The sequence below is a fragment of the Bombus vosnesenskii genome, unplaced genomic scaffold, assembly GCF_011952255.1.
Source record: "Bombus vosnesenskii isolate JDL3184/JDL3185 unplaced genomic scaffold, Bvos_JDL3184-5_v1.1 scf7180000013266, whole genome shotgun sequence".
Taxonomy (NCBI): Eukaryota; Metazoa; Arthropoda; class Insecta; order Hymenoptera; family Apidae; genus Bombus; species Bombus vosnesenskii.
In genome coordinates, this window is record NW_022882926.1 from 3,847,189 (window position 1) to 3,908,136 (window position 60,948).

Genomic DNA, 60,948 nt, shown 5'->3' on the forward strand with positions numbered 1-60,948 from the left:
TTGTAAACGCAACTCTACTTAACAAAACGCGATCATTCATTATCGCAACGCTAATTTTTACAGTGAATTCAATGAAAATTACTATTTACTATATGAAAAAGCTACTTTAAATATTCTGGTATTGCTACTTGCAATACTATAAATTTAATTAAAAATTAACATATTTATAATCTAATTTTAAACAATAGAAAACAAGATAAATTCTGATACGTATAGTTCTATAAGAAATTATAAAAATTCATAATAAAAATTGCAAAAGACAATCGCGATATCGCAATTCGCAACTCTAAAGCAAACGCGATTATCATTTTATCGCAACTCTAATTCAAACCGTAATCATTTTCTCGCCACACTAATTAAAAGCCGCGATGTTATTTCGCAACTCTAATACAACCCGTAATTAATTTATCGCAACACTAATAAGAAAAATCGCGATTTGCCCAATGGGACGATGGACCGATATATACATCGGCCAAAAAAACAAAAACTACTACTACTAGTACTAAAAATACTAAAAGCGAGCATAGTGACAAAGTAGTAACAATAATGGCTTCCCATGCTCTGGATGACCCAGAGGATGGGGAGCCATTAGTAGTTGCCCTCTTGAGTGGCAGTTTGCCGGGCCTCTTCGGCTTATAGCCTCTTCTTTCTTCGGGCGCAATGCCCGCTGAAACTTAAATCTAAGCTCGAGACTTCTAAATCGCAAACAAAAAAAAAACTTACCAAGGTAAAATAAAAATATAAACCGCGGAAGCTGATTGAAGTGCACATGGACTGACCAACGATCACAGCAGTGATCGTTGCTCACTCGCATGTGCGTGCTCGAGCAATAAACGTTCGTTTCGACCCATTCGCGACCGCGACCGCGAAATTCGAAAAATCGAAAGGCAAAACCAGAGACGAGTGCATGCTCTACTCGTGCCAGTTTCACCGTCGATTTTTCAAATTAGATTTCCAGAAACAGGTTGGTCACACGAAAACGCGCCTACCCGACCAGAGACTGTGCCAACCTGCCCGGCCCTACCTACTTATAATTAACAGACATACCAGAAAGTATACTACCTATCCTACCTAGCGCTATATTTAAAAATATGTGCAAAACAGGCACACCAACACACTCGCTCCACGGTTCTCACACAAACGCTCGGGCGCAAAGGTCCTACACTAGAGAGGACGTCCCGGGACGCCTCCGACACCCGAGCTTAACACACATCATGCACACTCTAAGGTACGTACCGTTTTCCTGAAATCGACTGACGAAGGTTAGTGACCATTGCGTAAGACGCGATAGAACACGTCTGAGGAAATGATACCGTTAAAATAAAAGTAAGTAAACTTGGAATTATAATTGTAATTTATGGCAATATTAAAAGCGTGGTTACACTTAATCGCGTGGATGATATTATCACAAATTGTGATTGTATCGAGACGTAAATTGAATCGATATATACATCGATATTTTTAATATTTGAAGTTTTAACGAATAAGAGGAAGCGACGCAATTCCACGGCCTAGTAACACACACACATAACGTGGAAAATACGTCGTGCACGGTACACTAACACATCGTCAGTCGCTGACAAATTATTACATTACTTAATTCTAGATCATCGTGCCCAGTGTCTTTCTCCCATTCAAGTAGCACCTGGGCACGTGAATGAGATCCTGACAATGGGCACGGAAAGGGTTAAACCTGAAAATCCTGATCTAAAACGATGATTAGTTTGTCTAATTTTTATTTAACGGACTAAGTTTCTTTGATTTTATATTTTATTATTTCGTTTCATATTGTAATAACTCTACTTTATTAATTTCATAAATAAAAACAAAATTTTAATATTGTAAAAAAGGTAGCGTTAATTGAAAAAGACTGTGACTCGATCAAATGGAATAATTGACTTCAAATATATTACTAAGAAAGAAATAATCTCAGGCGATCTCTTTATCAAAGCATATACTCGAAAGTGCAGAAGCAGTGTTCAAAATTATTGCTTTGATTCAAAAATCTGCCTGTCGCGAAGTGTCTTCTTGCACGTAAAATTTCACATATTCTTGTACGGGAAAAAATGAATTTTAACTCATATTTTAAATTCTAGCCAAAGTGAAATAAACGAGCATGACTTAATATTGTCACGATTAATTCATTGCTTAAGAACAAGTATATTTATGTCAAACAAGTATATTCGTGTATATATTTGCCATTTGCAAATATTCATACGGAATGTTAACATGCATGTTTACAAATAGCACGAATATATTCTAAAGTGTATATGTTTAAACTAATTATTAAAAGTCTAATTATTATAATCGCGATGTGCAAGAAGACCTATCCTAAACTAATAAATTTGAAAAAGTGAGTGTTACTATTCACGGGTATAAAAAATACCCGCGGTCACTATGCTTGCAAAAAATTCTACGTAATACAACCAGTCACCCGTGCCGATTCGGACCTTTCATCCTACGACATGATTGAGTGACCGGAGGAACAGAAATGCATGCGACTCACCGTTCGAAGCGGAGAAGCAGAGGACGTACCGTGGATGCTGCGCCATCCCAGCGAATATCATCAGGGAGACTAACATCAGGCAGGAACCGTGTAAAGTCCAGTGGTGGAAATGGCGGTTGTTTAAGGGCGGGGGGGGGGGGGTGTTTGAGGAAGAAGCGAAACGTCGTTTCGACAATTTTCTTCTTTTTTCTATTGAACGTTTATTTAGAAAATACTGCTATTTTTTTACGCTTAAAGATTATTATTAAGAAATTGGAACAAGTTTGAAAAATATTATTTAGTTGAAAATAGTGAGATATTTCTCGATAGCGAACAAATGCTTACGAATACCGTGAATACAATGCAATCGTTTGCAAGAATTGTACTGTTCGCTATTAAAATATATACTGTGAATTTTCGTTATTAGAATACGAAATATACATTCCACTAATACTCTATAGTCGCGTGTTTTAAATAATGGAAAATATTTGCAAGAATTCAAAAGTTCGTCACTAAATATATTTAAAGCATACTGTGCAAACGCGCGCGAAACCTTGTTTCGAGATATTTGATTTTACCTGTTAGTATTTTGCAAGTTTATGACGTTATAACTCAATTTGAAACAATAAGATAATTCGTTAAAAATTGGTTTGAAATAAGAGAATGATTTCATACATCGGGATCTTTCAGAAGAATCAATGGACTCACGAGACGCACTCCTGTGCACAAAATAACCGCAAGATTCAGTGGAAAAAAAGAATAGATTTTTATATTTCGTTCCAAGTCAGATAAGTATCATTGTACAGAATGGGCTCAGAATGGATTCGACATAGCCAAGACATATCCCACGGTGCCCCACGGTGTCCCACGGTGTCCCACGGTGTCCCACGGCGTCCAACGCTGTCCAACGGTGTCCAACGGTGTCCAACGGTGCCCAACGGTGTCCAACGATGTCCAACGGCGTCCAACGGTGTCCAACGCTGTCCAACGGTGTCCAACGCTGTCCAACGCTGTCCAACGGTGTCCAACGGTGTCCAACGATGTCCAACGATGTCCAACGGCGTCCAACGGTGTCCAACGCTGTCCAACGGTGTCCAACGCTGTCCAACGGTGTCCCACGGTGCAGTCCAGTCTAGATCATCCAAAATTCTGTTGGAGGCTTTTGGAGACCCAAGCTGGACCGACGGTATCCCACGGTGTCCCACGGTGCAGTCCAGTCTAGATCATCCAAAATTCTTTTGGCGGCATTTGGAGATCCAAACTGGACTGGTGCGTAGTTCTTAGCTTGGCATCGTTTTCCAAAGATTAATCAACTGATTAATTTTTGGAAAAGGATGCCAATTACCAGGTCTCACCACGAGGAGGTGACTACGCAAGAGACCCGCCCATGGGTTATTTAACATTACACATCGATCTCGACATTCAACCTATTGGCAGAATGTTTTCTATCTTACGATTAATTAAGGCTAAAACGCACGGATCCCACGGTGTCCCACGGTGTCCCACGGTGCCCCCGCAGGGGGTTATTAGTCCTATCTATATCACCAAAACAGTTTTGGATGATCTAGACAGATTACCGTTACATTCAGAATTGTGGTAGTGTATCATTATCTGGAAAACGATACCAATTATCGGGACCCACCACGGGGAGGTAACTACGCTCAGGTCCCATTTACGTAAAGAGTTTTTAAACATCGGGAGCAGAAAACGTAAAATTATTTTATAGCAAAGAAGTAGCATGTACTAAAATTTATTAATTACAATAGGTATAATATAATCATATTTGAGCATTAAACTCATCATCGAAGAAACCAAATCACGATATTTAGCAATTGTAGCACGCATGCATGATTGCATGATGAGATCTCATTACCTTCGATCAAATTGCAATTGCTTCCTTAATTCCAAGAATACGGTAATGATTCGGCTTTGAGCGGACACGAAGAATTATATTCCATCCCCAGACGCTCGACACATACACTTTGCGTTAGCACTGATTTTATCTCAAATTGCTAAATAGAAAATTAAATACTGTATTTAAAATTAAAAAATAAGATTGAATAGAATTAAAATACCATCTCAAAGACTTCAAGGATTTCGTTAATACGACATAAAACAAAATAAATCATTAATTCAATCGTTACGAATTGATGGCATTGATTTAAATGTATAGCAGAATTCCTTCTGATTAATGGTATAATTGTTAAAAATTAATGGAGTAATTGTTTTACAATAATAATAGATTGTTATAAATGAATAGCGTAACTATTATTAATTGTAAGTTTATTTATTATAAATTACTGGTTTAAATGTTATAATGTAATAGTTTAACTATTATAGATTAATGGCTTAAATGTTATAAATTACGAGCTCAAACGTTGTCAATTAATAGTACAAATATTGTTAATTAATAGTTTAAACGTTGTTGATTAATAGTTTAAATATTGTTAATTAAGAGCTTAAATATTGTTAAATAATAGTTTAAATGTTGTTGATTAATAGTTTAAATACTGTTCATTAATAGTTTAATTGTTGTTAATTAATAATTTGAATGTTATAAAGTAATAGTTTAAATGTCGTAGGTTATTGGTTTAAACGTTATAAATTAGTAGTTTAATTAAAATAAATTAATTGTTTAGACGTGATAATTTAATTTGTAAAAGTTTGTTCTCGATCTTTACGGTACTAGGGCCCACGCACAAATGAGCTCGCGCGCGAGTTGTGTGCCCTTTATATACCTGATGGCATGCAGTTGACAAGGTGACAAAAAGTTACGAACGGTATCGGTTTGCTGGTGTCGTTATATTTTTCATTATAACGCAACCGAATTTATTAATTTTTTAATTTTTATTATAAATTAACGCCTTCAACAATTTATTACAATAAACATTTCTATAATTGTAATAGTTTTTACAAGCTAAATCTAAATTGACACTTCTGTGATACTTGTTTTTCATTTAGAACTATGTTAATTAATTAATATTAATAATAATCTAATTAATTAAAGTCGGAGAGGTCTACTTGAACTTTTCGGTAAATGTCCAGTTTTCAACAGTTTCCTACAAAGCATCGAACATCTATCGTAATTTGTTGTATCTTTTGTGGTCATTTGCGGAGTGGACAATCGCAGTTCTCTTCGTTCGTTTAAAAAGGTTTGCTCGCGTACAGGGATATTTAGACCGATTTTTAATTGTCAATAACCAAAATCCAAAGCTGAAAATGCAATTCTTTTATTCTTGATTTTTATCTTATTTCGGAGTCAAGAATCACTTCTTAAATTACGTTGAAACAGTAGCTAAACAACCTGTATAATTCAAACTCAGACTTGGTTATCCGATATAATTTCGTAGAACAATTTCACAATTATTTCAAATAATTCTGAAATAAAATGACATGTTATTTGAAATAATATTGCAGGTTTAAGAATGAAATTAAAGAATGTGTTATCTGTAGAGAACTTCCCAGATCTTGGTCCAATAATTCCGAGTCAACTTCGGCATGAATAAGTCAATGCATATCAATTCTGCCATATTGTATAAGGTTTGATTGCTTATATACTTTTTTTATAGGAGAAGAGATGATCCTTTGTCTGTTTAGGTATGCTCTCGAAAATTTCCTCTCGAATACTCTTATACGTTCCATGAAGCTGGATGGGGCATTATAGCAAGCAAGAAAAGCGTAAGATATGATACATCTTATAAGCATCTTATAACGAAATAGTATAACCTTTTTGTTTAGGTTTCTGACGTGAAACTATCTTTTATTTACAGAGAATGCTTTTTTTCGGCTTTATCTAGCTGTGTTTTAATATCGTTAGAAAAATTTAATTTGAAATTCGCATAAAATCCGAAGTAAGCAAACATAAATTACATTCTTTCTACCGCCAGTAAAAATTATTATTTCGCGTTACCAGATGAAATTGGAGACAGTGTTTGCGTCTGTTTGAATTTCAAGCCTTCCCATGTGATATCGTACTCGTACTTTGCGAAACCGTGCGTTTCTGCGACGTACAAACACGGCAGCGTGACGGTTTATTCGAACGGCTTTGCGAGGTACGCGTGGATATGCTACGATTTACGTAAGCATGCATTTTCCAGAATTCATTCGAATAGCAATGCCATTTCATCTTCATTTGCTTCCCTGTAAATTAGTTGCAACTTGAGAAGTCGAAGATCTTTCTCAAAGATTTTCATGGACTCGAAGCTTGAACGAGCAGAGTACACAATGGAACGAGAAACACGAGTAAATATACTTCTTTTTCGTTTTGCGAGTATATGTCGTGTTTTCGAAAACTTGAGCGGCACAAATTTCCAGACGTTTGTTTAAGATCTCTTAAAATATTCTTCTTCTTCGCTTAATCGAATTCTAATACGTTACAGTCGTTTCGCGAGAACCCTTACACGAATGAAGTTATTAGAGGAAAGGTAAGGGTTACCCGAATAGAAGAACTTACTCGATTTAACGATTGTAATGTTCCCTTTAGAACGGCAAAGAGACTTGTTTCGTATCCGAATTAATATTGAATAAAGCTATGTCTTTTAATGGCGATGATGGAGGTAGGAGGTTTAGGTTGATCGTATCTATGCTTGTGTGATTCGCAGCGTAGAAAATAAATGTCGAAGAAGAAATCGTTTGATATGCAATTTGGTTGCAGGAGAAAAAGTACAATGGTGTTGGGAAACAAAATAACAGTCTAAACGACTGAACTAAAGACAGAAGCAGCAAAACTTTAAAGCAACAAATTTCAACATTTTTTCGGCAAACATATTTTTAATAAATCCTCCATTCCAAATCACGTTTACGCTGTTTTCAGATCGGTAATTTTACAGACTTTCTTTATGAAAATGCATTACGCGTGTAACTACGGTGAGAGAAACCGTTATCATTGAGTCGTACGTGATAAATTACAAACTTATACGTGTCCCTAACTCGCCTAGAGAAGGCTAATGATAGGTAGCGGATTCTACGATTACAAGGCAAGAACTGGCTTATACTCGACCGCAATTGTCTTTTATAGAAACAAGGTCGATGAAACTTGGGTCTTTGAAGCTTTTTTCGATCAAGCTTTTTCTCGTTGGAAGGAATTATTTATTTCTTTGATAATGAACTAGATACGGATGATGTACATCTCATAAACAATTTCTGTAGGGGAACTTTGACTTCGGGGAAATTAAGATTGCAACTGATATCGATTTATTTAAACGAATACTCGAACGCTTCGTTCGAAGGAGCGACGATTTCGTCTCTCGAGCTCTGTATACGGTTCGGTAACGTCTGTTTTATGTAACGATTTCATCGACATAGAGAATCCGTGGCGTCGTAGAAGTCTCCGTATTTCAAAGAGCCAGCCAAACGGTGTTACGATTCGTAACTTCGTCGTCCCTTACCAGAACGAAATATATATGTTTTAAGTGTCATCATCCTCGTATTACTTTCCGATATGTACCAGCGAAACAACGAACTTTTGTCAAAACGATCACAGACATGTACATCTTCGATATCGTATAGTTCAGTTAGCTTTTTGCTGCAGCTAATTTGCATCGACGTTAATGCACAGAGTGTTGCAGTATTGGTAGGGTAACTGCATTACCTTGCATTTTGGAAATACGATACAATTCCATGGAAATACAACGGAAATACAATACAATACTCGAGTGACTTGTACTGATTTTTGAATTATTCGCGGTCCCTTTGCAGGGACAGTCCTATAAAAGTTATCGAAATCGAGCGCAGAGATTTTCGAATATAGAATGACCGTAATAATGACCATTGTTCCGCGATGTATTAATATGGAAAATCAATTCGTTGGACAATATCGATGACGAGCATTGATGAACGAGCGAAAGGAAGATCTGTGACACGAATGGATTTATGATTCGATACTTTATCTAACTTAATCGTGACATTTATGAAGCGAATGACGTTTCTCTTTAAATGAATCGCATGCTCGACACCTCTAACACCAGTTGCCATCAGGCGGAACTGGTGACACTCTTTATTTTTGCTAATTTTCCGCGAAATGTTACGACCGAGTCATTCCCGAGCCAGATCCTTAATCCTGATAAATGGAAAAATGACCTCGCTGTGTCTCGAGCGGGCTCGTTTTTCCGACTGTTGCAGACCCGTTAATAAATTTGTGTTTACGATGTCTGACCAGTCGCAGGCTCGGGTATTTTTGTCTCTGGCTATCTCACAGTTACCCCTTGGTTACCCCTCTGAAACACATAAATATTCCGCTGCCGGGGTTACGGTCTCGGTATTAACCAATCTCTGCGTTCCACGCAATCTCGAGCCACGTGTTCCACGGATTAGGACAGCCTAATCGCATTTCCGAATAATATATTACGTACCTTTAAACAAGCAGCGTCTGTACGTGAAACGAATATTCTCCTTCATTCTTGTCCTAGTACATCATCCCCTATCGCGAAAAAGGAGAATTCTTCTTTTCTAATATTTTATCCGCCGAAAATACGGGAAATCAAACTATTTTCTACGGAGCGGATACAGAAGTAAAGATTTGTCCATCCGGGTGACACTTCTGTTCTATTTCGTAGAGGAATCATAGAAATGTGGATGACGCAGGGATATAAACGCGTATCTGATTCGCGCGGGTTCGATCACGAAACGATCACCTTCGTTTCGCTTTGATACAAAGACACGGATATGATAAAGAATGGCTTCCATCCGACGACGTGCCGTGGAAGATCGATCAAAGCTAAGCAGATGAAATTTTTCATCGATGTCTTCTGAATACGAAAACGAGGTCGAAATCATGGGTCCACCGAAGAAGCTTTGTTACGTTTATTTTATCGTTTGCTCTCCCAATCATTCTTCTTTAACGATCCTTCTTCCTTATTCTCTCTATTTTAAATTCCATCCTCTGGTGTAACACGCGCAACGCCATTCACTGATCCGGTATCCGTGCTTGTTACCAAGAGAAGCAACCTTATTCTTTATCTTTTATATACGAATTTATACATTATATACATTAGCTCGTAACATTTCCCTCAGCAAGAAGTTCCACAACATATTTCAAACACGCTAGATTCCCTTCGATGAAATACAATTGCACGATGAATCGGTTTTGCAAAATTCCTTTAAAAAGAAGGATAAATACGCGAGTACTATACGTACAAATACGATTAAGGGAGTGTGGTATGGCAATGCGAACGTTTCGGTATATGCGTATGTACGAAAGCCTGGTAGAAACGCTTCTCAACGTAATGTAGGGACAAATCGCGCAACTGTACGTCTACCACGAGGTTGCCGCGCTACCATTGTAATCTGAAGTTGTGTACGAGGGTGGAGACGACGATGGGGACTAGACGTCTCGTATTAACCCACCAACAATGCAAGGGATACGAATGGTTAGCGTAATTTGCTAGTGTCGAAATTCGCGACTGTACAGTCTCTAGGCGTTTCACCCTTCCTTTCTGTCCCGTGGAGAGCCGCTACCACTACACAGACCCAACGATACGGTTTCCCTTTCGATATTCACATGCTAGTGTCTCGTTTCGTACAACGTGATTCAACCCTACCGTGCTAACGTACGATCTTCTATCGGTGCATATAGAGGGCAAGACACTGATATGATGAATTAAATTTCGCACGTGAGTTGGAATGTTCGCGGTCGTAAAATATCTGTAGCGGCACAAGAGTTAGAATTCGATTCAAATCATGTTGTTGTTTTGCTTCGGAGTATAAAGTTCGTTAGGTTACGTATAATGTAAGAATAAACAAACTCCGAGCAAAACAACGTCGCCGCTACATGTAACCGTAAAACAAAGATAAATTTGAATCTTCCGACTTTCCCCCGACTATTATAAATAAACGGACGCGATCGCAAACGGATTATTATAAACTGCGACCAAACGACTTTATACACACCGTTTCGCGATTAGGACATTGTACTGACAATTTTAAATACATTAACGATTTCACCTACTAGTAATTTCATCATTCAACTCCCTACATATCCATCGCACGGAAAAGAAGCAAGAGGCTAATTTAAAATGCGGTTGTAATATTTAATCATGCGTCGCGCTCGGTGGTCTCTGACGATACTCACAACCATTGTAATTCGAAATCCTTCAAGCTAAACTCCGCGCTTCGCATTAACTGTCAAGCCTTAGGGCTGAGTAGTTGCAGCAATTTCGTACTGGAGGAATTTGCAGCAGCTTCTACCGCGAGATACTCGCGTAGAATATCCGTTAAGTTTTCGAGGAATTTGAATTATCCACAGGATATCCTGGCTGCGGATACCAACTTTTCGATTCCTGTAATTATATGGCATCGAAACTTCCCCTTTGTGCAGCGACTCTGCCAGCTTTTCGACCACAACTGTTTTGTTATCCCCGGTTCTATCATTCGAACACTTTTCAACTTTTCTCGATATACAGGAATATGTGGAAATTCACCAGGTATTACGTAGTTTTGTTAAACGTTACACGAGTAGGTTTAAGCGAAAGCGGTGCGACCGGTGACGTTCGTGAACTCGTTAATTTTAATCCACGATGTCTCATTTAAAGGCTTGTGTGTATAAACGCTGTCATCTGATTTAAATACGTTCCGAAAATACTTCAACGGCGTCAAAGAAACATTGCTACACATATATCACTTAAATGTCCACGTTTATATTCCGACTCGCATCATCCGCTTCTTCTTGATCCTCGTGCATTTACTACCTATTTTCCCTTTTATGGACCGTGTGCTACCTAATTTATCGAACTGTAACTGTTCTTCTACTTCTTTTTTGTTATTAACTTATTTATTACTTTTCTGTTTTACTTTCTCTTTTGCCACGTTACTCTGCGACCTTGTACGATTGGTTTTATCTATTTTTGTATTATTTTATTATGTTATTTGTATGTTAACTGAATTAAATTAGCTGGACAAAGTTGCGGTAAACGCTAATTACGCTGAAATCAAAAAGTAAGTGGACTGTAATGTCGTCCACGTAATTTTACTTAGTCACAGCTCTGAAAACTTTCGTTGAAACGATCACGCCTGCTGGAGAGTCAATTAAAAGTCAACAAGATAGTGGGAAAAAGTTTCTTTAGGTATTTCTCAAACACGAGCCGATAAGCGTCACACGACGAGCAGACACGGATCGTAATTTTGTCATGGATTTAACACGTTGCTTCCGCGTAGAAAACGTCGAAAGGAAAACAGATTGTCCGGTCTATTAAAATTAAAAATTATATTTATCGTCGAAATACGTAATCGAAATACGTTGTTAGTGTAACTACATAAACGACTGACGATAGATTAGAAAAGGAAGCATCGAAAACCAAACCTTGTTGCCATTGTTTTCGCACGTTCGCGGGGAGACACGATCTCGAAGAAGCGCGCCAACGGGAGTCGTAAATTCCCGTTACGATTTGCTAATCGACGCCGCGAATCGTTCGATCCCTTATTTCTTTTGGGATAATAAGGGTAGCTAAATTGAAGATAACGCTACTAACAGGTTATTATATGTTTTCACAATCCAACAACTTCGGTGTAACACAAAATGTACAGTAAGTATAAATCACCGTGTATTCTAACAACTTGTAAAGAAGATAGTTACGCTGGTGCGTGTATATAAGATGAGTGAATGACTGATCTTCGGGTGTAAATCCGGTCGAAGGATGTTGACTGTTCGAAGGATAGAAAATCAGTGATGTTCGGAGACGATGCTGTGGCGGAGGAAAGCTAAGGATGGGTGTGTCTAGCGCACGGGACCATCGGATTTGTTGGTGACGATTTTGGCTAAGAGAGTGAGGGAAATAGGCTTCGTTGTTAATTGGTTAAACGAAGGTTGGTGGACTAGGAAGGGTCTTAGCCGCCCTCGATAGAAAGTGGTTAGTAGGAGGAAAGTTGCATCGTACGTTAGAAAAACTAACTTTCCCTTGTCAAGCCGTAGTAGACAAAGGTCTTTAGAAATGATTCGGAAAACAGATGTTTGTTCGGTTTGAAGGACCTCGACTAGGAAATTCCTGAGATTTATGGAGGGTACTTAAGACTACTGAGGGTACGCAGTAAGTATCCGAAGACATCTGGTTGCCATCTTGCCCGCGGTGTGTAGCCTGATCTAGGTAGAGTGTTACGCGACGTAACAGCCATTTCCATTCAAACACGTGGCAATTGTCTCGAGTGACAAATAAAGTTCCGACGAACGCTTAAAGCTTTTAGGAAGAGAAAAGAAAACGCCGGTATAACGGAAAAGTTGTTCGGTAGTACCGGAACTTATCACGGCAATAACCGAAGCGAAAGGGGTACGTGTTTGATTTACACTCGCACGAATGTAGTAAAAAGTGTTTCTCGCGATCCTCCTTGCTTTTACTCCTTCGACTCTCGAGAAGAAACAACACCGGATTGTGAACTATCACTACGTCTTTGCTCGAGGTTGGCTGAACTTTGACGGGATGCGATATAACTCCAACGACGATCATGGACGCGCACTAGGTCTTTTCTTCCTTTATTTAACCGAAAATAGTCGATAGCACCTGCTCCAGAAGCTTTTGGATTTGGCAAACGAGCGCGTTTACTATCGTTAAGGTGAATGCCATGGGGTGATTTATCCTCTTTACTTTGTCACGACACCGACCAAATCTCTCGTGGGTGGGAGACCAAGAACCGACAAGAAACGGAGTAAAACGAATCGTCCGCCTTACAGGATCCTCTTATCCTTAGCAGCAGTGCGAGGACAGATTGAAAAGTTCTCGTTGGCAGAGTTTATCCCTCTCTTGCTCTGTCGTTGGCACGAAAATTCGTCGAGGCGATCGAATTGATTATCGCGTATCTTCCCTTAATCGCATTAGACGTTATTCGTTCCTGGGTTAACGAGTTAGGTGGGAGTGATCAGAGGATGAGAAGGAAGTCTCGAGGAAACGCATCGAAATCTCTAGAAAGATTTATTTCAGCAACTCGGCACGCGATTGTCATCGTTGCGATAATAACGAGACAACCCCGGATCTTGGCGAGGACAAAGCTTCGGCGACAAGAACCATTAAATACACTGGCCACCAGGTAACCGACTAAAGAGTAAAAGTACAATAGATAGGCGACAATTTTATGTAAAGAGTGGTTTAACGAATGGCATTGTTATCATTTCGAGATGAAAAATTATGGAAGCTCTCAAAGCGAATAGTGGTTCGGTGGAGGGGAGCGGGGTGAGAAACCGTGGGACAGAAATGAAAAGCGTGAGAAGAAGCGGGCACCTGCTGTGTGGGTAAATCAATAGCTTCTTCGCAAAGAATGAAGAAAAAGATGTCTGAATAAGTACTCGTGGTTTCTTTGTCCGCTCGATTATTCGTCCAGCGTCGATTCAATGGAACGCGACTTTAATAAACCGATCTTGAAGATTCTTGAATTAATACTTCTCGCCTCGTTTTAATCTTTAGATCGAGCCTTTCCCTGTCGAGTTTACTCTCTCGTTTTACATACTTAGTAAAATCAAACCTCGTAAAAACGTCCAATACGAATGAAATGTAAAAAGGTTTGCTCGTTCGTTCGATTCATTGTTTTATTTCTGGTATTTTTCTCGCGCCAGATAAGCCGAATATTAATGAATTTATATTTTTCCTATTTCAAAGGAGGAAATGTTTCAAGTTAAACACGCGTATTTTGAACACTTTAGTAAATTGCTGATGCGTAACCATGGAATATTTTTCTACGGTGCAGTAACTTTTACGAAATTATTATTATGCGTGCTGCTTTTAGTTTCGAATAAAATCGAGTACGATATTTAGAACGTACAAACTTATTCATTTCTGTTTTTAGCAACGGTTAAAGCTTACCCTAAATAACGAATAAGGTTAATAAAAATATTCTAGCGAACAACGTTTTGCAAACGCATAAACCATTTAAAAATTGTTATTTGGTACGCACACTATCTCTGCTACACGATGAGAAAGATTGTCGTATCAAATCTCGATCGTATATTATAAATATCGGTGTTTTTCCACCAAAATCTGACGCGCGGCCGATACTATTTTTTTATAATTTATAGCGTGTTCCATTAGTTTTATTCGCTTTGCTCCTTTCCTTTGAAGACTGCGAATCGAAAAAGAAGGAAAAAAAAAAAGGAATTGATGCGTGGATATTCAAATTCGATTTGTTTGTATTATATCATATTTCCCTCCGATGAATCGTTTCAGTGGCTTCGACTCGTTTAATTATAATATAGATTTCTTGATTATTGTTTATTATCGTTGATATTCTTGTAACTTAATCGAAACCAAAGGAAACGTTGCCTTTACTGATTTGTTATAATTCTTGAATTTTATCATTCTGAAAAGATAACAGAATACTCGGCCAGAGTATATAAAAATTCTTCAGAAACATTTTCTTCGATTTATTTGTTAATGTTGTTACGAAGCCCTTTTTTGCGTTTATACTGGTAGGGTGTAACTTACCATGCGATTTACTCTCTGTTATGATTCACTCGATTCGAGGAAAAACTCCATGTGCCTTTTCCAAGGAAATGTTTATGCGTGTTTTTTTTTTTTTTTTTAATGAGCGAGCAACGTTCGCGTAGAATATTCCAAAATGTGGTTTGAGAAAGAAGCAAAGAATAATTTGTGTAACGTTGGTTATGCCACGCGATATGGAGCTATATAGGTGCATATTTCGAATGAAAAAGTGCAATATTTTGCTGGATAACGTCGCCATCATTTGTACCTGTTGAAGCAATTTCGTGTACACCGAACGTTACCAGGACAGCGCTTACGATTGCTAGCCATTTCTATCGTCTTAAACTTCGACTTTTACTGCGACTTTTCTCTCGCTGCAAGACTTTCCGTTGTCGGAAGAATTTTTAACGATGTCACTTATATCCTAAAATAACAGAAAGGTAGGACAAGAGTTTGATAGTGACATCCGTCACTTTGTTTTTTAATGGTCCCTTTTTTATAGGGCGAGTAACGATCAAGCACGAAATAAGCAATAACGCCGATATCAACATCGAGAATTCTAGTCGAAGAGAAATAGCGGCACCTCGTTGAAACGAGGCAAAAAAGAGGATGCAGAAAAAGGACGGACAATATAAAGAAGAGAAAGGTCCAAACGAGAGGGTAAAAGGAGAAAAAGGTAAAAAAAAAAAATTATAAAAGGAAGTCGAAGGCAGAGGAAAGGAGAGAGAAGAAGGGCGGATAAAGAGAGCATAGAGAGGAGGGGTTTCACAGGCATCTCGTCAAAAAAGATGAAGTCACCGTGGTTTTGGGGCGGCACTGAGAAGAGGGGTGGGTGAGTTCTTTAAGGTAGGAGGCATGCGCGGTGTCCGGGGGTGCAGGACGCCGTCAGGGGGTTAGTCGCTTGCCAACAACACGACGCGCCGCTCGTGTATCGCGATCGTTCGACTCCATTTGCCGCGCACTGTCCTTTCGACTTCTCCTTTGCTCGCGTCTCCTCGCTTTCGCGCATTCATCGACGCGTCGAGCGTTGTACGTGATCGCGGTACACTCGAACGCGGGATCTCCAGTTCCGCGCTCGTCCTTTTCCATCATCTTACGCGAAACAGCCAGTCGAAAGTTTGCTTCGAGTGCACAGACATTAAGGAAAAGTTTCGATTCGATAGTGCTAGGTGTTCTCTGTCGTCCGCTGTATTCTCACACGTAGCGAGATACTCTTTATCGTTTCTTCGAAAGTGTTCCTGTAACAGTTACGAGTTTCTTAGGAGGTATTATGTGAAGATGAGAATCCAGATGGAAAGGTCGAGGACTTTGGGAACAGATATCCGTTACGAAGTACGGGAGCTTGCTTTTCCTTGAACTCGTGATTCTGAAGAGCGTAGCCACCGTCAGCGAACGTTGGCAATTGTTTGACACGATGCGCGGATCGAGGTGAACTTTCGCGGGAAGAAAGTGCTAGTGGACTAAGGTGGTTGCGGAATTTTGTCGAAATTTTTCCGGTCGAGGATCAAGTTTTATGGTTTTACACGGCACCGATGCGCTTTTCTGCCCAACGAAACAGTGCTGTGATACAAGTGGCCTAAACCTTGCCACAAGAGTACTGCAACGTGTTACCGCCACTGCAGTGAATGACGCGAAAAAGTGTACGTAACTTCGATCGGCCTCGTGTAAGACTGCATCTCGTTGCTTTTTGGATCTTACACGTTACCAACGAGCAAGATAATCCAGGTATCTCTTTTTCTATTTCTAATTCAACCGAATACTATTATACTTATTCTTGTAATTTGATGTTCCTTGTTATATCCGAATTAGGAGAATCGGCGATGAAAGCGTCGCAACACGTTGATAATTTGTTAAGTATATTCGACAGTTTGATAGATCGTTGAAATGGAAACCCTTTAACACAATTCAAATGACAGCTATTTCCTCGAGAGGACAGGAATTGATTTAAGAGATTTTATCCAAAGGAGATTGAAATCGTATCGCGATACGAACAACTTAGCTGAGTAGTTATGTACAAGGGTATACGCACGTAATAGGTTCGTAATACGTTAGTTATAAAGCGAATATACCATGGATACTTATACGCGCGGCTAACTCGTGCAAATGCATTATGTAATACAGGCATACATTGAAACTAATTAGATAACTTTGTTTTCCGTTTAACAATGAAATTGCTATATTACCTAGTAGAACGTGTACTGCACACGGAGCATCGATGCATGGGTTAAGCTCGTTGGTTTTGTAATTTAATTTCGAAACCCCGCTCCAGGCTAGGATACTAAAGCACAACTAGAGAAACGGAGATAACGTTTCTACATAGAAAACATAAGGCAAGTTATCAGAGATTCTACGCGAATTTTCGCGCTGAATAAGCAATTCGCCCTATTCGCCGAATAAGCAGAACTTTTGGAAATTTACGCATATAAATATCCAAGGGAATTTCTTTAACGACGAAATTGACGAAAATTCGAAAAACGAAAAATGTGGAAAAACGACTTGCTTGCGAGCTCTTGCAATTTTCCAGCGATGGACAATATTTGCGTTACGTCAAAAATATAAAATCGAGGCTTCAACGATTTCGTTAAAAATGCAGAAAAATTGATAACGCGTCGAGAGATAATTGTTTTTATTTTTCGCATCGTGCAACAGTGTCCATCAACGTTGATATCGATATCAGCAGGCATCGTGCGTCTTCTTTCTCGCTGGGATTAAATGAGTGACATTCTGTGCATTTAGTGCCCGATTTAATTGAAATTGAAACGGTATTTCGTACATCGTATTGTGCTTACATGGCGATGTGCTTTCCGTAATGGTCGATTTTATTTCACCATGGCCGATAAATACTATAATTTCGGGCCCTGCCACCGCAATTACCGTGAAACGTTAGGAGGAACACTCACGATACAATTTCGTACGAAATGTTGCCGTAATTCTTCGTTGAAGTAATTGGAGAGGGAAGTTGGCAGTTTCTAAGGGAAAGATTCATTTGATAGCGGCATTCCGCAGCATCACCGGTATTATAATTTTCGAAGAAAAACGACAACCACATAGAGAAGATTTTGAATAACAACGATTCATCTTCATTCCTGAAGTATAATTTTGGCAATTGCTTTTTATCGATCGGCCAGGTCAGATTACTTCGAAATACATGCTATGTCCACGTTGGCGAACATTGGAGATACTGTTTCGTGCTATGTACTGGTTCGTGCAATAGCTAAAGAACGGATTAGGCCGATCGGTGTACGGCTACTTCAGAATCGATCAATCATCGAGGATTTTTATCGTTTGCCTATCTGAACTTTTGTCGTTCGAATAATTATGCAAATACGATTTTCTTCGCGCGTGCATTGCCGTGGAATTTAATTAATGAACACAAAACTATTTCGTATTGGTCGGATGAGGTCGTTCGTTTTATTAGATCATCGCTTCTGCGAGAATATTAATACCCTATCTATGACTACTTTCATGGCGTAAAAATTTTTTAACGCTGAGAGAGATATTTTAACATTGATTCTATCGTTTGACTTATGTTACGGGACATAAAATATTTCCCTTTTTGATACTTGATTTTTACAGCGTTGAATAATCGACGTATCGACGATCGATCGTATTAATGAATGTACATACATCGCTCTGAATAATTGTTCGTTAATTACTGCATTCCTGTACCATGCAATATTAATGTAGCTATTACTGTAGAAACGTTTTGGTAAAGGTTGGTTCGTTGCTCTTTCATTCGGAAAAATTCATCGAACAATTTAAATGAAGTTGTCAACGAAATGACAATAACTGATATCGTGTGGCTAGCATGCAATTAACGTATTAATTAAATGTAGAAATTGCTGGCACGTTTAATAATTGCCACTTCTGTATTATTATCGGCCGAATAATAATCGTACGAAATTTTGCAACGTAACTACGTCCAAATGAAATTAATATAATAGATGATACGTAAAACTTTGCGAAAGCAATGTGAAAAGCGAGATGACGGAATGAAAGGAAGGAAAAGGGATACTTAGTCATCTCCGATGATGTCGATGTCGGAACTCGTGTCGACGTGATTGAGGGAGAAAGCGATGGACGTTGGATAATTAATTACTTTGATTGCTATTAGAGAAGAGAATCACGTAGGCTGCCGCTTCATTCAGCAAGCCGATCGTCCTATGCATTTGGTCACGTTGTTAATTGCCATTTCATTTATCTGTGGTTTCATCGGGATTTCCGCAAAAAGAAGGAAGAAGGAACCTCGTGGATAAATGTCGTCCGAAAGACTTCGTCGATAAGAAGGTTAAAGTTTCCATTAGAAAAATGTTTTCGTCGTGAATGACTCGACCGGCAGGGCCATTTGTTAAAGAGGTGTAATAAAAAGACGATGTTTTTCATTTTCTTTTTGGTTCTGATCGTGAGTGCTGTTTTGTCACGAGAACGCGATCCGGAGGTGTCGATCGTAACAAAAAATTCGATTTCATCCGACGTTGACACCTGAGAGCCGATAATGATAGATGATTCCCTTCGGTCGGCTCTTCTTTCATCTATGAAAATACTAGCAGCCAGCGTAGCCATCTAATGGAGATCGGCTGACAGGAATTTTTCTAATGGCTTTTCTTTTTTTATACATACCTTACGAAAATTACGGTTGAACACTGATATCGTCGTGTTTCCCCTTTTTTTTGCCAGAAAACTTGTCGGACGTATGGAATTACGTTATTCCTAATAGGTCACCGAGTTTTATCCGGTTTTGTGGATATTCGGCTGGTCGTGTAATTGGACACAGATGCCGTGGTGGCTTTCTGAAAACGTAGATACGCGCAATATGTACATACGTATAGATTGGAATGTACACATGAGCCGGAATAATCAAGCGAGCTTTGCGTTTTATTTTGCCCGCTGTAACATGCGCGAGGCGTATCGAGGCGCCGCGCCGCGCCGGATAAAAATTATTCTCTATTAATAGTAATAGTGTTCGGATATACAGCCGCCGGAGAAATCCCTGATAATGGAAAAATACAGAGACGCGGCGGCTAAACCCTTTGGTAATGTCGCGCCATGCCACGCCACACCGACATCAGGTCAACTTTCGAATTAGGTCATAGATAGAAGAGGATGCTCGGTATCACTTTCGCGAGTGCATTTGAATATGTATGTAAATTTAAATCAATTAACCTACAATAATATATCGAAAATGCGAGCAATATCGCAAGAATATGTTTGCCATCGTACACGGCAAGTGGTGACGTACGTACACGGTTTAATAAAACCTGACATTGTTAATCTACGTTAAATGATCTGTGTGCGCGTAGAAATAAAGATACAAAAATTATTGGCCCATTGTCAGAAATATTGATAAAAAGTGGCGCCATCGAGGGATTCGGTAAAACGTTCGATGCTTAAATTTAAATCGCAAGTGGCTCGTCGACGTTAATTTATTAAACCGTTACTCTGCGCACATTGATTTCGCGTGAACTATTACGTTGTGCGCTACTTTCGCATTAACTCATTTATTATAAACGCATCGTTAACCGTGTCACGATATAACTATGTTGAAAGGTAATTAGTGCATCGTACAGCAATATGTTGCATTTAACGATATAATACGTCGCTCCATTCGCCGAATAAATTACTTCCTGTCGGTTTAGATAAGCTTCTGACTACTGGACGCATCATAAATTTCATAGGAAAAAATTCTTTGTTCTACATCGCGGTTAATCTAGGAAGTGGTCGAGTAATTATTCTACATCCGCTTTATCCCTAGCAACTTTCTTTAATTCGGCCCACCCCGTTTCCCGGAACAAATCAACCATAGATTTGACAAGCATACCTAAATTACATTACAAAGTCTCGATGACGAAGTACAAGCAGCTGCAGTAGATTAGTTCCCGTAACTAACTATAATTGCATCTGTCGCGGTACCGACTCCTCCGCTCGGTGTTTCTTCTCGAGTGCTCTTTGATAATTAGGGGAAAGTTCGAGTCCAGCTAACGAACTACGGATCGTTGTTACCTACGGTCTTGGGCGGAACAAAAGGTGTAACGGTAATAAAGGTCGTACAACGATTGTAATAAATGAAAGTGACGCAGAAAACCACGATGCAAGTAAGATATACAACACGACGAAACAAAGATGTAAATAACAACGGTGTAACAATTTGAAATAAAGCGATGAAAAATGGTAAAAAAATAGAGGTGGTAGATGATATTATGCAAAGAGGAACTTTAACTTTGAGAAAAGATAAAAAGCGATAGCGGTAGAACGAGAGACATTCGAACGTTCTATGTTCAAAGCGCTTGATCCAATGAATCGGCTACAAATAACGTATTTTTGATACTTATCGCTCGCGATATACTTACCTAGACTCTACGGGTGCAATTGGGCTGCGTGTTCTTGGCTCGCGAGCCAAAGACGCTTCATTATTCAAAGACAAGAGCAGTGTCGTTAGGTGACACGACCGCCGCTATTACCTCTATTTCCGTCATTCTCTTCATGTGGTTTATTAGTTTATTGTATGGGCGAATTTACTCGTTCATAAACGTCACCTTTATCCTTTGTATTAGCAGTAATCTTACTTGTTAAGTGGCGCTTTGCGCACGAGTTTCTGCACGTAGTATACCGGGCACTCGAAATCTCTTCTATTCGACTTTCTACGTCGACAAACCTGTGCCTTTGTTGTGTGCATCTACAGTGTTGAAAAACAATCGTAATCTAAATTTAACAGTGCATAAATGTACATAATAAATATTTACAGAAGCAGATATACAAAGGGAAAAGGAAATGGTAATTCCGTCTGGAGTAGAAAGCATTTCGCGGCTTTAAAAAACATTGCACATATTGGTCTCGCACGACTTGCTTTGCTTCGATAAAGCTGGGTGATTAAAAAAAAAAAGAAATAAAATGCTTGAACGAATAGGAATATGCAGAGATCGTAACATTTCGTAGTTCATTCGTTGTTATTTTAATGGGATTACGGACGATAAAAGCTGTAAAAATTGCCTCAAGAATATCGTTATTATCGCAACCAAATTGCACGTTGGAAAACAAAGATCTACATGTAAGCGAGAATTTGCACGCGAATCAAGTATAAGCGAAGATTAAATGGCCAAGAATTTATTGTGTCTGGACAGTTGGAATTGGCAGCAACGTTAATAACGACTAACGAAATCACAGTGACAAGTCCTAGAAAGTGGCCACCTCTTAATTACGATAGATTATCTTTGTTCGCAATGTCCGACGTTGATAATAATTTTATGACACGACGCGAAAACGAAACTGCTCGTTAAAACGACTGTAAACTAGCGGTAACTCTCCTCTGTGACGTTGGTTTGAAATTGAATCCTTTATAGCTTGATTGTTCAACCTTTCTGCGAATAAAAAAATTGTTACTCTTAACGAGCACCTTTGTTCTCAGCTTTATTTTCATCAATGGAATACAAAAGATTTTCTGGCATTGACGTCACGGGCAAATTTATTTCCAACTTCGATCCGGGTATAATTACATCAGAGGGAGAACCAAATTTCCCACTTCCCTCCCACAGAGGGAGAACCACTTTTCGCCAATTCATTCTGCGAGACTTACCCAAGAAGGGACGAATATAGAACACACGGAAGAAAGAATTTCGAAACAAAAAAGTCACTACAATACGTCGCTATGAAGTCAAGTTCGACGCGATGAATATCGAGGGAACGATATTCACGCCGACGGCTACCACTTTTCTCGATGCATCGATGCGATTCTCCTTTTAAACAAAGCGGCGATCTTAACCCGCATTGCAGAACCTCTTTTATTTCCTTGTTTTCAAGCCGATATCTGAACGAATCTCGAAGTTCCTTTCCAACTTATTCATCTCTTCCCAATTCATTGTCAAAGAAATTTAAAGTCTCCCTCGAACTTGTACTGTTGCTACCGATATTTTATTTTCTGAATTTAACTGTCTACAGGCGAACGATTTTTATATTTTTCTTTATCGAGATACGATTCCCTTTATAATTCGATATCGTTGTATCAGGTGTCGTCGTGATTTCACGTTGGCTGGTTTTTTCACGAAACCGTACGAAGAAAATGCGAAGGGTTGTTCCTCATTCGAGATAGAATCTACTCACCAGGTGATATCGCGAATAGGTGAACGTAAACGAAAGTGAAAGGATAAAAGGAAAGAGATAGGGGATAGAGTAGTATCCGTAAGGTTGACCCCGTGATATACGATGACCATTACGAGGATCCCGAGGAATGAGAAAAGCAAGAAGAGACCAGCTTTTGTACACGTATGTCAACTTCCTGGCCTACTGGGAAAACGTATTACTGTAATTTTACGTGTAAAAGTTATTATCTAAATTTGTCGGAAAATTGTCTGCCAAACTTCTAGCCCCGTATACTCCGTATGCTAGTTGGATTTTCACCCCGCTACATCGAATTCTGTTCGATCTATGCAAACTAAATTAGCATCTGCCGTGACTCGTTGCCCGGTTCGTGCTATTTACGAAAAATAGATAGGTATATCTTTTCAGCCACCTGATAATGCGAATAACCCGATTTTACCTTGGAAAGTATTTAGGTACGTACATACGTACATCGGGATGAATGCGCGGGCGGATTTTTTCTTTATCGATGCAGCGGCAGTGCAATGCGATGCTCGAACCATTCGAACATTTGCTCGCAAAAGGTTGATTCGTGAATGTGTTTAAATAGACGTTCCATTCACTTTTCGTTGATTCATGAAAAATTATTAGTCGGATGAAACGGTTATCGGATCGAAAAAACGGGCCAAATTGCAATTTTTCTCGAACACGAAGTGACCTCCTGAGAGAAAGCAGATGGCGTGACGAATATCGCGTTCGACTGGTAATTACCAGCTGGAGGGTATACCATGGGTAATCAAACGATCAGACGTTGCCGTTCCCAGCGGAAAACCAACCCTTCGTGCCACCTTGCGTCTACATATACATCCTGTCTTGAAACCAGCGAGAAGACTTATCGGATCTCGCTAAATATGTCAGACCTACGTCTTCCGGTATCCGGGAAACCTCATCGAAAGTGACTTTATTCGATATCGATTTGCTGTTCCTTCCCCTTTCATCGATCGAACAAATTGTTTTCATACCGTTTGCGGAAAGAGGCCGAACTTCCGAAAGACCTCGTTGTTAATAAGATTCATAGGCCGTTGTAACTCGTCTATATTACGTCTGGGTTACCAATCTAAGTCATAAAGAATGCAATCTGATTATTTTTGAAGCAAACCACCGATGTATTATTTGCTCTGTCATCGAGACATATATGTCTGGTTTCTGGGTTTAGATCGTTCATGACAGGTAACCACGTTGGAAGATCGATACGAAAGTTGGACTCGTAAGAATATGTCCTTTTTTGAAACGTGAATAACGTGACAGGATCGATAGGCAAAGGCAAACGTCGAACCAAACCGAATAAACTTTCAAAAGTGTACAATAACTGCGCCGATGGTGGAACTCTGAACGAATCTTTTTCCAACTTCGTAGAATGTTGACAGACAGAATCGTTGATCGAATGAGTTGTCGCAGTGTTATGAATTAAATTGAAAAGTCGATGAAAGGCACGTTTCTTGGTAATTTATTTATATTATGTGCATCATAGCGTTTCGCTTTCTTAAATATTTCAAATCTCTGAGCTCGTCTGCATTACATTAACGACCGCGGAAATTGCACTTGACTCACGAAAGAAATCCAGATTCTTGCTCTTGCAACGAATAATCTAAAGCAGTCGCGCACACCTTTCACACCTTTCATCTTGCAATTTCTTCTGGAAACAAACAACGGTGCCAGTGAAAAAACTGGTAAAGTACTTACTCTATGTCGCAGGTATCTTATGGATTTGGTTGGTCTTGTTTTTAATTAATGACAGTACGAAGATAATGCGCGAAGATAAACGATTTCTTTTTTCTTGAATCGTTAAAAGTAATTTCTGTTGGCGTTCGCCTTTCGTTGGTCGAAGCACGAGGTTAATTGGCAACGGGAATGGTGATCAACGTGCCATGATTAGTGAAACGCGCAGGATGATGAAATTAATGAAAATTTGTGAGCTGAACCGGTTAAACGCGAACACAGGCTGGTAAACCGATAGGCTTTGGCCGACTTACGCTTGGTCGGAACAAATAAAAGAATAGAAATTGCCATGTTTCACGAAGGTTAGGCAGGAACGAGTCGTTATATCGCAGAGGTTTGAAATATTCGATGAGTCAGCGCGCTTTTATGGGTTCCCTTTGAAACACCATAGCCTTTCGCGGTTAAATATAAATATAACCGGCTAAATCCGGGTGAATAGCCCCTGCTCCAGTTTGAGGTTAACGTAAGTCGTTAATCCACGGTCGTAATCCAACGCGCGATATGTAATATTCTTTTGCACGGATTTGCGACGTAATTTGACGAACGATGTAATCTATGGAATTAATCCAAGACGGTCTAGAGCAACGTGTATAGGATCAGATTATGCGGAATTACGACCTCGAGGAGGGAGGAATCGTTTGCGAACAGCCCGGTCGAATAAAACATGCAAGATGAGATCGGATATACGTAGGGGATGATCCGTTGACGCATCTGTCGTGCTTATAAGGGATGTTCCCTGTTGTAGGCCCCATGAGACAGTGAAACACGACCCATATCGAACCGCGGTTAGTCACGCGTGTCAAATGAGCAAACTTAAACAGATTATATGCCGATTGCTGGATATTTTGGCTGAACCACGTCGTCGTGAAGGGAGCCTGACTTTTGCGATTTCGTCGACAGATGTGCCGGCTAATTTCGTGTCCCTTTTCCCTTTTTATCGTCCCCGTTTTACGATGCTGAACACGGTGTGCGTTTAATAGCATATTACAGGAAGAGAATTCCACTCTCATTTTCACTTCACGACTGTCTGCGTTAGTATCGGGAATTGGTTTTATCGGACTTTTAAGAACGTTGTAGGAATTTGTCGTTGCAGCAAGCGAAACAAATACGTTAGAAGAGAAGTTTCGTAAAAGAAAAGCTTTTATGGAAACAACGAAACGATACGTAATGTGGGTTTACTTGTTTTAAAGTCTAGTCACGAAATAAACACGGTATATATGTTATCAGAAATGGTGCAGATTTAATAGAATGTGTATAATATTTGGCAAACTTCTGTCTGACAAACCGGGCCGGATACGAATAAGGAAGTTTGTTCAATATGATAGAGGAGCAAGTTGCATTGTCTTCGCCGAATATTTCGAGAACGCCGCGTTACTTGCTCGTTTCGAGATGGATGAAGCTGATGTATAAGTGGTGAAAGCACGAACTCCTTTCATTAAATAATTATTTTCAACCGCCACACGTGTATACATCTTCAACGGGATAAACCGAGAAAACCGACGATACGTTTAAAAGTATAGGAGCAACTATTTTGCCGAATTTTCCTTGATTCACAAACGGAATACATAAGACTGAGAGAAAAATGTACGGTTCGAAGTACGCTTCATATTCTATTCCCTTTTCCTTTCGTCTGATCCTTTAAAGCTGGTAACTCGATAGTTTGAGCGATAGTTATATGCCCAAGGAAAATGACTCGCTGCCTAAGATCAAACGAGCATCGTGAGAACTAACGAACTGGATGGGTAGTAACACCACGACGGCACAGAAGCGTCTTCCTCGAATTCAAGAGACTTGGATTTTCCGTTTAATTAGCCTCGGGTCAAAATCAACGTAACTTATTATCCGAAGAACAGTGTTAGAAAGTTGGATCGATAATGGCAACTAATTTCAATTTATCCGTTCAATTTATCGTTACTTTTTCCAGTGGCCTGTAAAGCAATCCTCGCGATAGACGAATACATCAGCGGTTGAAGTCCGCATGAGCGTGTCGATTCTTTTGATTTACCGAGTACGCCGAGATTGCCTGGCAAAAGTTTGAGTTCAATCTAGACTTCGTTGGCGCACGTTGCGCTTTGATTAATAGAGAAACGCAAGCCTACGCTTGGAAAATGTATGGTAAAAACGTTGATGAAGTTGCAGCGCGGTCAACGATCGTTCCACTGAACGCATCGACCGATATAAATTATTCGATGGTTATAACAAAGTAACGCAAGGGTAACCTTTGACACAGGATGGTTTGGAATCGAAACCGAAGTGCCGGAACGGCTGCAATTAAAACTGAATGGAACCGGCGCGATCCCACAGCCGATGCTATCAAACAAACAGCCATTAAATGAGAATTCGGATTCGATGTACCCAGACGTGTCACGAGAAGTTGGAGAGAGCGCAGCACAGAATTCGCAGGCTGCACTCCTTTCACGGTACTTGGAACGTAGTCTGAACGTGATTCGATTCGGTACACTTCGCCGGATGACGTTCAAGAGCCAGCAAGGGCTTGAAAGATTGCGATAAAATCCAATGATTAAATTTTAGTCGGCTGTGAAGAGAAATGCTACGTTTCGATTTTGGATTGCGCGTAACGGAGATGAATGATCGTTCGTTAAAGTAATTCAGTACAGAGAATAACGGGTTTAACGGTAGAATGAAAGTTCTGAAAGAATGCGTCGTTTTAATTCCCGGCGAAGCGATTCAGCGAATGCACACGCGTTCACGGAAGAAATGCCTGAACCTTCTATTATTGCCCTTTCTTTCATTTCGCATAGCTTAGCCAGCCGTGAACAGAACGATATTAACTTTCAACGGGTTGGTACTTTGATTATTATATACGATTCCCAACGTTTAAAATAGTATAAGACTATACCAAAAGAAGAAAAAAGAGAAAAGAAAATAAATGTTTGATACGGATTTACTGGAAGATATTCACAAACCCTAGAAGCTTAAAAGATAGTCCACGAGTTTACCGAACGAACCTTCCAATCTCAATTTTTAAATTCTCTTTAAAGTTCCCTTCTATCGCGAGCTAGAATAAACCAAACAATGAAAAAAAAACAATATACACTGCAAAAATAAATCGAACAAGATGAGGAATTTTTCCGAAGATTTCGTTCGAACTTGAGATCTCTGAAGGGATTTTCCGCACATGGTAGTGAGGTGATAGTGATCGGGGTGATAGTGCTGCTGCTGGTGCATGGGTGTCGCTGTGAGGTACCGCTGCTTTCTTCTCATTTAGGCGTCGTGGAAGAAAAATCGGACTACGGATGCCGGGATTTAAACCGTGAGCAACACTCAGCCAGGCGTGGTCCAGGAATTGTATCCGTGGACCGCAATGTGCGTTCGAAATATCGATGTTCATGTGTCCTGCAGTTTACACGTTGACACGCAATTAGCTGCGTTCTTCATCGACCCACGAGTCAAGTGATCCACCGTTCAGGGTAATAATCGTCTACACCGTGTGTATGGGGCACACGCGTCGACGCGTCTCTAACTCAATCAAAGCCAAGTTAAAAAAAAAACATACCAAGTACAAAATACCCTCTCCTGATCTTTGATTGCGGCAAGAAGATACGGATAGGTCCCTCCGAAGAAAAATCGGATTATGGGTGCCAGGGATTTGAACCGGGATACTGAACGTTTGTAACCATTGCTTTTTTTTATAACGTTTTTTATAACGTTTTATAACGTTTTTTTATTACATTTGTATGTTGTTCACAATAAACAATGAACTTCGGTTGTGGGGTGGTTTAGGCAAAAGTACCGATACGTGACGGTACGACATAGTCATACAATGTTTTGTGTGTCGAAATTACAATTTTTAGCTTACTATTTTTAAATTAGATTTAAGTCACTGTAGAGCGGTGCTTATATACGATATTGTTTTTTTCTTCCTATCTCTGTCCTGGAAATCTGGTCACAGAAACAGGACAGTGCGCTAACCACTGCTCTGCCGTCGCCCGGTGGTAGTTTTGCTGTCGCGTGCCGCTATAGTAATGTTACGCTACGAGGCTTACTATAGACCGTGTCCCTAACCGTCGCTCGTGGTACTACAGCGTCGCAGACAGATCGTCTTATACTATCGGCAAAATATATACAATGTAGCGACAAGCGCATAGTTGTTATCAAGCAACGAGTTCTAAAAACGTCGATTCGCCTTCGGTCCGTTATTGTATCTACACAAAGAAGGTGGCATACGTGACCATAGGCGCGAACGGCGGCGTGACCCGTGCGTGGTGGAGACAAAGAAAATGTCGAAAGGGAAATTAGTATTATTTGAGGATTCAAACGGAATGTATCGTGAGATTTAGGCGAATAAAATCCAGGTCGCTTAGTCTAACGAATACATCGAGAAATATCATAAAGTCGGGTCGAATTACTGTAACAAACTAATTGTATTCATCGTTACATCATTTGTTACGTGTTCATCATAATATTAAATATTGTTAAATATACAAGTTTATATTAATCCATTTAATTCAGTGTTAAAATCATTCGAACTACCTCTATTATCCTAATCGAAACAGGGAATCGACTAATTCGCGGTGTCGATTATCAGAATCGTAGCGAGAATTTATGCCTTTTGCTGATGCGTTTTCCTCGCGGTCGCGTCTCTCCGCGAACGGTCGTAACAAGTAGTTCTACATCAAAGGAGCAACAATTACGTAAAAAATTCATGTAAACAATGACCGTGAATCTATTTGTACGCGTATGTGAGCTAAGACGAATGATTCGAACGATATGTGATCGAAGACTGGGCGAATGTTAATGTTAAAGTACCAGTTATCGAGTGAAGAACGATTTTCGAAATGCACGTAGAGATTTGAGAATGCATAATGTCACTGTGACATGTCAGTGTGAAAACTTGATCATGCGTTGCACGACTGCGTATTATGCGTGTGAAGAAGGACTTCCTTAAGGAAGGATGGGATGTAATCGACAAGGTGTTAGATGGAGTTATAACGTTGTTAAGAATAGTGCAAATCATTTGTTGCTTGAATCTATCAATCTTACGAATGAAATTTACATTAGAAGCTTTTTTTAGTATGCGTGCAAAATGATTTGCTGTAGTGAATTGATAATTAAAATACGGTAGTACGTATCGCCGAGTAATTGATCTGCTTTATGATCAATTTATCTTTGCTATTTAAAGTTCTATTCGTAATATAACAAATACGATAGAATAATTTGCGTTCGTGTGAAGAGCAAGAAGCGTCATTATCGGTTTGTACAATTTAATACAGTGGTTAGGAAGCAAGTGGTGTGACCAATTATCTAATCATCGAGAGACCAATCCTGATTTATACAAGTGCTATTAATTTGTAGCCAGAGTCGCGTTTCGAAATTGTTACGAATTTCGAATTAATCGGGAGATACCGAATTTTATTATGCAACTCAATCGATTTGTTAATCACGTTTCTTTTCGCATTTTTACAAACTAGTAGTCATTTTTTCGTTTTTCAGAACCGACAGGAAATTCTGATACGCAGTCTCGTTAAAAAATGAAACTGTTTTCTGAAGGCTGTTAATGAACGATACGCGCTAAGAGTATACTGCATACCAATTATAATGGTTTGATGAATTATGGCGACGAGATTTAATTGAAGAGCGTTTGAGAACTCTGTCATAATGGCATAGCTATTAGTCCAATTCGGTGAATCACCGAAGGATTAACGCGAAAGGACCCAGAGCACCATCCCGAGTAATCTCGTTCGGTTTGATTTCACCTGCACACCGAGATCTTACGAGACATGGTATGTAGTTCAGAATCCTGCTTCCATCCCATGGCTTATACCGTGACAAATGGCTAGGTTTCCAGATAACGGTTAGGAGATCCAGGATTCGTATCTCTGCCAATCGATTGGTTTCAATTCGAGTTCTTGATACGTGACATTCTTTGTTTCTTGTTCTGGCAAATGCAATTCGAATTTCTGTGTATTCATGCACGTCGCATGCGTCATGTACGTGCGCGTATATTGAAAAATTCGATGCATCGAAGAAGATCAACCTAAACGTTTGTTTGCTGACTGCGCAGCAGATAGAAAAAAATTGAATCTCTAAATATCTATTTCCATCGTTTTTTTCTTTATTCTAACGATTTAAGACCATCACTAGTGGTATACTTCCCAAAATTATTTTCGTTCGCGCGTTCCTACTCGGTCGCATCTGCATGTTAGAATATTAGATATTTGCCTTGCTGTAAGAACGGTCCTTGCGTTGTCTCGTACGATTAATTTGACACAGTTTTTCTTCAAATTAACGTGGCCTGGTCAATGTAAGTGTACAAGCCCAGTTATTAGACTTCCAGTAAATTACCTGTCTTGCACAGTGTAATTCAAAAGGCTTTCTCGATCCTCCGCAGCGAAGATTCTATGCTTCTTTGCAGTCTCGATAACATCGGAACACCTTAAAGGAATTCCGCTGATAATACGTATTGTTTCGACGCTATTCCTTCGTAGCTATCATATGCCAAAGTACCGCCATATTATCGTGACGTAATTTTCCATGCAGACTAGAAATTTCTCTACCCTTCTCGTTTATTCCTAGCTTATTCTCGATGTTTCTCTGCCAGCCACATTTTCTGTCGGGAATTTCTTTGATATCTGCCTGGTTTCGAATACACTGGAGAAAGCATGTTAACAGAGAAACGAAAGATTTCCGCGAAGCAATTATGATTTTTCCATAAAAGATCGTGTACGTATACTTTGCCATTGAGCGGTATTTGTGCGGAAAAGGTAATTTCCAGTGAATATTTACTCCTCTTACTTTCCTGCAACGTGCGCCACTGATTTTCATATTCTTTCAACTGATTTCACACTGGCGGAAAGGAGTATTGACCTGGAATGAAGCTTGGGACAGGTATCATTAATTATGTATCCACGTAGCATGTATTATATCGGAATATTGGAAAATACACGAACGAATTTCGTAATTAATGTTACTTCATGTACACTTAGCGAACGATAATTTATTAGTCCTCGTTGAAAATCTCTTCGGTATCTTGCTTCAATTATAACAATTCGACGTGAAGTTACGTTGCTTCTTTGTGATTGTATAAAATTTCACTGAAACGCCATACATATTTATATTTGCTTTGTTGAAGGTAATAGTATGTTGTTGGAATATTCGATTTATCGACTGTTTGGTTGTTTACGATTATTTGACGCTTAATTGATTAAAATGCCAACAAGTTCAATCGCCCGGGGAATATTCCCTCGATCGACCGTATTCAAATTTATAACCGTCGGGTAACACCACCAAAATCGGCAGGATTCTTTATCGTATTTGAGAGAAAGAGATAGAACCGAAGAGAAACGAATGATAATAAGAATTCCGATTTCCACTCGTTTCACTTCGGGTTCAGCGAGATGATCCGTCTTGAAATTGTGAATGCTGGCAGACCGTTTTTTCGATAGTTCGATGAAATGGCTTGGCTAAAAAAAAAAAAAAAAAAAACCGGAGGAAAAAAGAAAGGAATGGATAAAGTTCGAAGATTCGAATAGAATCCAAAGCGACCGTCAGGATTGATAATAGACAAGGGATAAATGTAATTTGTCCGAAGCGTTTGGATCTTATGAGACGATGGTGTTGCAAATATCACGACATTTTTGAAAAAAAGAGCTGTTTTTCTATCGGTGCTTTTTATAGAATACGTCGATACAGGTACAAAGTAATTTCATAGCTCGATTAATCGAAGACCAATTTTCGACGAGACACGTACGATCCATTAATCACGTTGGCATTATATTTAACTTGGACTCTCGAAACGTTTTGATTCGAGGGTAAAGGGGATCAATCCGCTGCAATTGAAATCTTCTCTGCTGTATAGCTGGAATCCTCCGCGTCGTTCTCGCTAATTGAAAATAAAGAACATGATTGAAGCTTTCGGGAAAAGTGGAATCGCCGCATATCGATTCGAAAAGCGATCATTGACGTTTAATTACGATAAGAATTTTTTCTACGCTCCTATTACCTACACCGTAATTGGCAGGCATATTTACGATAAGACAGACTTTTAACGGAACTCGACAAGTTCTAAAAGACATATAAAACTAAACTGAAAAAGTAAAAGATATATAAAAAATTTCATAGTTAGCCGTTTCTTAATTACTTATTTATTTGTCTGTAAATATTCAACGGATTAGGTTATTTAACGGTAACAAAGTTGATGGAGCTAGTAAGAAACATAGGATTTAAGTTGCACAGTTCCCGTGGGATGGTGTGTCCGCGTGGCAACTACCACGTTAAACAGGTGTACTGTACATAGATCGCGCGGCATCGACCTTCTAGACGTACATACATATATACCTATATACATATTTCGTGTCTATAATGGATGATGCTTCGTCGAAATCGATGTTCTCAAAGTTTGAACTTATCTTTTGAACCATTTTTCTTTTCGCTCCTATTTAGATTCGAGAAATCTTGTCTGTTATTTGAAAAACGTTCTAAAAGAAGACGAGTACTACGAAATTCATTACTAGCCTACGATACGCACGACTGTCTCACAGGCCGAATCGGTACGTAGTATTGCCGAGGAAACGGTGATTAATAACCACATAGGAGTGGCCTATTGTGCGGGTTTGCAATCACCGGTAGTTCGGTTCCCCATTTTCGCGTATCAGCCGAGCAATAAAACACGTTAGCCCTTTCATCGGTGGTTGTACATTCATGGTGTCCTCCTATCCAGACGTCAGGACGCGTTCTGTCGCAGCATCTCCATTCTAGTTCCGTGTTGACCGGTCGATTAACTAGGCGGCCAGCCTTTGCCAAGGCGATAAAGTCAGCCGGGAACATGATTTATTCCTGATGGAGAACAGAACCGTGAGGTATTGAACTCCGGCGAATCATTGAATTATCGAGAATTTCGAAGAGTAGAATGCTCATGGTTGGTAAAGTTGGACGGAAAGGCAATCGAACTTCGTTAGATCGCAACGTTTACAGTCGGAAAATGGCGTAACGAAGGGAGGGGCGGGGCGAATGTTCGTCGGAACGACGAGAAGAGATGTAATAAATTACAGGTTAAACGAGCCCGCCGTTGATAAAAATAAGTCGGTAGTCGTGGTCGGCAATAATTTCCGCTTTCACACGGAGAGGGAGAGAAGGCGAATTGAACGAGAAATAGAGAGAAAGAGACAGAGAGGAGTTCAATCGACGGCCGGTGCAACGTCAATTTCGACGTACATTTACTCGGCTCTCGAGCCGCCGGTTTTGAAATGTAAATTTGCCGTGGGTAACAAGTGCGCGCGGCTCTGCGGCTCATAACGAGCCGACGAGAAATTAGGCCGGCGCAATGGAACCGCATAGCCACGCGGTCGGAAAAACGGCCAGGGTTCGTTACGTTCTTTCTCCTTCACCTGACTTCGCTTAGCTACTTTCTCCCGAAAAAGAAATTAGCGGGGTGGACCAATTTCCCAGCGACCCATTCTTTTGCAGACATAAAAATGGAGCGAGCTATTCGATTAGTTACCGCGAATCGTATGATCTTAAGTGCGTTCACTGGTATTTGGATGATGGGCATCGCGGAACTCACGCGATCGAGCACGCGATCGAGCACGCGATCGAGCACGCGATCGGACACGCGATCGGACACGCGATCTAGCACGCGATCGAGCACGCGATCGAGCTCATGATCTCTTCTTCGACTTGCAGATAGTTATCGGATTACGAGAGTGAGTATGTCACTGACTATCCTAATGGACAAGTCAGTCGAGTCTGGACCATGTACGAGACTCAACTTTCATGCAGTTGAAATTTAAATCGGTAATCTTGCACGGAAGTGATATTCGACCCGCGAGTAAGATAGCCGGTCAACAGCGTTTGCGTTGCATAAACTTTGATTAAATCTTCTCACTGCAATTTTTTCGGAGCTATCATAGGATGGAGTCGTTTATTGTTATCAACAACAGGTAATTTTCTGTCTTTAATTAGGAGAAAGGAAATCGTCGTCGTGTTTATCGTCGTAATTAATAATAGCAAAGATATTTCCATATTGCATAACTGTAATAAAGCATAATTCTAACGAAGGTCCTAACATTTCTGCAGAATGTGACACAGTCGCTTGGTAATAGACAAGGCGAGAGGTAATCTCTAATGTTATTCAAAGTCAACTCCCAGTGTAAGTAGCTTCAAGTGTCACCGTCATGTGTAAAGTTGTACATATCTGATACTAACAATTTTACGATCTCATAAAGCGGAATTCTCGCTGTACGATGAATTTCATTAGTAAGGCGTGCGTAGCGGTGCTCGCGTGTAAACTCATCACCGGTAAAATTTATCCCGCGTGTACCTTATTAAAACGCAACCCCCTTTTAATATTTGGCACGACTCGGTTGCTAGTTAATTTGCCCCTCTGAGACGGACTGCGAGATAACGGTTAACGTTATTCGAGAAATTTACTTATTTTGCGATTCAACGCCGTTCTCAAAGCGAATACGGGGCAGGATTTAACTTGACGAAACTGTTTGGAACCTGGTTCCTCTCGGAACGTTTGGATTTCGGCCTTTCCATACAGTTCACTTTAGATACGATGAAAATTAAATTACTTTCCTTAAAAGGATCTCTTGCTCGAAGCTATATAGGACGCTTTCTGCTGCTTTACGAATTTATAATCAAATTCATTAACCGATAAATCCAAAATGAAGAAAAGAATAATGTTTAAACAAACCATACATACACTCTAATATCTTAGTGCGTAGCTCCATAATGAAAAGATGCAATCGTTAAGATATATTACGATGTAATTGGCCGTATTTCTAAAAATTCTTCTTTACCGCAAGTGCCAACACGATAATCCCGAAAGAGCTACAAACTGCGGACGCAATACCACCAACGATCGGTTTTTTTGCTTCAATGGATACGTGGAACCATAAAGGAAAGTTGCGAGATTCGATAGAGGAAGATAAACAATTTACTATATATCGCTCGGCACGCTTAAACTCATCGATTTTACGGACTTAGTGGTCCGTTTTATTTGTCGATGTTGTACGATGTAGCGATGTAGATTAGTTTTCTTTTTTCTGTTCTTTTTTTTTTTGTATGTCAAAGACCAGGTCAGTTCTAGTGGATTAACAGCGTTGCAATTAACAATCCACGAGAAAAATGTAGCGCCCAGCGTAAATTAAATGAGGTGATTGGATATTTGATTTGGTTTGATCGTTCGCAAAAGTTGTGTCTCGTTTCAACGAATCGTGTAACGAATGTAAAGATTCGCTATTGATACAGCGCCTGGTGCAAAAGAGTTTCTATCGTAATTCGAAGTTTCACCTTCAGTTTGTTCGCAGGAATTTTTTTCTTTCTCGATGCTGTCCTGGCCGGTATTTGCGCGAAAAATGCGACGAAAGATTTTCACCAGTGAGCGGAAGTTATTTGGGTGTTCTCATTTCCTGTGTGCATCCGCGTACGCGAGTACGTCGTTCTTCGAGTACTAGCAAGATGTTCCGCAGGTATTCCGGATATAATAAGAATATTCTGGAATTTTAGCGGTAGATTATCTCTCGACCGAATTTCATTCGGATTTCACCGCGGAATACATCTCTTGAAATTCGTTGAACAATCTCGGAAGGGAATAAACTTGCCTTTCTAGTATATTTTCTATTGATTTTAACTTCAGTTGTTTACTCATCTCTTCCTGTTGCTCGATCTCGAGACGAGCTGCTTCGCTTTTATTAAATAATCTTTTAAGACGATTAATGAGGATTTTCATTAGATTGTTTAAATAAACTTGTTGTATTTATGGGCAGATTCCGAACGTAGTCTAATTTCATCTGAAAACATTTGCATACGAAACAATTTCTGTTCTTGACTCGATCTTGAGTTCTGATGTTAAATTTTACTTAAACTTCGGAAGTAGGGTAATGCGTTTGCAGAGCAGTAGTTCAATAAGAAAATAAAAATAGGCGAAAGCAATTTCGTTTCTAACAAATTTTCAGCAGAATCTTACGAAGTCTGTATCGCAAACTTTTCTTAGAAAATTCATCCAGCCTAGAAGTGGATTTTGGAGCAAGTGGCTGGCAGACACGGCCCTTCGTGCTGTTTATGTATTTTACTATCTACGGATACTATTCAACTAGTTGACTTGACCTGTCCAAATTCTTTCTCTCTATCTCTCCACTTTTCTTTCCTTCTTTTTTGTATTATTACTTTCAACGCAACACGAAAAATATATCGGTGGAACGAATTTAACTCATTCTTCTCACGCAAAATGATTTTTACTCGATGAAAAAGAAGTTTACAAGCTTTATTTTCATCTTTAAACTGTTTAAACTTTATTTTCTCAATTCTGGCAACAAAGTCTATTTCGAAACTGTACACTCGTGGAAACAAATTCTTCGATACGCGAATCCCTCAGAGTAAAGAGAATTTTAGAGAAACGATTGATCGTTTTCGTATACGCAGAGAGTAAAGAGAAGTTCTCTTTTCCTTCGATGGTCGATCTGAGGTAAAGAAAGCCAATGTAGCGCGGCATTCGTAACACCACGCGCTATCTAAGAACGAAATGGTCGATTGCGGAGAAATTGCTTCTCTTGCTTGTGAACTTACGATCATCTCAATTTTGTCCGTGGTCTGTTGGCCGATTTTCTGGGTTAATTCGTTGATTCCATCTACCGTAATACTGCTATTATTCATTTTGTAATCTTATCCCTTGACTCGATATAATTAAGATGTGAATAAATAACGTTAAGTACTTTTCTAATAGCAAACGGAAGAATACTCGAATAAAACAAATATGCTTGCCTCTCTCATCACGATTTAGCACGAGTTAAAATCACGAGTTAAAAATAACGTCTGACATTCATATAATGAAATAACCAAATTTTTAAATAGGACGACATTTTTTCCCAGATTCCTTTTCTCTATTTGTAATATATTTAAGAAAATAGTAAACAGTAATTTTTCGCGTTTGATTTGCAATTCTTGCTAAATTTGCATTACGTTCAAGATATCTTTTAACGTTGAACGTATGTCGAACTGTTTAAAAGGAAGAGAGATAAAAAGTAGAAAGATAAAAATAGAGAAACAGTGAAACGATACGTAACAGAAAGAAGCGAGTCGAAATCGAAAAGTTTCTCCCTTCGATTCGGTGCATTTCGTTTTCGGAGAATTCCGGAGAACTCGTCCCTTTAATTACAGCGATATCGACGAAAGACGAATCGGACGAGAAGTTGTCCAATTCTAAAATCGTGAAAATCAACCCTGGCTTCATCAACTAGAGATTAATAGTCCTCTCTGCTTGTTTTACTTCTCCGTTTCCTTACAACCGATAAACTTTTTCCATGATTAATCGTGGCAGCACGAGGCGACGCGGTGACCTATGTACTTATTTTAAGCCCAGGGTTGATCTCCGGATCTATACATTCTTCTTCTATCTCGATTAAGAGACACGATAGCTGTTTCGCGAAAATTGTGTGCAAAAGAGATAACGAATCGTCAAGTCGTACAATCTGTTAGTAAAGTCTAATTGGACAGCTTTTACTCGTCGAAAAGTGTTCCGGATTTCAAATTTTCATACAAGAAATTCTTATTCTATTTAACATTGATACTGAAAATGTCAAATTATCTCGCAAATGTTTCGCTTTAACAATTAAACGGACATTCTTTCTTTATGAACTTTGAATCTGCTTTGCGATTTTAAACACTTTTGTATTACCTAGTCACGGATTATGAGATAAATAACCGATCGATTAACCTTTCTTCTTAGCTAACGATACTATTCTTAAATGCCAAAATACGTTGAAATATGCACGAGTAACGCGATTTTCTCATTTTCTACATAATTTTCGTTCGTTCAATTACTTCACGATGCCATTGAACGATCTTGTTTTCCTTTTGAATTCTTGTTTAAATATTTAGAAAAATGAGGACAAGAAATAAAAGAATGGAAGATGTCTTTTACCGTAGCCAGCGAATAAGAATAGCAATTTTCCCAGAAAATTAACATTTTTGTGTAGTTGGTATTTGGTGTACGTTTACATGCAATGATGATACGTATGTTAGAGAACAAGACTTGCTAACCGAGAGACGTTCAGCCAGACAAAGTACTATAGCTTAATGGAAATTTCGAGTTTAGAAAAGGTTTCATTAAAAATTTGTAACTTCCTGTGAGGTAAAAGAGAATTCATGTTGTATACACCGTTGAAACCATCTTAACGTTTTTAACAAATAGAAAAAGCTTGTACAAATTTAATTAACTGGAAAGAAGTAGTTGCGAGGGCTGAGCTTATCTTTGTTACATAGAATACTAGCTTTAAGCGAATGTTACTTCAAATTATAGTCTTTTCCATAAAAATCATTCGAAAATGAGAACGCTACTATTAACGAAGAGGAAACTTGGTAGCTATGACACGAACATATTGTCAATGCGTGGAAACCACACAAAAACTGTACTGATCTCCATTCGGGAGGCGGACAAGAGATTAAGGTAATCCCACCTAACCGATGACGTTCGTTGCAAAGGTTTCAACAGATTAATCGGTAGATCGATCGTCACTTGCAACTAGCGCCATGGAAAAAGTCATGATTTTGCAATACAATATAGAATACAAGAGGCGAAAATCATTCTACGAAATAATAAATGCTAACGTTTAGTATAAACGTGTTACGACTGTAGAGAGACATTAATGAGGTAAAATAAATAATTACTAGAGACATTGCAATTTTGATGTTAATCCAAAATAATGTATTTTCAAATAGAAACATGATACAAAATGTTGAACGTTTGTGATGGTGCCGAATATGTATGTCATACATTTGCTTTTATTAAATATTACCATCTGTCAATTTTAGCCAAAAATCGATTTTTAGATAGAGTACTTATATACAAAATAAATATCGGCACGATACATCCTTCGAATATGCTTTAAATTATAGATTAAGTTGTATCGTAGAATTTTAATTGACTTCAACGGCAGCAACGCAGTCGATCAAATCTTAATGAGCTTGTTTCAAACTCATGTTAAATCAAACGTTAAAGTTACGTGAAGTATACCTCTGAGATACTGATTAAAATTGGCATAAATTTATATAGTTATTATTATATTACTGAGATTTTATTTAGAGAATTTATTTTGTCGAAGACGTCAAAGTTTAAAAAAACAAACTAAAAGGTCGTTTTTATTCAGTATCGGTAGGAATCTTCATTTCGCTTGTATACTCGGACCTCTAATAAAACTTTTTGATCGTGTTATTTTAAATTAATGCTACTATACTGGATATTGAAACCAGTTTCACCAACGATTAAATCCAGTAATTAATACGCGCAAATCCAATGATACCGAATAACGCAGAGCTTTGCTGATCTGGATCAGTGACAGTTTTTGGTAAAAGAAAACGTTTGCTCGTACGCGCTATAATTAAAAATACAGTACTCAACAAATATCCTACGCACATTTATCATTTATTGCGCATAAAAACGAACATTACGAAATCTATCATAATGTTAGAGGATTCGAAATTGATCGTACAATAAGACCTTATATAAATCTTGGTGCACACGTTGTGTTTGTAATCGCCTCTTTTTATGAACGTCATGTATTTCCGGTATATTTTTCAGTTGGATGAATCGCGCGGATATTAAATTTGTTAATACTTTGAAACATTTTCATGCAAGCTTTGAAAAAACCTGGCAATTTATATAATCCTTACACGATTAAACTATGCACATTTTTTGGGATGTTACTCTTATATCTTCGTTATCGCTCTGTAATATAGCCAAAGGGAGGTGCAGGTAATTTTGCAAGTAACTCGTGTATGAAGTATACCGTTTTAGACGTTAAAAGAGATAAGGGTGCAACGTATTGGTAATGAACTGTAAACGTAACATCGAAGGTCGAACGCTTTGCATACCTTGTTGAAGAGAAAAGAATCGCGGCTAGATACGAGTTTACGCCGAAGTCATTCAAATAAGCATCGACATGCAAGTTTTAACGTTTCCTGCGAACGTATTGTGGCACTGTATTTGCGGTTTCCAGGAAGTCTTTAACGCCCGAGGTTGTCTGCCTCCGAGTGAGAACTTGTTTCATTTGAGCGCGATAAGTTGTACGGCAAGCTTGAATGCCGTGTACGAACGAACCATTTCAATTTACCAAGGGACACGGGCTATTCGGTAAACAGAAGTTCTTTCGACTACACTGCCATTTGTTTCCACATACAACGTGTTCAATTACAAACCCTCCTTCTCAAAATACTTTCACCCGGAACCCGCTTTATTATGGATAAGATTCATCGTTTTGTTGAAACACGAGTGTGGGTATAAACATATAGTCCATTTAAATTATTCAACGATATTATTCAACAATAAAAGGAGCATTAATCCGCGGCGAGAGAAGCACGAAACGTGCGCTCATTTAAGACGAGTGAAACCGGTATACTTGTTAACCTGAAATCGGCTTAATGTCTTTACACCGCATCGCTGCCCTTTTACGTTCCTTCCATTCGTTATCGTTTCAACTTCCTTCCTCTAGTTTCGCATATTTTACACGCGTACAATTTCAACTCTCGGCGACGATCCTGCCATGATTTCTCGTATATCTGCACGACGAGCTGATTACACAAACTTTTGCACCGATGTTCATATCAGTATGTAAATAAGTGTACTGGCTATCATCATGAAACCGTATGACCGAGATCATTACCATGGATCCCGTTCCTTCCTTTCAGCTCCTCCATATCCCTTTGCATTTTGCAGTATATATATATATATTTACCTACACGTTTGCTTACCAATGTATATGTGTATTACGTACTCTATACACTTAACTTCACACGAAGCTAAATTAATAACGTGGTTGCTCATGCGCTGGATTCTGCTTTGCCAGAAACATTCATTGTTTCACAGCAAGGCAAAATGACGCTTGCTTTCGTGTGTTATACCGCTGCGATTATCTATCATTTAAATCAGTTTGAAGTTAGTGAATAATAGCCTGTACAACGCGTGCAAGCTGCGCCATATACCGGAACGAGCAGGAGAAGAAAAACTTGTATAATTAACGCGCAGTTTGTCTATGGCAAGTTGAAATTGTCGTACATCGGTCGATTTCATATAGGCGCGAATAAGGTGAATCGGCAACGAAACACGCGAAAGCCAGTCAACCGAGGATCAATTGATTCCGTGAATCTCGTTAAAGCGAGTAATAGCGAGGCGAGTTTAAGTCACACGCTTTTGCAATGGAAAAAGCGATAGGACGTCGTCGCCAATTAAATAACTTTCGTCTCATTGAATCGATGGAATTTCTAATGGAATGTTTCAACTGGTTTTACTAGCTATGAATATCGAGATGGAAGAAAAAAGATTCGAGATACGGGACGAGTGGCGAGAAACGAGAAACAAGAGGAACGAGAAACAAGAGGAACGAGAAACGAGAGGAACGAGAAACGAGAGACACGAGAAACGAAAAGCACGAGGAGAGTGAAGAGAAATTGCAACCTGCTTAAAAAGCAGGAAACGAGAATGAAAATGTTCCATGAATTGTCGCAGCTCCGTTGAAGGGACGTCAGTTTCATTGTTAAAGTTATTACGCGATAGTGACGATAATAATCGGACATGGGCAGGAGCCAACATGTGCGAGCTACAGAACGTAGCCAACCAGAAATAATGATGGGCTATGTTCAAAAGTTCGTCGAGTTGGCGTATGAACTGCTTGCGGTACGTTTGAACTGTTAAGAGTGGGTAAACATGGGAATAAATTGAAACGAGAATGTACGCCGTTTCGCGAGAACTATCGCGATGATGTAAATGCTGATAAACGGGTGATATTCGGTTGTTCTCTCTTTTTATTCCAACGATATTTTTTCGCTCGTTGAGTTATTAAATATTGCCGCACGATTGTTTCGTGTACATAAAAATCCTGGTACCAATTCAGCAGAAGAGATCGTTTGTTAGAAATAGAGAGCGTGCAAAATCTGATTGGACGTTACGAAAGATGGAAAAATTCATATTGGTGTTCCTGTTTTAATTTTCCATTTATCATCGCCTGTAACGTTGTATTTAGTTACCAGAAGAGGACGTGGTTGTCGAAGTATGGCTGGTGTCGCACGTTTAACAAACGATGAAATGAAAGAAGCGAGATATTCGGGAGCAAAGGAGCTTGTAAGGGAATAAAAACTGGAGAATAAAATGAAAGTGGATATAAACCGAAGGTCAAACGTGTCTGATATTCTGTGCGATAAACGTACGATAAATGCAGTGAAAGACTGTACGTGATAAATCGATGCTAAATTTCGGTAGACGTTTCTATTTGTGTACATCATGCGCGATAGAGCTTCCTCCAAATGGAAACTTATCGAATTTTTCTGGATCTCTCTTATCTGTATTGCCGGCGTAACTAAACAGATGTCAAAATAAAGGAAACCATCTGTATAAATTCTAGAGTGACAGTAGTTACGGCCATTTTACGTTTATAAATCCCGTAAACGAGAATGGAGTTGGCAAATAATATTGTTCGGTTACTTGAACGAACGATATTTCATAAGATGGATCATTTCGCTCGTTCGTTTTCTTCGAAAAGAACTCGCGAATAATAAAAAATATTTGCGATTTCCTATATCGTATAAGATCATAAAGTACCGAAAATCTTTTGTCCAAGAAAAACTTTTGTGATCCGTTTCTACGTGCTCTTTTCTTTTGTCGAATATACTTGACGAAGGTGAGCCACTTACAGCGAAAGATTGAAGCTGAACGAGAAAAGACTAAGGGTCACAGCCCTCTACTTGAATCCATATCGATTACAGGAGACGTGAATGTTGTCGTGCTTGTGTATAACATGGGCAAAATGACGAAGACAGTGTATCGCTGACAATAGTCGTGCTGTACATTATATTTCGTGTAATGATACTCGCAAGAGAAATCCGGTGACTAATACACGGCGATTTTGTTGAAACTTTGCACAAGGGATCTATCTAAGAATTTAACCGTAACCTGTGGCCATTTTTTACTTCTAAGAAAGAAAGCAACCCTTTTATCAGAGCCGGCCCCTGTATGTAAGTGACTATAAATCGTAACCGACACAAGGTATCAAAAAATGGTTGAAATAAAAGCTATAACGCGTCTTGAGACTTATAAATCTGTGCGAGAAATTTTTTGGACAAATGATTTCTTTACGAAAATGACGTAAAAGGGAAACGTCGTCTCACTTTATCTTCTTTTTCTTGTTACAGACAAGTATGATGAATGTCTAAAGTAAGGACGTTGTAAATTAGTTGTCACCATGAGAACGCTTCTGATAATACTGAGCACTTTCTTGGAAATACAACTTTATTTCATTGGTAAGTGTCAAAATACATCAAACGATTTTTGTTTAAAAAACGAGATAATCGAACGTGTCTAAATCATCACCAAAGGCATTGCGAAAATCTCCTCTATTTTCTCAAAGATATTAATTTACACCATCGATTATGACATTGTAAGTTACGGACTTAGTTCTAACATGCACTGTATCGTATTAATTTAAGTTTAACTTAATCGCGTTGTATTCTACTGTAATTGTACTGTAAACGGTGTATGTTCAAAATGTATAGGAATTATTATTTAACTTTTCTGTAACTTACTTTATTATATTTTACACTTCGTTTCCGGTATATTATTGTTACGTATTTCGTTAATCGCGCATGCTAATGATTATAAAATACGGTTGACTTTAAGTAAAATAAATAACAATAATAATAGATCGGAAATAAATAATTATAATAAGATAGTCAAAATTATGTTAGTTTATTAGCAGTTATTTATATTATATGATATGTAAGAAACTAGAACTACATTTTATAAATCGTTGTCGTTCGAATCGAAGGAATTTTGGATGTGCGCTTATATAGCAGAAGCTCTTCGGCATTTGCATTTCACCGCGTCATTTTCGTGCTGACACAGAAAACACTTAATTCACCATGCTAGTTGATGGCTGACAAGTAATATCCGGTTATCGTGCTTTTGATGACCGCGCAAAGTTTTGGCTCGTTAGCGCTGGTAGAAACTTTCCGCCGGCAATAAACTATTCGTTCCTCGATCGAAGAAATCACTACCTCGCTAAGAATTTATTCGTATCTGTTTTGTCGATGAAATTTTTAGTTATGGTTCGGTTTTGTCTGTCGACCGACTCTGACAAATAGATTTGAAATATCGTAGTAAAACACAACCCGTACCGATTGTCTAGAATTGTATAAGGCACCTACGTTGTAGATAAGGAATTTAATCGGAGGTTTAATTAAACGAACAGTAATCCTTATTGTGCCTGCGTTTTACGATTCCTAATTGGCCGATCTTTGTCAAGTTGCTCGAAATTAATCGTGAACCGTTTTACCTTTTCGTTATCTTCGTAAAGTTTTTACGTCGACGGACTTTTATGAAATCGGTGAATCCTATTCGCTTGCATTTTATCGCGAAGCTGTGCACAATTTTTTTTTACTTCTTGAGAAAAAGGCAAATAATTTTTTATCTTATTCTAAAAATCAATATAGGCTATCTCCTTTAGGATGATAGATTGGTTTCTTAGTGGTCAACTGAACGTAGCTAGGACGTGTATCAAACATCGCGTATTGTCCTTTCACACGTACGGCTACAAAATAGGTTGCACCTCCCACGCGGCAATACTTCGTCGTTATCGCTGTGTATTTTATAAAAGACCGGTAAAGCCAAAGGAGAAAGCGTCTCTAGTAATAACAAAACTCGCAACGCGGCAAGACAAGTCGACGATAAACATTGTTTGGAAAATGCTTTTATCTGCAAAAATATTATACCGATTATTGTTGCTGTACAGTGTCGATTATTCTATCGCGCCGATATAAATTGAATGAAAACTCTGAATGGCTATATACTTCGTCGTTGACGTAATTTAATAGAAATCCCTTTAAAGGTATTTCTCCGGGTACAATCGCTCGCAAAGGAATAGAACGCGTGAGAGCGTAGGTACAGAAAGAAACTTTTCGGGAAAACTGAACGCGATATTTCAGCTCCTTAGGTAGACACTTCGTCGAATCACATACGTTGCATTTCTTTACTTGGGAAACGATACCGTTAGGCATCTCCATGCTTTAGTATGAGATTTCTTACACTGTTTAACATCATATATTAGTCCTTTTGTAAGTTTCTAAGAAGATTTTAGTTGTAATAGATGAAAATGTCATCCTGGCGATGACTTGATACAGGGATTACGTGTTAAATATGAAAACTTTGAGGATCAATATCTTGACTTCGGTACCGTTAGGTTTCCTTAAATTTTAACTACATGTACATTATGTCTCTTAACACGTAACTAAAATTCGATGAAATTCCTAAGAAATTCATTTTTTCGCAGCAATATCTTTCAACGCTGAAGAATATGAAAGAATGTTAGACAAATGAGAGGAGAAACGCGTAGAGCGTTCGTTTTAACTTTGGACGCGCGTTTCTGATAGAATCACAGAAAATTACAGGATAGGACGAAGAAAATGGTGGAAATAAAAAGGCAATAAATCGTAGCGACTTCCGGGTAAATCGGAAATCTAGGCCGTACTGTCGGGAGAAAGAACGAAGCCGTCTGGTAACGAAGCTGGTAAGAAAATCGACGAGTCGCAGAGTCGGGTCGATCTATGATCGCGTGCACGCGTGCCATTTCCTTGGCCACATGCGATTTCATGCCTGTCACATGACGAGATCTCCTTTCGAGTCTTTGGTGTTCGGGAGCAGGACGATTCGTGGACTCAGGAAAACGGGTCAGGTTTAACGAACCGTCGAACGAGTCTCGAGCAAGGTAACGAGAGCTAATTGCCGACGTTTTCATCGTGTACACGAGCCAAGTACGCGAACTAAATAGAGGCTCGTTATACTTCGGGGCTAAACGGTCGCGTATGCGTTTAGGGAATTCTTATCATATGTCGCGTGAATTTCGTATGTGTACGAACGTTACATGGCGTTATAACGCGCACGGTAAATATAGATTTCGATGTTCAAAAACCTTATAGACGTGGAAGATCGGTGCGACGAACATAGAAAGTGTTGGAATTAGATTCGTTTAGGCATAGAAGCCGAACTGTGCGCGAGTTATGTGAATGAAAACGCAATTAAAGAGTACGAAGAAACCGCGTGGGACAGTTAAGTGTTTTCGAAGTGAATTTCAAGGAAAACCCGGTAGATTTGTAATAGCTCTGCTGCTGCAAACGCGAAGCAATGCTTCGTAATTGTCGTGACTAAGTTATTCACTTAAGCCACTTACGTTGCGCCGGGGTTATGCGTTATCGTAGCAACGGTGGCTGCATTAATCTCGAAGCGAGAGAGAATTTCGTCTCGTTTTCCTCTCTAGCTCGGTACCATGCTCGCTGACGCTATTGTACCCCTTGCCAACGAAGTAGCGTGAAAATCGTCCTTAATCTCCGATAGTATCTTCCCTTAGGCCTTTGAGCTTTTAAGCTTTTGCAACTTCGATGTTCGCATTATAGTTTTATACTGCCCGAGCTTTCCCCGAAAATGAATCTAGGTTAATAGAAATTTTTTCCCATTTCAATTACCTCGCCGGAATTTTCTCACATAAACTACACTCGAGAACGAATTCTATTGTTTCATTACCTATGCTACGACGTAGTCACGATACCGGAGATAGGATTGCAGGAGAAGAATGAAATCATGACGCGAAGTTTGCGATTAAATATCTCTAATAACGATTCGACTTGTCTCGCTCTCTCCTTTAGTTTTTTTTTTTTGGTCTTTTTCCCGAAGATAAAGAATTACGGCCCATAAAACTCGGAGCAATTTCCTAAGAAATGGGCTATAAGAATCGCATATAGTAACATCCACGATGATACAGCGGCAATTACGAATTAAATCGTATAATTATTTCTCGATTATTTACGATGCAACGTGTGTCAGAGATTTTAATCCGTAACGTGATTGTAATTTTTCCAGGGAGCCGGGCGGAGCAGCAACAATCGTTAAGGGTCAGCAACGAATTGGTGTCATTAAACAGCTCCGAGGATAAAAGCGAAGATGTCGTCGAAGGTCCCATCAGGGAAGTTCTTGCACAAAGCGGAAGCACCGCGAATTTGCCCTGCAAAATTACCGAACCTGGCGCTGGAACCGTAAATGTCGTTACGTAATACAAGTTAGCTTGTAGACGATTGACCCAGAAAAGTATTTCCAAGATACGCGGCCCTCCTGGCGTGATGTAATTCATGCAGGGTCGAAATTAGTTTCATGCCGATACACGACACCACCAGAGGCGAGGACGCGAGTGCTCTACATCCGCGAAATATTTTCCTCGCAACAACGCGTTCGCGACTCGCTTTGCTTTCCACTCGTTGCTATTTTCGCAGCAGTATCGGTTTTTATACATTTGCTTGGAATTTTCGATGCTCGAGAATAGCAGATCGAGACCAGTAGCGTTCTTTTTCACATTTATTAATAATTTTAACCTGAAAAATTTACCTACAGTTTCGAGCTTCCTATCGGCTATTTTACGATTCGATGCTTTCTTTTTCTCGTTCCTATTTTTATGCTACCTTTTATTCTATATTGGCACTTCGTTAGATTCCTTCTTTCTCGCCATATTCGCGACCGTTCAATTTTCATTTGCCGCCAGAGCAGCGAGTTGAGTGATATTCATTTAATCTCCGTTTGCCAGGTGGCATACACGAAGCAATCGAGGGAAAGAGAATTCATGACTGAATAATACAACGATTCATTGAATTTTAAAAACTGGAGGAATCGTTTTATACATATATAACGATTCTTTGAATGTTTGTAACCCTAGAAGAGGGACTGAAGGGAATGTAATTCTTTTGAGATGTACGACCCACGTAAAGTCTCAAAAGCGTTGCTAGGATCAGGAAGATGAACGCATACAAGTGCTTGTCTTCTAAAATAAACTGTTAGGTTAGATAAAGCGAAGGGGAATAAATATCAAACATCAAGAACAGAGCAAACTTTCATGTAATGTTGTTCAATGGACTACAGAGAAAAACAGACCAGAGCCTTCTAAACTGATCTTGTTAGAAGTTCCCAATCTATTTTCAAAGTTACTCTCCTTTTGTACTGTGAATTCAATTTCTGCGCAAGCTTTGCGCTGTAATTGAATCACGGTTAAACGAGCGAAGAATCTTCAGTTGCATTGCTAATTGACTCGAAGAAATGTTCACGAGTTGTTTAATCGATTTCCGTCAAACCATATTTGATTAAAAACGATATTTTCGGTATACCGATATAAAAAATAAAATATCAAATTTGACACGATTACACTTTTTACACGTTGAAATAACGGAATATTTTTTGAAACAATAGTAGCAACCGTGATAGACGCGGAGTTACTCTTTCTATAAAAACTGCAAATTAAATAATCGCATCTTTGCGCATACTGTATCGCGGGCCTGTGACCTAATTAATTCTATAAAGTTCAACGTGTTTTTGCATTACCCATATACGTATAATGCAAAAAATATTACTTGTTTGGAGGCGTACTTTGCTTCAAACTAGTTCAATTGATACATTTGTTCAAATATACAAATATCGCTGCTAGTAGAATATAATATGTGTTCCCGCTATTCGGAGTATAATACAGAAAATTTTCCGAATTTATATATAAAGTTTAAAATTCAAATTTTCGAATTCAATAAATCCTTTTGAATATGCGGATTACGTTTATAACACACTTGCTTATCGTACGAACTGATTTTTTTAAAACGGCGAATTTCTATTTAATCCGTGATGCTACTAAATCTAACTATCAGCAAGACTGTTTGTAGAAGTGGCGCGCGTCGGTTTGAGCTGGGGAGCATTATTGCCACCTTGAAAACAAATAGCTCGGCCACAGCTCTCTCTAATTTTCTTTCTTCCTTCTTGAACTTTTAGACAAATTACCCGTTTCTGCTTCTCTGCCGATCCTTTCTCCCCCATTTTTTCTCTCGGCTCTAAATTTATCCCCTTGTGGGTTACTCGTGAAATTCTTTAAATCGGCGGATCCCGTTAAGTATACAGAAATCCCGAAAAGGCATTCATTGCTTTTTATTCGGTATTTTTCTAAATAGCTTTTCGTAATTTTCGGCCGAAGCACAGTCTCTTCGAACAATAATTTGCCTCTCACGTATCGATTCACTGTAAATTCGCCTTCCTTCGGTTTGGTTCACGATCATGACGAAGGTACGCCTTGAATTCCGTGCGTCGAACGTGATAACGCGGTCCTTCCAATTGATTCTCACATTTTAAATCTCATATTTTCTCCTAGCAGCTCGAGTCGACCTTTTCTCCTTATTTCCTTGTTCGTTTCTTTTTCACGTATCTCGTGCTACCTTCTTTTTCCGATCGCATTTCTCTTGCCTTCTCTCGAACATCGGTAGCCACGGTGCAGGAATATTTCAGAATATTTTACGAGATTCCACCGTTAAACCGATACCGTAGCAGGTGCTCCGTTCAAGTTCTCAGAGGAAAAAAACGGAAGGAGGAAAGGAATGACAGAAAATCTAGGTTGTGTACACGAAGCATTGAGAAGCGGGAAAGTCTCCCTCGATACTCGTGGCGACGAAAGCCAGATGTCGAAATCGAATTCCATTCGACGTCGCGGCAACGAACGATTTTCTCATAGAACAGATCAGGTGGAGCGGATTTTCAAGGAATTTTTATACGCAAGATACATACACGTACATGCATATTCAAGGAAACACTTGGTAAACTTTCATAGAGAGAGGGAAAAAGAGAGATAAAAAGAGAAAGAGAGAGAGAGAGATATACATTCTTATCAAATGAATAGCTAATCCCTTGGTCACGTATTTTACAAGTTTTAAGTACTTACTCACTAAGAAAAATTCCACGACGTATATCTTCGCCTCTATGCTATTTCCACGCACAAGTTTTATTTTGTTTGTGGCACGTTTCAGAATAATAATTGTCCATTAGGATACAAAACCATCCAATGCTTTTTCCTTCGTTTCATTGCTGGAATTTATCCTTGCATTTCTGCTATCCCACGAACAAGATTTATTTTATTTGTAGCAACTTTAAGAACGATAATTATCTGTTGGAATACAATGCTTTATGCTACTTCAAATCTAACGTTTCGGTATATACCGATACATTCTACTATGCAGCATTTACGCTTGTATGTATATTTCCTCGTATGGCCTGCTCGACCAGCTCAGACTTATCTTTTTAATCCATCGATTCTGCGATCGGATAAATAAATTAGGATGTATCGAGAAAGTTGGAAGCGTGTTTCAGAGAACGTGTAATTCACGCGAACTTTAAAAATTGGAAGAGTCCTAATCCACTTACAGGCAAAATGTTGCGTATCGTTGATTTCTGTATTGGGAATAGTCTTGCATGACTTGGTGCTTGACAAATTGAGGTAGAACATCAGGAAGACGATAGTACTTCCAACTGTGTGACTAACTTAAACTTAACTTTTCCGTATTACCGATTCATTTGCAAAAGTTTGTTTATGAAATTTCATCTTAGTTCGGCGCGTGACATGTTTACTGGACCATCTAAACATTATAGGAGTATATGAAAGCTCTACTTTACTTTCTATAATGTCATATTCTCTCGATGAACGTGTCGTATCTTTGGCTTGCCTATCGTGCATTACAAATGCGAGGTACTCTTATCATGAAAAATAAGAAGACAGCTGGTAAACCTACGGGCACTTATGTAAAGTACTCTGTCCACGGACGGAAAGCAAATAACACTGTTGGTAGGATCTTATATCGACGAAGAACATGAATAAAAGATAATTCATCTATGTGGCGTGTACGAGAGGGAGAAACAAGGCTTGTTGCTTTAAAAGCCTAGTCGGTCGATCGAGGGTACGAAGAAGACTGAAAGAAGCGAGGAGCGGCAGTGGCAAGAAAGAGTGCTTCCGTTAAGGGATATCAATTTTGGAAATATCTTTCAACCAACTTTTCCCCTTTCGAGTGTGTGCCTCTACAACAATGAGGAAAACACCACTCGTGGAAATTGAAAACAACTTGTCACGATAGGTGGGCAATGCGAAGCAGGTATATTCAAGGAAAGGAAAGGAAGAGTTGGATTGTCTGTGAAATATAATTTCCAAAGTCTATTTGCGTCGTCGGTGAGCAGCGGACCACGAACTGGGGTCTGGTACGTGTTGTTTCAAGGATGAACTTTGCGTGATCGAAAAATAGAAAGAATGACACAACCGACGATCCTTCTCGAAGGTATCGAAAGTATCACTTCGTTTGCGGATGCGTACTTCTCTCGAATATCGTTCTATTCGAATCTTTGTTGTCTAATTGCTTAACACGTTATTTAATCGCCATTGATATCGAACTGCTTTATTGGGTAATTTTATTAACTAGACAAATGGGTGTTCCATTCATATAGTTGACGAACACAACATCTCGAGGCTACGGATAGGAATTAATTTGCTTGATCGCGGGAAATCCATGGGCGGATTTCCGAAGGGAATTTCCAGGAACAGGCACCTTAAGTGGGTTCCGGTCAAAGTAACGTTGATTAATGTTGTTCCAGCGAACTACTATTCGCGTTTGAGAGAACGCTGAAACTCTATGCTCCGTGCTTATCCAATTCGTTATCCAGTAAACTTTGAGGAAGTCTTTTTCCGAATTAGTTTGGAACTGCTTTGCTTTCATAACAACGGTTTAAAGTACATCAAATTATTGTACCATGAATCCCGTTTATTAAATCGGCCAAACTTTTCGTTTCCCTTCAAACGTTACGGCAGATGGAAATTTCCTTCCTTTCTCAAAGAAAATTAGGATCATGTTTAACATACGCACATCCCAGATCCCAGATACAGTATTTATGTCTATTACATTCGACAGCGTGGAGGCACTATCGGATCTGTTTGATCAAGGTATTGTTATCGGTCCACGTGAGAATAAAAATTGATTCATCCAGGCAGTATACAATAACACCCACGCTATTCTTGTTTGCTTTACGGTATCCACGGCAAAATCAACGGGTACCGAGAAATATGCGTGTTCCAATAAATTTCTAGGAACTAACAGGATGAACAGCAAAATGAATAATATCGAAAATTGATGCATCAGAGACGATTCAATCGATCGGCGCGTAAAAAATGCCAGTTTTTACGTGTTTTATGCAAAAACAACTTTTACTGTCCCATAAATCTGTCGTTACTTATTCAGTGTACAGTTAAAGTCGTCGATTTACGGTAAAACCGCGAAACGAGGGGTCGACACGATGTCAATGGAGGTAAATCACGCGTTAAGTGCTGAACCATGTGCAGTAAAGATCATAACTGTCACCTGTCGTTACAACACCTTCGCATTTTACGTTGTCAGCGTATTCCAGACTCTGTCATCGTTATATAGAAGAAGGAACACAATGCAACGAGTACCGTGGAATACCGGTATTATCTTGAACACCGCTTCTTATCTCCTCCCTCTCAAATTAAACTATTAAACGCGGGAAACGATTATACCGAGGATATTAAGAAGTACGAACAAAGATGCAAACTAGCGAACCTTTCAAAAGGAGAAAACGCAAAGGAACGAAGTAATCGAGCGCGGAGAGAGCTTTGGGAGATACGTAAACGTTTTATTCTCGACAAATATTTCCTTCCCGATTACCGTCCCACAAAGACTGTTTTATGCAATCACTCTTCGTCAATTACTTATTAGGCCAATTGTACCAAACTTTAAGAAGAAAGCGCTTTGGAAACTGAAACTTTCGGTATTCAAGACAATTACGATTGTCCCTTTTCTCGGCGTAGCTTGCTTGCTTTTTGCGATTTCTATGAAAGCGTTTCCCTTCTATCGAAGAATGTTTAGGCTCGTTACTGAAACCACGATAATCGTACGATTAGCCTACGCCTTCGTTCCCCGTCGCTGAAACACGTAGTTGACATCGAGCTGATATTTGATTTCTCAATAGCAGACGAGGGAAGTTGGCTCGTCGAGGGAATACTTTTAAAATCGTTTCTCTGATAACCAGAACGAGCTTTTAACGTTGATCTCGGCGAATCACGTACCATACGCAGGGTTGCGATAGTAATTATGCCAGCGTAATTGGAACCGTTTTATTTTACGCCTGGTTCGTAAATCACATTACAGCATTAGAGGCTTTATTCATCGCGAATCTATTGAATTTAAAATTGAAAATATAATCAACGACGCGCGTAATTCTACGAAAAGATATTAATGGATTTGTCATGCGTATAATGTTTTGTCATATCCACTCTAGGTTGATATAAAAATAAATGATTTATGCTTTAAGATCATGAATAATAAGCAAGCCTATATAATTCAGCTGGGACGTAATTTCAGTGACGTTTTCGTCAAGTGTAATGGTTCCCAGAACGAGCTTTTGCCTCAGAGAACTGGTTTGTTAAGATTTTGTCAGGATACGAAACGAGACCACAACGTTATCCACTGATCGTAGAAAGGACATCCTTCAAGGTTCACGGCAATTCCCATTTGGGAGATTAAGAATAGGGTATAAGGCTGCTGCTGTGGATAGTCGTTTTCAATTAAGCTTTTGCCAGTATTGGTGGGACTCTACTTGAAAAGCTCCATGGGTTCGTGGATCTATATCTGAGCACGTACCCTTCTTTCTTGCCTACGCCCGCTTTAATAGCTTCCTTCGGGAATTCTCGAAACATCCGTTATCCAATTCGTATCTGCGAAGAGCGATGGTTGAAACAATGTCAAAGGAAATTAAGAGTCGCGTAATGAAGTCGTCGTTCGAACGTAATGTACCATTTGCATTTTGTCGAGGAGAATAATGGATTTTAATGGTACGGTCGATCTCGTCGAGCGTTATATTACGTTTACTGAATTAGACCAGTTAACCGGAATAATCGTAATTAATTCGGTACAAAAGGGTGTGTGCGGTTAATTATGGTTAAACAAAATTACGAATTCATATCACGTTAGGTGCAGATGTGGCGGGCAGAAGTAAGTCCTCTTTCAGTGGAATCCAGGATTATGGGGAACATCCTGGATTAGGGGCAGTCGATGGTTTTAGTAATGTCATATCCCCGAGAATTGGTTTCCTACGGATGTATTTGATGGAGTCGTAGTGGTAATCACCTACGCGTCGACTAAGCATTAGAACGGGTTATTGGAAGGTCCATTCAAACCAAGATTGAATCGATCGATAGCGATTGTCTTTCGATCGAATCGTTAATTATATAATTTCTACGAATGTTCTCAAAAGACCAACTCTTCTTCTTTCATCGTTATTTTTACAATGTATTTATTTATCATTTTGCAATAGTTAGTTATTTTCTTGGAAGATGTGTTCCAGCGAGTGATGCGGAAATGATGCGCATCGGTAGATTTACATTGGGACCGAGTGAAACACTTATAACATGAGCAGAAATGAAAATTATGCGTCGTATCGTTAATGAGATTAACGAATGCAGTGTACGCGTGTTACCAAAGTGCGACTCGTTTAGAAATGTATCGCGAGTTTGTAAACGTTCGTACGATATTTTTTCATATTTACGGTTGAGCTACATCTGTTTCAGAGGAAGCTCGTTACTAGCTACCACATTATGACGAGTAGCATACATTTCTACCTGTAGACGAGCTTTTGGCAGATTAGTACAAACCATTTCCAACTCTCAGGTTTGTCCAATCTGTTTGAAAGTCAATTTCCTCGTTTCTCATTTTTCCACTCACCTTGTGCCCACGTAACAAGTAATTTGAAAGCCGGCAATCTGTTTTCCCCGAAGCAATTTTCAAGTTCTTGTTCAGCCGTACAAAGCACGGGACAGGCGGGAGCAATGGGAATTGATACGCGATCGATCGCAATGATAAATTTTGACAAATTATCATGAACGAAAGGGGACAATTTTTGGAAGCAGGCAGAACAGAGAGGCAGCGAAGCGGCGTGGCGCGGCGTGACAGTTATCGAACAAATTGAGTAAGTTTCGTGGTCAACACGGTCAAGAATGAAAATTACCCTGAAATTAGGGTACACTAATGGCCATCGTAATTGATATTGGACGCAAGCGTGGCTTACTCTCCCTCTCTCATTGCCTGATATGATACACGCTGTTTCCTATACATTGTTACCGTAAATGACCTAAATGCTTTTAACGCCTATCCTACTACAACCACTTGTTTCCATCCCTGAATTATTTTGAGCTTTCTCCATGATGGAAATCTTTCGTATGTATTATCCGATTAACATACATGTATTGATATATTTATTAATACAAACGACGTTCTTTCTTTATTTTATATTTATTTAAATCAACCTATAAAATGGGTCAGTCGTCTGTAATAAACACGGGCAAAGCTTGCGATAAATAAAATTAAATAAATATCGAACGGACGTATACTTCATGACAATTTTTTATTGCAGATTACATGGATGAAGCGTAAAAACAGACGGTTGTTGACTGTTGGTACAAGTACCCACTCAGTCGACAAACGATTTGTCGTGATGCATTCGAGTACTGATTGGCTACTTCAAATACGAGCAGTTACTCTCCAGGACGAGGGTATATACGAATGTCAGGTATACTTGGCGATGTATCTATGTGTAATAAAAGGCACGTTTCTTCTTCAGTACGATGGTGCTTCACTCTGTTGCGACGTTGCAACATGCATATCATCTATTTCAACATAAAACGGGCGTCATATTTTAAATTTATGGCAACGCATTACAGTAACTCTCCTGGAACGTCTCTTTCCGTGTACGTAACAGAACAAAACAAAACGAAAGGATATTTCAATGATAAAAGACGCGTAACAAGTTTAGTTCGTCCGCGCTGTGGTCGTTTAGTTGCGTTACCAGACGAAATTAGAGCTTTTTCTAGACGTCATACGTTAAATACCATCCGAAAAGTCAGCGTAAGGTCAGTTAAGGTTATCGTAGCCTTTAATCCGAAGCTCGGTTTACAGCGTTAAATGTTAGCCGCAAATTGTCGCAAGAGTGAAACACACCTTGATATTTTATTTACGAAGAATCCATGAAATATTCGAAAGATTCTAGGAATAGTTTCCTAGGAACAGTACATTTTGCCAAAACGTTTATCGAAGATCGTTCCTAAAACGATGTAGAAATTTCCACTTGACAGATAAGAGGCGATAATCGAACTCGATTTATCCACGAAGCAACTATTGGCGTTGAAATTTCAGGTTACGTCGCATCCAGTGCAACGGAATTTCGTGCTCTTGAAGATCACAGAAGCGTACTCGATCATACCAGGGGCGCCTGATTTACACGTGAAGCAAGGTTCCAGTCTTCGGTTGGAGTGTCAACTGAAGGCAGCTGCGGAATCGCCCCTCTACGTCTTCTGGTATCGTCAGGGACATATGATCAACTACGACGAGGAGCCAGGCGTGAAAGTTGAACTGACCAAGAACGGATCGATTCTAATGGTCAACAAAACGAAACCGTCGCACGGCGGTAATTATACGTGTTCACCGAGCAATGCTAAATCGGCTTACGTGATGGTTCACGTGATCGAAGGTGAGCAAATTAAGTTTACCAAACGTAAGGCCGATCCGTATTTAGTTTGTTTCGAAAAATCATTTAACGAGAAATAATTAGGATCGAGATTTCGTTCGAGGTAAAGGTAGAAGCTTAATTAACGTCGGACCAGATTCCTGGCATACAGGATAAAGCGAAACGTTTCGCCTTACGATCGAGCATTCGATATTTCAAAAGTTCTATAGAAATCCAGATAGGAGCAAAATTTGACAAAGCCTTAAGCATCTCCTAGACGCGCGCCACTGTTCCGGAGATCGTTGCGCGCGTGATCAGACTACGAAGGCGAACTTCGCACAAGGGACTAAGAAGTCAGAAAAAGAGACGAGGCTCGTCTCGTCTGGGGCTTTAGCTTTCAGTGTCCGACCGGTCGAGCTCGTTTAAAACGTCGTAGTCACCCTCAGGGGTATTTTACCGCTCCTCCACGAAAGTGTCCTTTCTCCTTCTCCCTCTATGAGATTGGGGTGGTCTTGTCTGGCGACGCGCCTCTTCTCATTCTAGCTCGGCCATTTTCGCGAGGAACGGTTTCTTTTTGCAGCTATCGAGTCAGAGTTTCTAATCTCGTTTCAGAGGAAGAGAAACCGGCGGCAATGCACGGAGGAGACAGAAGGAACCTTAGTCCAGCAATTTTAGCGAGTAACTTTCTGGTGTCCCTCTTGGCGGCCGTCAGCTGGAGGATACCGAGTTTCACCAGCCTTTACCCGACATGAATCACCGTTGAACTTATGGGAACGACTGGTGTTAGTCGTGGCCGCGCTACCGCAACTCGGTTCATCTCTCCTATCGCAAGGACGACTCTGACCATCGGTCGACCATTCGGGATTCGTCTTTTCAACTGTAACTCCAATCGGCCCTGCAAGAACGATATCCTTGCATTGGTGTTAAAACCGGAATGTCATCGAGTGTATCGATTCACGTATGAACACACGGAACCGCCGCCACTTTCGGACCGACCCTTTTACCTGTAGCACGATTCTTTTCAGAGATTCGTGCTCCCTCATCGAGGGGAACCGCGTCCGATCGTGAGAGCAGCAGAACTGTAGCCACCGAGAAATCCTTTTGTTTTATTCCCTTCTATCTTTTAACCCTCTTGTCCCTTATCCCGTGTACTCCATCTCCTTCCACCCCGTTCCTTTATTATGTACCAAGCAATTTCTTTGTCTGGAAAAACGTATGCGTGGTCGGAGTAACGATTATTCTGCTGGTTTTGGAATCGATATAGAAAGTATGTGGTGCAAGATGTGTCTCACTTTTAACGTTGGGAAATAGAACGACGCGCGAAGAAAGGTTCCTCTTTTATTCTCTTTTCTGTTGCGAGACGGTAGGAACCTGTCGATTCGAGCATGATCTTTTACTTGCTAGTATCTGTCATTGTGCGCGATGAGTGAACCGTTTTCTTCGTACGTGCATTATATATACATATGTAAATGTACACATACATAAAGAAACGCGCATACATACACATTCCTTATACACGCGGGGTTCATACACATACATACGTATACCTATACGTATACACATACGTAGTATGTAAGCGACACCGTGGACTCGAGATGAACAAGCGCCTTTACGTTTCGTGACGTGGAAACCGTTCTTCTTCCACTCCTTCTTCGAATCTTGGATAGCATGTGTGTGTGTTAGAGATTTATTGAGACGGAATGCGAGGAAAGTGAAAGCCTCCGTTGAATCCGGGGAGAATCAGGAGTACAGTGGATCGATCAGGCTGCGGATAAACTCGTTATCGGAAATTCGTGACAGACATTCATGCGATTCCGCGCGTTGCCGCGTGTTCATGTCGGGATAAACGGAATCAATGTAAATATAACGCTCTAATCATACATTCAATAAAACATTAATCGTAAAGCTGCGATCGATAATTTACTCACGAGTCCTTTGTGTTTCGTTGGATCGAGGCACGACGCGATGCGACGCCGTAAGAAACTTTGTCGAGGCAACTTTGCCATTTGTTTTCGTTGTTCGATGGGTAAACGATGAGGCAGGAAATTGAAGGTAAAGTAGCACGATCACCGTGAAATAAACGACGCGAAGGAAAAGTTATTTCACGAAACTCCGAAGGAAAGTTGTGGAATAGCTCCGGCCGATAAATGTGCACGTTCGCCTCGCGTTATCTATCTCTCGAAGTCTTCGAACTTTACGCGAGCTTTAACACGCCAGTGGCGAACGTTATTACGAGAGCCTTCGTTATCTTAGCTTGGAATCCTGTTAAAACGGATTAATTCAACCGCAAATTCGGTTGGAGAAATATCGAAATCCGCTAGGGGCTGGATAACGACGACCACTAACATTACTGTAGCCGCGAAACGAGCTTCTAAGAGCGCGGTTCTAGACACGATTAATCGATAAGACTATCGAACGTGTGAAACCTTTCGCGTTTACTCACAGGGACGCCGATTCCCCTTGTTATCGACGCGCACGAACTTTCCCACCACTCGATATCACGACAATTTTTGAAAGATCGTCCGATGTCGATGGAGACGGCGATAATTCGCGTCATGGTGGAAGATATCGCGAGCAATTAACACGATAGCAAGTTGATTTAGGTTGTAAACGTTAACCCATATAACGCGGCCTGATACCTAGTCTGTGCCACGTCACGGGAGGGTACCGCGTATCGTTTTTTCCCCCCCCGTTCGACTTCGATCCCACCATCCCCGTCCTTTAACCTCGTTTTGTTTGACCCGGCGCGGCGCGGCCCTGCTTTCTTCTCTTATTTTCTATCTGGCCGCACAGAACTTTCGCGATAAAAGCACCGAAACTCTTTTAACGGGTGCTAAATTGAAACACTACTGCAATAAAGGGATACGGCGCAGTGACTTCTACAAAGAGCATTCTTCCTTCGCTTGTCCAGTTCGAACCTTCATACGTCTTTACCTCCGAACCGAAGAACGAGAAGAAAACCCTTCTTTCAAAACAGGAGAAACAAAAATCACGAGAGAACAAACGACGGGTTGCTGTATCGATGAAATCGTTTTCAACCGTGTCGGTGCGAATGAACATATCGATCTTTGTAATAAACATAGGCTACAGCCGATAAATAACAAGAGAATGTGTCGATACAGTGACACCGCTGCGGTCCGGCAATTTGGTATGTAATTCGTTTCAGCGTAATAAATGGATGGCGTTAATTATGCTTGTATAATATTCAAACGTTTGGCCCTTTTAATAGTTTCCTTTTTAATAGTTTCTGTTTAGCGTATTTTTCTATTTTTCTATCTTTCTGTCTGTCTGGATGGATTTTTTCTTTTTTTTTTTTTGCTGGAAAACCGAATTTCAATTTTCACCTTTCTTATTCGTTATTTTTACCACAATTCGGTTACGAGAATTTTAGTAAAAATTGTAGCGCGATATCGTTGTTTCGCGCAATGCAATTTCGCAGAATTTTCAACGTAATAAGGATGGCAACGAGAACAGCGGATGTAGTGCGGTGATTCGTTGCTTTGAATATCTCGAATACGAATGAAATTCGGAGACCCTGATCCACGATAAGACTCGTTGCATCGAATCGGCGGTAAGCTGTTTCTAGATATGCTATGCACAGCACAAGCACAAGCGCAAGCGCAACGAGGACGAGAAGAAATAAAAGAGACGATGGAATGTCCCGGTTGTGGAGCCTCGGCTTTACCCAACTTTCTTTGCAGATAACACGAAAGAAACTGGGAGAGAGGCGTACTGAGACAGAAAATGAGAGAATGCTCGAAGAGTAGCAGAGAACAGAGTTAGAGGTGTTTGAGAAAGTTTGCAATTCCTTCAAACAAGAAGCGCACGAGTGCTCCCATCTCAGCAAGCATGCACAGGTAATAGGGTAATTCCAA

General features: G+C 39.6%; 1 protein-coding gene and 1 non-coding gene across 5 annotated transcripts; one reads left to right on the top strand and one right to left on the bottom strand.

Annotated features, from left to right (window-relative positions):
* Positions 1-12,916: 12,916 nt before the first annotated feature.
* LOC117243588 (zwei Ig domain protein zig-8-like) lies at positions 12,917-58,978 on the top strand. Of its 4 annotated transcripts, none has more exons than XM_033511230.1 (6): positions 12,917-13,495; positions 43,873-43,980; positions 47,588-47,760; positions 55,985-56,140; positions 56,764-57,097; positions 57,686-58,978. In XM_033511230.1, exons 2-6 carry the CDS (start codon positions 43,923-43,925, stop codon positions 57,823-57,825), a joined length of 861 nt encoding a protein of 286 aa, XP_033367121.1. In that variant the 5' UTR covers positions 12,917-13,495; positions 43,873-43,922; the 3' UTR covers positions 57,826-58,978. The 4 variants fall into 4 exon arrangements, with proteins under 4 accessions (XP_033367121.1, XP_033367119.1, XP_033367122.1 ...); XM_033511228.1 differs by lacking the exon at positions 12,917-13,495 and adding an exon at positions 15,766-16,605; XM_033511231.1 differs by lacking the exon at positions 12,917-13,495 and adding an exon at positions 34,610-34,628.
* LOC117230376 lies at positions 28,009-28,163 on the bottom strand. Its single transcript, XR_004492774.1, has one exon. It is a non-coding gene; the product is annotated as a 5.8S ribosomal RNA (ribosomal RNA).
* Positions 58,979-60,948: the final 1,970 nt, after the last annotated feature.

Bases quoted from the DNA above. Each gene is read 5' to 3' on its own strand.
- LOC117243588 (XM_033511230.1), top strand. From the start codon at position 43,923: ATGAGAACGCTTCTGATAATACTGAGCACTTTCTTGGAAATACAACTT. The intron at 43,981-47,587 runs GTAAGTGTCAAA...TAATTTTTCCAG, and splicing joins AATACAACTTTATTTCATTG to GGAGCCGGGCGGAGCAGCAA. The intron at 56,141-56,763 runs GTATACTTGGCG...TTGAAATTTCAG, and splicing joins AGGGTATATACGAATGTCAG to GTTACGTCGCATCCAGTGCA.